The 60,948-nt window shown below is 44.6% G+C and overlaps 1 protein-coding gene across 1 annotated transcript; it reads right to left on the reverse strand.

The window, feature by feature from the left end:
- Positions 1-32,702: 32,702 nt before the first annotated feature.
- Positions 32,703-36,164, reverse strand: LOC139535831 (PAK4-inhibitor inka1-like). Its single transcript, XM_071335664.1, has 3 exons — positions 36,016-36,164; positions 35,874-35,911; positions 32,703-33,804 (listed from the first exon to the last, which is right to left on the reverse strand). Exons 2-3 carry the CDS (start codon positions 35,874-35,876, stop codon positions 32,830-32,832), a joined length of 978 nt encoding a protein of 325 aa, XP_071191765.1. The 5' UTR covers positions 35,877-35,911; positions 36,016-36,164; the 3' UTR covers positions 32,703-32,829.
- Positions 36,165-60,948: the final 24,784 nt, after the last annotated feature.

Consider the following 60,948-nt stretch of genomic DNA (forward strand, 5'->3'; position numbering starts at 1 on the left):
GAGTTTCTTTTTAACCATAAAACCTGATTAGAAAAAATCTGGTCCCATCATAGCCCATATTAAACAGTGTTTTACCTGGTTTTACCTGGTTAGGTCAGAAAAAAATATATAAAGAAATAACTGGGTACTTGTGGTGCCACCTCTGAAATCACCACACAATGTTACAGATGAAAAAACATATCCTATTTGTGTGATCTAATTTCTCAACATTTTGAGATAGTGCAGCGCCTTTCTCTACATTTTGGTGTGTTACAGCCTGAATTTAAAATAGATTAAATTAAAATGATGTGTCACTGATCTACATACATTACCCCATAATGTGAAAGTCGAATTTGTTTGTAGAACATTTTAGAAAGTTATAAAAAATAAACACTTTTGAATGAATACCCCATCTCTATAGCCCACACATACAATTATCTGTAAGGTCCCTCAATCGAGTAGTGGATAAAGAGTTTAATGGCGGTGATAGGAGTAAACAGAGGATGGATCAACAACATTGTAGTTACTCCACAATACTAACCTAAATGAAAGAGTGAAAAGAAGGAAGCCTGTACAGAATGTTTGCAATAAGGCACTAAAGTAAAACTGCAAAAAATGTGGCAAAGAAATTAACTTTATGTCCTGAATACAAAGTGTTATGTTTGGGGCAAGTCAATCACAACACATCACTGAGTACCACTCTTAATATTTTCAAGCATGGTGGTGGCTGCATCATGTTATGGGTATGCTTATGTGTATCATTGGCAAGGACTAGGGAGTTTTTTAAATCAAAATAAACGGAATAGAGCTAAGCATAGGCAAAATCCTAGAGGAAAACCTGGTTCAGTCTGCTCAGAGACAAATTCAACTTTCAGCAGGACAATAACCTAAAACAGAAGGCCAAATATACACTGGAGTTGCTTACCAAGAAGACATTTGATTTTCCTGAGGGGCCTAATTACAGTTTTGACTTGAATCGGCTTGAAAATCTCTGGCAAGACTTGAAAATGACTGTTTAGCAATGATCTACAGTCAACTTGACAGAGCTTGAAGAATTTTTTAAAGAATAATGTGCAAATACTGTACAACCCAGGTGGGCAAAGCTCTTAGAAAAGTACCCAGAAAGACTCACAGCTGTCACCGCTGCCAAAGGTGATTATAACATGTATTGGCTCAGGGCTGTGAATACTCAGGACTGTGTAAATGAGATATTTCAGTATTTCATTTTTTATAAATTTGCAAACATTTCTTATTTTTATTTATTTTTTAGCTTCGGCGACCCAGGTGGTCTTCTGTCCCTGTAATACCAGGCCCTGAACAGGCGTATTCAGGGTGGCATGGCCATAAGTGTTTTTTTTTATTAGGTCCCTTGGCTCATGTCTGCAACTCCTCAATGGGGTCGGGAGAGGCGAAGGTTGAGTCATGCGTCCTCCAAAACATGACCCGGCTGGCCGCCTACTTCTTATCACACTGCTCGTTTAACCCGGATGTCAGCCGCACCAATGTGTCGGAGGAAACGCAGATCGACTAACGACCGGAGTCAGCTTGCAGGCGCCCAGCCCTGTCACAAGGACTCACTAGAGCATGATGAGCCAAGGAAAGCCCCACCGGCCACCCTTCCCGGACGGCGCTGGGCCAATTGTGCTCCTTCCTATTGGGCTCCTAGTCACAGCCGGTAGTGGTGCCTCAGTACTGAGGTGCAGTGCTTTGACTGCAATGCACCCAGGACCCCTTGAAATTTGCTAACATTTCTAAAAACAGGTTTTCACTTTATAATTATGGGGTATTGTGTGAAGATGGGTGAGAATTCCATTTTGAATTCAGGCTATAACACAACAACATGTGGAATAAGTCAAGGGGTATGAATACTTTCTGAAGGCATTGTATCACTTTTTGGTGGCGGAAATGAGCTTCCATAGTTTTAAGTAGCTACTGTAATTTCATCCGGCAGCTACTGCAACAATTTCGGAATGTAACAGGCTGTTACTCCAATTTCAGGAAAAAAATCTATCAAATAAGTCTCAAATATAAGGAAAAAGAATATACATTTCAGCTTGTTCAAAAACATTGCTTTGCTATTCCCATTTATACTGTAGTGTTGAGCTCAATGAGACAATTCTGTTTCCACCAACTGTCGGGCGTGTGTCATGCGCTTCCTCTGGAGGTAGGGGTCGAGACGTAATAAGTTCACAAGTTTACATTATAGTAAAAAGTCTAGCCGAGGTAATTCTCTCAAAACCTCTAGAGAATCTGTCGTAGAGTGAAGACCTGCTAAGATCCTACATCTGTAGTGTATGGGACCACAGAGTGAGCTAATAGTACTGACTGAACTCACTAAAGAAGCAGTGCGTCCATCTGTCTGAAGATTGTTGAGTTTTGAGGCAATGTCTTTTGAGGCAATATCTTGTTTCTGAGAACCAGGAGTTGTTTTTGCTGTACTGTTTCAATTGCAGCTCAGACCCTTGTCAGAATCTCAGCTGAGCTAGAGCAGTCGTGATTAGTCAGACAGTGGTCAGTCTGTGTGGTCAGAAGACTTGTCAAGTCCTGCCCTGCAGCATCACATAAATTAAGCAGCAGCAGCTGAAAAGATGAGCTCCTACAAATATTGAAATTTAAATGTTTTTTTAGAGTAAAGTACATCGAAAAAAAATCAAAAGAAAACTGCAAACTGAATAGGAGACCAAACAAGCAGCAAACAAAGAAGAAAGGCTTTTGAAAAAGTAACAATTTTTCATAAAATTATACCGTTTTCTTAGCTAGCTAAGTTGTTTACCTGTTGCTAGGCAGTTGCTAGGGACATTCCTGAAAGAAGCTAGCTAGCTAACAAGGAGTGTCTAGTTGGCAGAAGAGAAGAAGGGACAAAGAAGGGACAAAGTGGGACAAAATAAGGACAGAAGAAAAGGGAAAGGGGACATTAAGGTGAAGCAGTCCTCTAAAGACACAAAAGACAATAATACAAGAAACAACACTTCTATTGCCTCTCCCTCTACGATACGCACTTCCGGTTTGGTTTGGAGCGAGTAGTTGCATTCCGCTTTGCTCCACAGGTAGTATTACAGGTAGTATTACATTTAATTTCATTACAGTACAACAGTTTGATTTGTTTGATCTTAGCTGGCTACATAGCCGTCTTTGTATCCAAGATAATTGTGTAGTCTAGAGTAATTGTCGAGGTTACCTAGCCAGTTGAGGTTACCTAGCCAGCTACACTTTCAAACAAAGTCAACAACGCTGCCACTGCTAGCTAGCCTATTTCACCAGCCAGCAGTACTATATCATTTTAGTCAATAAGATTTTTTGCAACGTAAGCTTAACTTTCTGAACATTCGAGACGTGTAGTCCACTTGTCATTCCAATCTCCTTTGCATTAGCGTAGCCTCTTCTGTAGCCTGTCAACTATGTGTCTGTCTATCCCTGTTCTCTCCTCTCTGCACAGACCATACAAACGCTTCACACCGCGTGGCCGCTGCTACTCTAACCTGGTGGTCCCAGCGCGCACGACCCACGTGGAGTTCCAGGTCTCAGGCAGCCTCTGGAACTGCCGATCTGCGGCCAACAAGGCAGAGTTCATCTCAGCCTATGCTTCCCTCCAGTCCCTCGACTTCTTGGCACTGACGGAAACATGGATTACCACTGATAACACTGCTACTCCTACTGCTCTCTCCTCGTCTGCCCACGTGTTCTCGCACACCCCGAGAGCTTCTGGTCAGCGGGGTGGTGGCACTGGGATCCTCATCTCTCCCAAGTGGACATTCTCTCTTTCTCCCCTGACCCATCTGTCTATCGCCTCCTTTGAATTCCATGCTGTCACAGTTACCAGCCCTTTCAAGCTTAACATCCTTATCATTTATCGCCCTCCAGGTTCCCTTGGAGAGTTCATCAATGAGCTTGACGCCCTGATAAGTTCCTTTCCTGAGGATGGCTCACCTCTCACAGTTCTGGGTGACTTTAACCTCCCCACGTCTACCTTTGACTCATTCCTCTCTGCCTCCTTCTTTCCACTCCTCTCCTCTTTTGACCTCACCCTCTCACCTTCCCCCCCTACTCACAAGGCAGGCAATACGCTTGACCTCATCTTTACTAGATGCTGTTCTTCCACTAATCTCATTGCAACTCCCCTCCAAGTCTCCGACCACTACCTTGTATCCTTTTCCCTCTCGCTCTCATCCAACACTTCCCACACTGCCCCTACTCGGATGGTATCGCGCCGTCCCAACCTTCGCTCTCTCTCCCCCGCTACTCTCTCCTCTTCCATCCTATCATCTCTTCCCTCTGCTCAAACCTTCTCCAACCTATCTCCTGATTCTGCCTCCTCAACCCTCCTCTCCTCCCTTTCTGCATCCTTTGACTCTCTATGTCCCCTATCCTCCAGGCCGGCTCGGTCCTCCCCTCCTGCTCCGTGGCTCGACGACTCATTGCGAGCTCACAGAACAGGGCTCCGGGCAGCCGAGCGGAAATGGAGGAAAACTCGCCTCCCTGCGGACCTGGCATCCTTTCACTCCCTCCTCTCTACATTCTCCTCTTCTGTCTCTGCTGCTAAAGCCAATTTCTACCACTCTAAATTCCAAGCATCTGCCTCTAACCCTAGGAAGCTCTTTGCCACCTTCTCCTCCCTCCTGAATCCTCCTCCCCCTCCTCCCCCCTCCTCCCTCTCTGCTGATGACTTCGTCAACCATTTTGAAAAGAAGGTCGACGACATCCGATCCTCGTTTGCTAAGTCAAACGACACCGCTGGTTCTGCTCACACTGCCCTACCCTGTGCTTTGACCTCTTTCTCCCCTCTCTCTCCAGATGAAATCTCGCGTCTTGTGACGGCCGGCCGCCCAACAACCTGCCCGCTTGACCCTATCCCCTCCTCTCTTCTCCAGACCATTTCCGGAGACCTTCTCCCTTACCTCACCTCGCTCATCAACTCATCCTTGACCGCTGGCTACGTCCCTTCCGTCTTCAAGAGAGCGAGAGTTGCACCCCTTCTGAAAAAACCTACACTCGATCCCTCCGATGTCAACAACTACAGACCAGTATCCCTTCTTTCTTTTCTCTCCAAAACTCTTGAACGTGCCGTCCTTGGCCAGCTCTCCTGCTATCTCTCTCAGAATGACCTTCTTGATCCAAATCAGTCAGGTTTCAAGACTAGTCATTCAACTGAGACTGCTCTTCTCTGTGTCACGGAGGCGCTCCGCACTGCTAAAGCTAACTCTCTCTCCTCTGCTCTCATCCTTCTAGACCTATCGGCTGCCTTTGATACTGTGAACCATCAGATCCTCCTCTCCACCCTCTCCGAGCTGGGCATCTCCGGCGCGGCCCACGCTTGGATTGCGTCCTACCTGACAGGTCGCTCCTACCAGGTGGCGTGGCGAGAATCTGTCTCCGCACCACGTGCTCTCACCACTGGTGTCCCCCAGGGCTCTGTTCTAGGCCCTCTCCTATTCTCGCTATACACCAAGTCACTTGGCTCTGTCATATCCTCACATGGTCTCTCCTATCATTGCTATGCAGACGACACACAATTAATCTTCTCCTTTCCCCCCTCTGATAACCAGGTGGTGAATCGCATCTCTGCATGTCTGGCAGACATATCAGTGTGGATGACGGATCACCACCTCAAGCTGAACCTCGGCAAGACGGAGCTGCTCTTCCTCCCGGGGAAGGACTGCCCGTTCCATGATCTCGCCATCACGGTTGACAACTCCATTGTGTCCTCCTCCCAGAGTGCTAAGAACCTTGGCGTGATCCTGGACAACACCCTGTCGTTCTCAACTAATATCAAGGCGGTGACCCGTTCCTGTAGGTTCATGCTCTACAACATTCGCAGAGTACGACCCTGCCTCACGCAGGAAGCGGCGCAGGTCCTAATCCAGGCACTTGTCATCTCCCGTCTGGATTACTGCAACTCGCTGTTGGCTGGGCTCCCTGCCTGTGCCATTAAACCCCTACAACTCATCCAGAACGCCGCAGCCCGTCTGGTGTTCAACTTTCCCAAGTTCTCTCACGTCACCCCGCTCCTCCGCTCTCTCCACTGGCTTCCAGTTGAAGCTCGCATCCGCTACAAGACCATGGTGCTTGCCTACGGAGCTGTGAGGGGAACGGCACCTCCGTACCTTCAGGCTCTGATCAGGCCCTACACCCAAACAAGGGCACTGCGTTCATCCACCTCTGGCCTGCTCGCCTCCCTACCTCTGAGGAAGTACAGTTCCCGCTCAGCCCAGTCAAAACTGTTCGCTGCTCTGGCACCCCAATGGTGGAACAAACTCCCTCACGACGCCAGGTCAGCGGAGTCAATCACCACCTTCCGGAGACACCTGAAACCCCACCTCTTTAAGGAATACCTAGGATAGGATAAAGTAATCCTTCTAACTCCCCCCCCCCTTAAAAGAGTTAGATGCACTATTGTAAAGTGGTTGTTCCACTGGATATCATAAGGTGAATGCACCAATTTGTAAGTCGCTCTGGATAAGAGCGTCTGCTAAATGACTTAAATGTAAATGTAATGTAATCACTGGTGCTGTGCGCTGAGGGACATGGCATCATAGGTAAAAGATGTCCAGCACGGTCATCAAAGACAAAACAGCCATTCACTACCTCCATTATTCTCACCCTCTTTCGATGTGTGTGTGTGTGTGTGTGTGTGTGTGTGTGTGTGTGTGTGTGTGTGTGTGTGTGTGTGTGTGTGTGTGTGTGTGTGTGTGTGTGTGTGTGTGTGTGTGTGTGTGTGTGTGTGTGTGTGTGTGTGTGTGTGTGTGTGTGTGTGTGTGTGTGTGTGTGTGCGTGTATCTGTATGCATGTGCATGCATGTGTGAGCAGTAACAATCATGCATGCCTTACCAGTTTTTAAAACCAACGTTGAAAAGCAAAAGGCACCAAGGCTACATTGTTGAGGTGACAGTAATGGTTATGACACTGTTACACAGTTTCCCACGCTGTATCACGTTTGTCACTTCTCTCTGTTATGCTAAACAGCTGAACTGGTTCTGCCAGTCGGCCGTCTGAGGAGAGTTCCCATGTAGAGAGCCATGCCTCTCTGCCGTGCCTTGTGGCATAGAGAGCTAACTGTGCCTTGTGGTGCTGCCTGCAATGACTGCTCTCACCGAGCAGTCTGGTCTTTTCCTTGACTCAGGCATACTCACCTAGTTAGCCTCCGTTCACACAACCAAGTGACCCACTGACAGTTCATACACATACATTGTGTCCCTTACAGCTGAGAACCAAGATATCCCCTCAGTAGGGTGGTTTTCCTTGGGCCAGGGATGGTTTCTGGGACAACTAGGCATAGGAAGGTTTGACAGCCTGGTGTGATTATATCTGAAAACAGGCTTGTGGCTATTGTGTGCCCTGTGTGCTGTGTACTGTATTGTACTGTGCTGTGTGGCGTGTGAGGGGTTGGTTGAGGCTGGCTGGGCCTGGCAGGGCAGGGTTGACGTCTACATCAGACTAGCCCACAGCAGTCATTAACTCTCATCTATTTTCAGATAATGTCATCAGATGAGCTCAATCAGAAAGCATCATTAGATCTCAAAAGGACAACAATAACCACCCCATGACTGGCTAATAATCATGAACTGGCATGGGTCTCTTTATACAAAGATGTGATCTCCATTAGGTGTTTCTCCTGTTTCACTTTAGCTTCGACCGTTGACTTCACATTGCCGATAAACGGTAACTGGCAGCTTAAACCGAGAATAAACATAGGACCTGAAATTCAGGTCAAGAGTGTGACACTGCCATAAGGTGGAATTTGTCCTGATAACTCATGTGTACTGCTGAGATAAACACCAAGGAAATCTAAGCATAGGCCTACTATAACATAATCAACCAAAGTATTGAATTGTGGTTCTTTTGCTTGTTATCTTGAAACTACTCAATAGGGCCTTTAAGTTTAGTAACTTATTATCCTAACTTTAAAAGTAGTATAGGTTAGTCACTTGTATATAGCACTGTAGTATTGAGGTCTGGGAGAGTGTGTTTGAACTGTGTGTGTGAGTTTAATATTTTACTTTAATATCAGTGACACTGGGCTAGTCTCTTAGTCATACGGTCTCCATTACGATCTGAAAGCTCTGTTTAAAATCAAGAGCGGTCCAGGAGCGTGGGCTCGGGGGCAGTGGTGTCATGCCCATAGGGGCCACATGGGAATGTGCGCCCTCAGATTTGTCCTGTTTTAAAAATATATACAGGACCAGACAAAAGTTTGGACACACCTACTCATTCAAGGGTTTTTCATTATTTTGACTATTTTTTACATTGTAAAACTATGAAATAACACATATGGAATCATGTAGTAACCAAATTTTATATTTGATGACAGCTTTGCACACTCTTGGCATTCTCTCAACCAGATTCATAAGGAATGCTTTTCCAACAGTCTTGAAGGAGTTTCCACATACTGTATGCTGATCACTTGTTGGCTGCTTTTCCTTCACTCTGCAATCCAACTCATCCCAAACCATCTAATTTGGGTTGAGGTTGGGTGATGGTGGAGGCCAGGTCATCTGATGCAGCATTCCCTCAATCACTCTCCTTCTTGGTCAAATAGCACAAACCAGATGGGATGGCGTATCGCTGCAGAATGCTGTGGTAGCCATGCTGGTTAAGTGTGCCTTGAATTCTAAATAAATCACCAACAGTGTCAACCAGCAAAGCACTCCACATCATCACACCTCCTCTTCCGTGCTTCACAGTGGGAACCACTTTGACCTACTCTGCATCTCACAGACACGGCTGTTGGACTCATCAGACCAAAGGACAGATTTCCACTCGTCTAATATCCATTGCTGGTATTTCTTGGCCCAAGCAAGTCTCTTCTTCTTATTGGTGTCCTTTAGTAGTGGTTTCTTTGCAGTAATTCGACCATGAAGGCATGATTCATGTAGTCTCCTCTGAACAGTTGATGTTGAGATGTGTCTGTTACTTGAACTCTGTGAAGCATTTATTTGGGCTGCAATTTCTGAGGTTGGTAAGTCTAATGAACGTATCCTCTGCAGCAGAGGTAACTCTGGGTCTTCCTTTCCTGTGGAGGTCCTCATGAGAGCCAGTTTCATCATAGTGCTTGATGGTTTTGCGACTGCACTTGAAGAAACTTTCAAAGTTCTTGAAATGTTCCAGTTTGACTGACCTTCATGTTTTAAAGTAATGATGGACTGTCATTTCTCTTTGCTTATTTGAGCTGTTCTTGCCATAATACGGACTTGGTATTTTACCAAATAGGGCTATCTTCTGTATACCACCCCTACCTTGTCACAACACAACTGATTGGCTCAAACGCATTCGGAAGGAAAGAAATTCCACAAATTAACTTTTAACAAGGCACACCTGTTAATTGAAATGCATTCCAGATGACTACCTCATGAACCTGGTTGAGAGAATGCCAAGAGTGTGCAAAGCTGTCATCAGGGCAAAGGGTGGCTACTTTGAAGAATCTCAAATATAAAATATACTTTGATTTGTTTGACACTTTTTTGGTTCCATATGTGTTGTTTCATAGTTTTGATGTCTTCACTATTATTCCACAATGTAGAAAATAGTACAAATAAAGAATAACCCTTGTAGGTGTTTCTAAACTTTTGACTGGTATTGTATATAATAATATTATTGTTTTTGCTGTTGTTGTTGTTTTGCTGTAATACTACTAGCCACCTAGCAATTTTATGAAGTTGGCTTTAGCTAGCCCAGATAGGTTCCCAATCTCCCAACCTCATAACTAGCTACCAAGAAGCATTTCATGGTATCAGTCAAGTTAGAGTAGCAAGCTTGTCTAACTATCTTAGCTGGCATACCTGCTGGCAAGGTTCAGTAAAATAACTAAATGTACTGAAGAAGACTCACATTCCTTTGAAATTCCTGACTTGATTTGCCCTAACAAAAAATGCATCAACTCGTACAGAAATGCCCATAAATTATAATACACATTAGAATTCACATTTCCTGTTGTTGCAGGAATATTTCTGTACACTCTGTAGACATACAGCCTCTGCTACACACTATGAACACACCGGCCAGGCCATCAACAAACCACTCTCTGATTAGGGGCCTTTTCTATGATTTCACACTGTTGCTCTGTGGGGCTGGGCGATATGCATTATTGCACATTAGACAACCTACATTTTTCTGATAGAGGATGGATATTGACTTCTCATTAACCCATTGCCAGTAATTACACTGGAAGGGTAGAATTATACAGCACTAGAATGATGCTCATGATCAATGATCACAAAGTTAGCCTGAAATGATTCCATTTTAAAGTTGGAATCTCCGTAATGTGATTTGTTATTGTTTTGTTGATGAAACGGAGGAGAGGAACGTCCAGTATTGTGGTAAAAAATAATAATTGCAGGACATATTCTGCTGTTCTATCACACGTGCAATGAACATCTGAAGGGGGAAAAAAGTGTTTGTTTGAAGTAACTTCTTTGTTGTAATATCCCAAGCGGACATGGCAGTTTCATTAAGTATGGATTCCAGCATTAACTGGTCCATCATGTGATAATTTGACCATTGAAATAAAGAGAAGGGTGCAATTGAGGCCTGAAATTTGGGGCGTGCCTGCATGTGGTCTTTCCTGCATCTGCAGGAACCCCTCTTTGAACTTACAGTGCATTCAGAAAGTATTCAGACCCCTTCACTTTTTCCACCCTTTGTTACATTACAGCCTTATTTTAAAATCGATTAAATAAATACAAATCCTCATCAATCTACATACAATAACCCATAATGACAAAGCAAAAACAGGTTTTTATAAATTTGTGCATATTTATAAAAAAATATATAATAATGATACATCATTTACATAAGTATTCAAACCCTTTGCTATGAGACTAGAAAAACCAAGCCATGAGGTCGAAGGAATTGTCCGTAGAGCTCAGAGACTGGATTGTGTCGAGGCACAGATCTGGGGAAGGGTACCAAAACATTTCTGCAACATTGAAGGTCCCCAAGAACACAGTGGCCTCCATCATTCTTAAATGGAAGAAGTTTGGAACCACCAAGACTCTTTCTAGAGCTGACCACCCGGCCAAACTGAGCAATCGGGGGAGAATGGCCTTGTCTGGGTGGTGACCAAGAAACCGAGTTCCTTTGTGGAGATAGGAGAACCTTCCAGAAGGACAGCCATCTCTGCAGCACTCCACCAATCAGGCCTTTATGGTAGAGGGGCCAGACGGAAGCCACTCCTCAGTAAAAGGCACATGACAGCCTGCTTGGAGTTTCCCAAAAGTCACCTAAAGGACTCTCAGACCATGAGAAACAAGATTCTTACGTCTGATGAAACCAAGATTGAACACTTTGGCCTGAATGCCAAGCGTCACCTCTGGAGGAAACCTGGCACCATCCCTACGGTGAAGCATGGTGGTGGCAACATCATGCTGTGTGGATGTTTTTCAACGGCAGGGACTGGGCGACTAGTCTGGATCAAGGGAAAGATGAATGAAGCAAAGTACAGAGAGATCCTTAATGAAAACCTGCTCCTGCTCTCAGGACCTCAGACTGGGGTGAAGGTTCACCTTTCAACAGGACAACGACCCTAAGCACACAGCCAAAACAACGCAGGAGTAGCTTCGGGACTAGTCTCTGAATGTCCTTTAGTGGCCCAGCCAGAGCCCAGACTTGAACCCTACCAAACTTCTCTGGAGAGACCTGAAAATAGCCACTCCCCATTAAACCTGACAGAGCTTGAGAGGATCTGCAGAGAAAAATGGGATAAACTCCCCAAATACAGGTGTGTCAAGCTTGTAGCGAGGCTATATTCGCTGCCAAAAGTACTTCAACAAAGTCCTGAGTAAACGGTCTGAATACTTATGTAAATGTCATATTTCAAATTTTTATTTGTTAATACATTTGCAAAAATGTCTTAAAGCCTGTTTTTGCTTTGTAATTATGGGCCATTGTGTGTAGATCGAGGGGGGAAAAAACGATTTAATCAGTTTTAGAATAAGGATTTAATGTAACACAATGTGAAAAAGTGAAGGGGTCTGAATACTTTCTGAATACATTGGTCCATTTTTAAGCTAGGACTCTGGTACACAGGTGGGAGGTGGGGGCGTTCCAGTACAGTAGGTGGCGGTAATGTACCATAACAATAAGCACCATAACCACCGATAAACCCCACTTAAGAAGAAGAAGAGGCGGGGCCGACAACAGTAGCTAGCTAGCTAGGATACTGGTAGACAGTGTCCTTTGCCCCCGAAAAACTCTAATAGTTTTATTTCCCTTTTGGCCAACATTTTAATTGCATAGACAATCAGGGGAAATCCAAAATATCAAGTGACACACAAGCATGAAGATGTTATCCTCGAGGGGGGCGTTCATGCAGGAACCAATGGGATGCTTGGGGGGTACAATTCCTGCAAATTCAGGGGCACAATGACTGTGTGAAACCAAATGTATCTTCACTGCAAAAGGCAGCGTGATAGCCTTGTGATTAGTTCTGTAAACCCTCTGTGTCATGTCATCGTTTGGATAGAGGAAAAAAATATTATCTCCTATTTTTTTGTTGCATAACAAGGATGAATCTAATGATATCTTTAGTCCTAGCTGCTGGCTCTGCTGACTGTTTTAAAGACAGTAACTGTCAGTAGGTCTTCCTCTGGAGTCCTGGACAAAGGCCTGTGGGATATCACCACTGCTGTGACCCACAGGGGAGTGACCAGCCTAGGAGTCTGATTTGTGTGTCTGACCCCACATACCCGCCTTCACCACCATATTCTCACTACATCAACATCTGCTTGTGTTCCCACCATTTATATGTATAGCTACTCAGCTCTGCTCTAGATCAAGACATGCGGTCAGTTAACAGATTCTGCCCTCATACAACAAACTATGCTCCAACACTGACAGACCAAGGGTAAAACAGCAGCCAGTCGCACAAGTCTAATGGAACATTAGGAAAAATATAGAGTGATGAATATTCTCTGATCTGCAAGTCTGAGAAGCACCCATGCATTTGCCAGGAACAAAGATAATAATAATTTGACAATTTAGGTTATATTGTAACTCCAATAGTTTCAACTGTTTGATGGGATGATGAAATGTTGTAGGAAGTCAGGATGACACAGGGAACAGAGCAGGAGGAAGTGGGTCAGTGAGAGCACATTGACCACATTGAGACAAACACTGCCTGTCCTCTCTATGGCTGTCTCCTCAACACAGTGCCTGTCCACTGCTTGTCCCCTCAACACAACGTGTCTGGGTCTGGAAAATGGCCACTTTGTTGTAGACAAAGGCTGTGGGAGACTGTGGGAGGGCCTTCTCTATGGAGCCGTGGAGGGGACAATTTGTGACACAGCCATGCTGGGTTCCACTGTGGTCCGCGACAGGAAGACAACTTATCAAGGTCACTGTTCTGACCTCAGCTTCCTGCCTGCCAGAATGACCCATTGTGCAGCTCATAGACTGACTTCATCACTGCAGTTTGCCCACACTGCTGTACCAGCCTGGTCCAAGTCAGTGGGTTCAACATTTGTATTTAATCCTCACGTCTGACTAATGCTGTCAGACAGGCCATACATAAGAACGACAGTTAGAGCAGTTGATTCAACTTTAAGCACTACAGATCTCGGACCAGGATACCATTTCTCTCTTTCACACATCCCTGTGGTGTTTCACCATCATACAGCCTTTCCTCCTCAGCTCAAACAACCCACACTCCTCCTCTCTTCTCCTCACAGAGCTGTCTTTGTGTTCATCTTCGGAGCCTCTCCTTATCTCTCCAGACCTTGGGTTCATCTGACCACGAGCCAGAAGTTGCTCCGCCCCTCCTCACTCCCCCAGTCCAAGACATTTCCTGTGTCTCGAAACATTTGTAGAGCTGCGGTTATTGCTCTCCCTCTCACGCATGTATATTCTAATCACATGAGCCCATTTTAGCCAGGCATGTTAGTTTGTAGATTAGGGTCCTGGACTGTGTAATCTCTCTTGTTTGTTCCATAGTAGTCTGTGGGCAGGTCAGTCAGCAGGCCTTCAGCAGGCCTTCAGCTCTGCTCTCACTAGCCTGAGAGTGAATGACTGTATTATGCCCCTATAGACAGAGTCGCCACAGTGGTTAAAGGTGATGTATGTCACGCTTACATGCCACGCTTGCTCTCTGATGTTGTGTTAAATAGGAAATAGAATTTCAATGGATGTATAGTTGCATATGGTTGTCAGTAAGCCTTTATATGTTGTAGGGATGGGCATTTAAAAATATATATATTGTCCGAGTACTCGCATATATATTTTTTTGAGCACTCGAATGAAAAAATATATACATTTTTAGAACACAAGACCCACACTGTGACAAACATGTATGCATTTATCTATATGTGTCACGCCCTGACCTTAGAGAACCTTTTTATTTCTCTCTTTGGTTAGGTCAGGGTGTGATTTGGGTGGGCATTCTAGTTTTCTATTTCTTTGTTGGCCAGGTATGGTTCCCAATCAGAGGCAGCTGTCTATCGTTGTCTATCGTTGATTGGGAATCATACTTAGGCCAGTGTTTTTCCACCCTAGTTTGTGGGAAGTTGTTTTTGCACAGTAGCTGAGAGCCCTGCAGAACTTTACGTTCATTTAGATTGTTTTGTTGTTTTGTCGGTGTTTCATTACTAAATTATCATGAACACTTTCCACGCTGCGCTTTGGTCTCACGTAACAATATGTCAACAGATCGCAACAATGCCTAGATTATCATAGATGTTACAGATAACAAATCCTAATTGCTAAATGCCCCATATCAGCCTGGTCTCATAGACTAGACATAACACAGTAAATGTAAATCCGTGACACTCACATTGATATGATATGTTACGTTTGGTATGGTTACATAAAACAGAAGGTTACTTAAAAGGCAAAATCAAAAATAGGGTGGCTGGTTGGAGTGGATAGGTGGGCATATAATGTGGACATCTAGCAACCCAAAGGTTGTGTGTTTGAATCTTATCACGGACAACTTTAGCATTTTAGCTAATTACTTACTACTTTTTAGCAACTTTGCAACCACTTAGCATGTTAGCTAACCCTAACCCTGATAGAGCCGGAGGAGATGGCTGACGTTTTACGGGCTCCTAACCAATTGTGCTAATGTGTGTGTTTTTTAGTTATTTGTAACTTATTATGTACATACTGTTTCTGCCACTGTCTCTTATGACCGAAAAGAGCTTCTGGATATCAGGACAGCGATTACTCACCTCGTACTGGACAAATAATTTTTATTTTAAAGGCTGACGCAAAGTATTTACTTCAGACACCCGACAAGGCCCAAATCCCCGTCATTCGCATGAAGAAGAGACAGAGATATTGGGGACGTAGGTCAGGGGGCATTGTAAGGATCCGACGGCAAGTGAGTAATCCCCCTCTACCATCAGTCCAATTAGCCAATGTGCAATCATTGGATAACAAAATGGATGAGTTCCAATCAATCTGCTGCCAATGACTGGAACAACTACAAACATCTCTGAAACTGAAAACACTTATCTCCCTCACTAGCTTTAAGCACCAGCTGTCAGAGCAGCTCATAGATTACTGCACCTGTACATAGCCCATCTATAATTTAGCCCAAACAACTACCTCTTTACCTACTGTATTTATTTATTTATTTTGCTCCTTTGCACCCCATTATTTCTGTCTCTACTTTGCGCTTTCTTCCACTGCAAACCAACCATTCCAGTGTTTTTAGTTTTATTTTACTTGCTGTGTTGTATTTACTTCGCCACCATGGCCTTTTTATATTTTTATTTATTTATACATATATTTGTTTGCCTTCACCTCCCTTATCTCATCTCACTTGCTCACATTGTATATAGACTTATTTTTTTTCACTGTATCATTGACTATATGTTTGTTTTACTCCATGTGTAACTATGTGTTGTTGTATGTGTCGAACTGCTTTGCTTTATCTTGGCCAGGTCGCAATTGTAAATGAGAACGTGTTCTCAATTTGCCTACCTGGTTAAATAAAGGTTAAATAAAAAAAATAAAAAAAATAAAATCAAGACTATCCTACCAACAGGACATTAAATACTGTAATATCTTATGTTTCACCGAGTCGTGGCTGAACGACGACATGGATAACATACAGCTGGCTGAGTTTTCAGTCCATCGGCAAGATAGAACAGCTGCCTCTAGTAAGACAAGGGGTGGCAGTCTGTGTCTATTTGTAAATAACAGCTGGTGCACAACATCTAATATTAAGGAGGTCTCAAGGTTTTGCTCACCTGAGGTGGAGTATCTCATGACAAACTGTGGACCACACTATTTACCAAGAGAGTTTTCATCTATATTTTTTGTAGCTGTCTATTTACCACTACAAACCGATGCTAGCACTAAGACGCACTCAACAAGCTGTATAATGCCATAAGCAAACAAGAAAATGCTCATCCAGAGCATTTCCTACACTCCTAATGGCCAGGGACTTTACTGCAAGGAAACTTAAATCTGTTTTACCTCATTTCTACCAGCATGTTAAATGTGCAACCAGAGGAAATAAAACTCTAGACCACCTTTAGTCCTCACACAGAGCTCTCCCTCGCCCTCCATTTGGCAAATCTGACCATAACTCTATCCTCCTGATTCCTGCAAAAACTAAAGCAGGAAGTACAAGTGACACGCTCAATAAGGAAGTGGTCAGATGACGCTGATGCTAAGCTACAGGACTGTTTTGCTAGCACAGACTGGAATACTTTCCGGGATTCTTCCAATGGCATTGAGGAGTACACCACATCAGTCACTGGCTTCATCAATAAGTGCATCGATGACGTCGTCCCCACAGTGACCGTATGTACATACCCCAACCAGATGCCATGGATTACAGGCAACATCAGGACTAAGATTGAATCGTACTACACTGGCTCCGATGCTCATCGGATGTGGCAGGGCTTGCAAACTATTACAGACTACAAAGGGAAGCACAGCTGCGAGCTGCCCACTAACATGAGCCTACCACACGAGCTAAATAACTTCTATGCTCACTTCGGGGCAAGCAACACTGAAGCATGCATGAGAGCATCAGCTGTTACGGATGACTGTGTGATCACGCTCTCCGTATCCGATGTGAGTAAGATCTTTAACAGGTCAACATTCACAAGGCCGCAGGGCCAGACGGATTACCATGATGTGTACTCCGAGCATACGCTGACCGACTGGCAAGTGTCTTCACCGACATTTTCAACCTGTCCCTGACCAAGTCTGTAATACCAACATGTCAAATCAAATCAAATCAAATTTTATTGGTCACATACACATGGTTAGCAGATGTTAATGCGAGTGTAGCGAAATGCTTGTGCTTCTAGTTCTGACCGTGCAGTAATATCTAGCAAGTAATCTAACAATTTCACAACAACTACCTTATACACACTAGTGTAAAGGAATGAATAAGAATATGTACATATAAATATATGGATGAGCGATGGTCGAACGGCATAGGCAAGATGCAGTCGATGGTATATAGTACAGTATATACATATGAGATGAGTAATGTAGGGTATGTAAACATTATATAAAGTGGCATTGTTTAAAGTGACCAGTGATATATTTATTACATCCAATTTTTTATTATTAAAGTGGCTAGAGATTTGAGTCAGTATGTTGGCAGCAGCCACTCAATGTTAGTAATGGCTGTTTAACAGTCTGATGGCCTTGAGATAGAAGCTGTTTTCAGTCTCTCGGTCCCAGCTTTGATGTACCTGTACTGACCTCGCCTTCTGGATGATAGCGGGGTGAACAGGCAGTGGCTCGGGTGGTTGTTATTCTTGATGATCTTTTTGGCCTTCCTGTGATATCGGATGATGTAGGTGTCCTGGAGGGCAGGTAGTTTGTCCCCGGTGATGCGTTGTGCAGACCTCACTACCCTCTGGAGAGCCTTACGGTTGTGGGCGGAGCAGTTGCCGTACCAGGCGGTGATACAGCCCGACAGGATGCTCTCAATTGTGCATCTGTGAAAGTTTGTGTGTGTTTTTGGTGACAAGCCAAATTTCTTCAGTCTCCTGAGGTTTAAGAGGCGCTATTGCGCCTTCTTCACCACTCTGTCTGTGTGTGTGGACCCTATCAGTTGGTCTGTGATGTGTACGCCGAGGAACTTAAAACGTTCCACCTTCAAGCAGACCACCATAGTCCCTGTGCCCGAGTACACCAAGGTACTGTAACCTGCCTAAGTGACTACCGACCCGTAGCACTCACGTCTGTGGCCATGAAGTGCTTCGAAAAGCTGGTCATGGCTCACATCAATACCATTATCCCAGAAACCCTAAACCCACTCCAATTTTCATACCGCCTCAACAGATCCACAGATGATGCAATCTCTATTGCACCCCACACTGCCGTTTCCCACCTGGACAAAAGGAACACCTACGTGAGAATGCTAATCATCACTAAGCTAAGGAGCCTGGGACTAAACACCTCCTTCTGGACTTCCTGACGGGCCGCCCCCAGGTGGTAAGGGTAGGTTACAACACATCTGCCACGCTGATCCTCAACACAGTGGCCCCTCAGGGGTGCATGCTCAGTCCCCTCCTGTACTCCTTGTTCACCCATGACTGCATGGCCAAGCACGACTCCTACACCATCATTAAGTTTTCCGACGACACATCAGTGGTAGGCCTGATCACCGACAACGATGAGACAGCCTATAGGGAGTAGAGGTACAGAGAGGTCAGAGACCTGGCAGTGTGGTGCCAGGATAACAACCTTTCCCTCAACGTGATCAAGACAAAGGAGATGATTCTGGACTACAGAAAAAGGAGGACTGAGCATGCCCCCATTCTCATCAACAGGGCTGTAGTGGAGAAGGTTGAGTGCTTCAAGTTCCTTGTTGTCCACATCACCAACAAACTATCATCAGTCATGAAGAGGGGACGACAACGCCTATTCCCCCTCAGGAGACTGAAAAGATTTGCCGTGGGTCCTCAGATCCTCATAAAGTTCTACAGCTGCACCATCGAGAGCATCCTGACTGGTTGCATCGCCGCCTGGTATGGCAACTGCTCGGCCTCCGACCGCAAGGCACTACAGAGGGTAGTGCGTACGGCTCAGTACATCACTGGGGCAAAGCTTCCTGCCATCCAGGACCTCTATACCAGGCGGTGTCAGAGGAAGGCCCAAAATATTGCCAAAGACTCCAGTCACCCTAGTCATAGACTGTTCTCTCTGCTACCGCGCGACAAGCGGTACCGGAGCGCCAAGTCTAGGTACAAAAGGCTTCTTAACAGCTTCTACCCCCAAGCCATAAGACTCCTGAACAGCTAATCAAATGACCACCCGGACTATTTGCATTGTCCCCACCCTACCCTCATTTTTACTCTGCTGCTACTCTCGGTTTATTATCCATGCATAGTCACTTTACCTCTACCTACACGTACATATTACCTCAATTACCTCGACTATCCGGTGCCCCTGCACATTGACTCTGTACCGGTAATCCCTGTATATAGCCTCGCTACTGTTATTTTGTTGTTGCTATTTAATTTTTTATAAAAAAAATTAAATTGTGATTTATTTTCTGTTTATTTTATTTTTTCCCACAGTTAATTTCAGTAAATACTTTAACACTTTTTTTCTTAAAACTACACCTGTTGTATTCGGCGCATGTGACCAATCAAATTTGATTTGAATTAACCTAGCTCCTAACCCTAACCCCACCCTAGCTAACCTTAGCCACCTAAGAAAACATTAGCAACCTAGCCACCTAACTAACTTTAGCCACAACACATTCGAAGTCGTAACATATCATACGTTTTGCAAATTCGTAACATATTGTAACATACACTGAGTGTTAAAAACATTAGGAACACCTTCCTAATATTGAGTTGCACCCCCTTTTGCCCTCAAAAAACCCTCAATTCATCAGGGCATGGATTCTACAAGGTGTCGAAAGCATTCCACAGAGATGCTGGCCCATGTTGACTCTAATGCTTCCCACGGTTGTGCCAAGTTGTCAGGATGTCCTTTGGGTGGTGAAGCATTCTTGATACACACAGGAAACTGTTGAAAGTAAAAACCCAGGAGCGTTGCAGTTCTTGATACAAGCAAACTGGTGCGCTAGGCACCTACTACCATACCCCGTTCAAAGGCACGTACATCTTTTGTCTTGCCCATTCACCCTATAAATGGCACACATACACAATCCATGTCTCAATTGTCTCAAGGCTTAAAATCCGTCTTTAACCTGTCTCCTCCCCTTCATCTACATTGATTGAAGTGGATATAACTAGTGACCTCAATAAGGGATCAGAGCTTTCACTTGGATTCATATGGTCAGTCATTGAATGTTTTGTACACTCAGTGTATTGTACGAATTGCAATTTGTAACATACATACAAAATGGATGATGGACATCCACAAATGAATACACACCATACGAACCTTAACATATCAAACTAATTGAAATATCCCGGATTTACATTAACTATGTTACAATTTTCAAAATGGATTAACTATTCCACATTGAACACTGCATTGTGATGAATTACGGCCATGGCATGTGTTTGGTGACAAACGAAAGTTTTTGCATATTTTCAGTGTGGAACCTGTCAATGTTTAGGGAGGTTATAGCCTAGGCTAACCAATTCTAGATGGCACTAGCAGTTTGCAAAGTACCTTAAGGGGAAAATAGATTGGACACAATTATTCAAAAATTGCAGCTCGTTGTTGGATCACATATTTTCCTACTTCAATCAACCAGTGCACAAAGAATTTGTAATAAAACTGTCGTCATTTAGGCAAGGAATGTTGCTTGTGTATCCCATCAGTTAAATATGTTTTTATAGGCATTTATTTATGGAGCTTGTGTGCTCACTTAGCACACATGATTGAATGAAACAAAGAAGGGAAAGGGAATTTAGGGAGAAAAATGGTGTGATGCTCGGCTTGGTTTCTTTTTTGTTGTGCCCTGCAAATGCACATGTACAAATGGGACACGAGAGTCAAAGCAAATTAATGTTGTCGTCAAGACAATTTAACTTGCCCGTTCGGGCATCCACAAAGCACATTCCACCAAATAGTTTTACAATATTATATATTTTTTTAAATCTCTGGTTAAAAGAGCATTGATGTCCGTTCGAGTACCTGATTACTCTTGCCCATATGTTGTGATTGGAGAGGGAATGTTTATAGTGGTATGGTGGCTGTAATAATAGAAAATATTCTGGAGCTCAGTTGTACAGGCCCTGCTGGGTATAAAGACAAGAACTAGGGAGAAGAGGCTGATGTATTGATTTTACCCCTCAGAGTCTGTGTGTTTTGGAGAGAGAAAGCATGTGAGGATTCTGGTGACTCTGTTTGTGTGTCTGGGAGAATGTGGATATTTGTGTTTGGCAGTGAGAGTGTGTCTCTCCAAACAGTATTTCTTACAGTTTGGTCCTTTCTGTTTGAGCACACACACAGAGCGACACACAGACAGCAGCTTCTTCTTATAGCAGGGGCATGGAGGAATGCATAGATCTTCTCTCCATATGTGTCCATTTCACAGCTTTCCATGCTTGGGTTGAGGTCTCTTTGTGACTCTCATTATGTTACTGCAGTTGATCACTGTATAAAATGCACTGAATTCCTACATGTCAAACTGTGATTTCTTACTGTATGCAATGGTCATTTGGCATTGATACTGCATGGGCCAATTGCCGTCAATAAGCTTCCCTTTACAAACAAACAAAAACAGACTACACAACGATGTGATATGTTCTGCTTGTGCCATTGTTTCCAACAATTGTCTATTATTGCATGACAGTCTTAATTGGACGTCTCTTTTCTCAGACAAAGGGGGAACTGGGCACTGTTTTATGCGAGTTTAGAAACAAGAGATCGAGCGGGAAACAGAAAGGGCATTAATTGGCTCCAGAGAAGTAAAAATGTTTTCCGTTCTCCTCTATTGTGGTGTTTTTTCTCTTTTTCCGATGCTTGGAGACGCCACGGTTGTGGCTGGCAGCGGCTGTGCTTTAGTCTCTGTTCGTGACTGCTGGTGTTTTTGGAGAAGAGCAAAACATCTAAAATCAAAATCAAATCAAATTGTATTGGTCACATATGCCGAATACAACAGGTGTACACTTTACAGTGAAATGCTTACTTATGAGACGATTCCCAACAATGCAGAGTTAAAAATAAGACAAATATTTGCTAAAGAAAAAAGGAAATAGTAACACAATAAAATTACAATACCGAGGCTATATACAAGGAGTACCAGTACCGAGTCAATGTGCAGGGGTACGAGATTGTTGAGGTAATACAGTACGTACATTTAGGTAGGGGTAAAAGTGACTAGGCAATTAGGGTATATAATAAACAGAGTAGCAGCAGCATATGTGAAGAGTGTGTGTCACGTTCCTGACCTGTTTTATGTTATTTTTGTATGTGTTTAGTTGGTCAGGGCGTGAGTTGGGGTGGGCATTCTATGTTTTGTGTTTCTATGTTTAGGTCACTTGTAATTAGCCTTATATGGTTCTCAATCAGAGACAGGTGTTTGACGTTTTCCTCTGATTGAGAACCATATATAGGTTGGCTGTTCACACTGTTTGTTTGTGGGTGATTGTCTTCCGTGTCTGTGTCTGCGCACCACACGGGACTGTTTCGTTTGTTCGTTCGTTTGCTGTAGTCTGTTCCTGTTCGTGAGTTCTTCGTGTAGTTATGTAAGTTCCATGTTCAGGTCTGTCTACGTCGTTTTGTTATTTTGTAATTTTCCAAGTGTTTTTTCGTGTTCGTCTTTGTCTTGAAATAAATTCAATATGTCATCACACCTCGCTGCATTTTGGTCGAATCCTTGCTCCTCCTCTTCGGATGAAGAGGAGGAGGAGAACCGTTACAGTGTGAAAGTGCGTCTATGTGTGTGTGGCGTCAATATGCATGTGTGTGTGAGCGTGTGTTGATCCTGAGAAAATCTTTCCATTCTCACACTGCTAATTAAGCATCTACTGTAAATCAGAGGAGGCTGGTGGGATGAGTTATAGGAGGACGGGCTCATTGTAATGGCTGGAATGGAATAAACAAACAGATCAAACTTATGGAAACCACATGTTTTACTCCGTTCCATTAATTCCATTCCAGCCATTACAATGAGCCTGTCCTCCTATAGCTTCTCCCACCAGCCTCCACTGCTGTACATGCAAACAGAGTATAATGTCCATCATGCAAAGTGTTCCTACATGAATCTACTCACTATAACCCAAAAAACACTGCACTGCATGAAAAAACACAACCTTCACATGATTTACAGACTCCTACATCAACTGTGATTCGACCTTTAGCACGGCTGTACATGCAGAGGTCGTATTTATACTGAGCCATGTCTTATTTGCCTGTGAAAGAACCTGTTTGGCCCAGCAGAGGAAGAGGGGTTTGACCCCAGAGGTCATGTTTGGCCTTCATTGCGTTACGGCCATGAGAACCCAGGCAGGCTGGCCGGGCTCAGTGCAAGCCAAGGCCTTGTGGGATGCTCCCTCTCTCTGTGTGTGTCATGCTCCCTCATGTTTCCCATGAACCTCATGGTTAAGGTTTAAGACACATCATGACATGTAGAGGAGTACAGCTGTGTGTTGTCACTAGATCATAAAAGCAGAACATATTAAAAAGTCTGCTATTTTACAAATGGATTAGGGCAATTTCATTATGCAACCTTTAATTCTCATGAATAAAATACTGTTTCTTCTTATTTGATAGCAAGAAGAATAACCATTTACATGATTTAAGACTATATAATAAAACTAAAGGCACAATAGGCTGAAAATTAGATATACCGTACTCCTGTAGTCCTCCTGACAATGCTTTGAAGGCTGTGTGTGAATATGTGGAGTGATTACTGTGTGCTGAGTGAGGACTCATTGCTGACTGCACGTTCTGATTGATTTTATTTACCCAGTCTTCTCATAGAGAGAGATGGGCATTAATCACGTTCAGCCTTTGTCAGCCTTTCTCAGACTCCAGCCTTGACTGACTCCATCCACACACACACACACCCCTCTCCCCCCCCCCCCCCCCCCTCCACTTCCTGCCTACCACGCTCTCTCTGTGGAAGATTAGCGAGTGAAGGAATTGTGTGTGTGTGTTTTCGCGTGCGCGCTTGCATGTGTGTGTAGGTGTGTGTGTCACTGTGTGTGTGCACTTCTTCTCACGTGGCACCAAGACAGAGGGAGAAAGAGTTGATTATACCTTCTATCAGAGACCGAAGTGGTCTAGCCCAGTGGCAGATATATCCTTAATCCTCAGTCTGTCTGAGTCTGGGTCTGATAGTGGGAAGCTCAGGACTGGGCAGGGCTCCAACACATTTGTTTATCCTTATATTGCTTTAGATTCTGCAGAGTCTGCAGGCCCGCAGTGGTCATCATTATTTTCTAGCATTCAAAAGCTAACTCTTCAACTGCGTTGTCCTCAGTTACTTTTTCTCTAATATAACAGACATCCTGTGAGATAATTACTGTACATATGGTGTTGTTGTTGTCCACATGTTTGGCCTCAGGATGTTTTTTGACCCTCTTGAGTTTACTGAACTATAATGATTCTCACTGAGGAACACTGCTGCTACACTTGGCTGATTCATTTCCATTCCAGAGAGGGAAGTTTATGAACGGTTGGTTAAGAGGTAGATAATGAATTTAATAGAAGCATTGACAGTAGGATCAGACTTTCTATAGATAAGTATTCTGGAGAAAGAGCACAACAAACAGCCAGGCTCATGTTATTATTTAATTGTAAATGTAACCTTTATTTAACTGGGCAAGTTAGTCAAGAACTAATTCTTATTTACAATAATAGCCTACCGGGGAACTGCCTTGTTCAGGGGCAGAACGACAGAATTTTACCTTGTCAGCTCGGGGATTCAATCCAGCAACCTTTCGGTAACTAGCCCAACTCTCTAACCACTAGGCTACCTGCCACCCCAATGTTGAGACAACTGCATAGCCTAGTTCTAGCTTGTTGACACCCAGTAGCCAGCATGGTGGGATGAGTTCAGACATGCTCCTTTATTTACATTTACATTTACATTTAAGTCATTTAGCAGACGCTCTTATCCAGAGCGACTTACAAATTGGTGCATTCACCTTATGATATCCAGTGGAACAACCACTTTACAATAGTGCATCTAACTCTTTTAAGGGGGGGGGGAGTTAGAAGGATTACTTTATCCTATCCTAGGTATTCCTTAAAGAGGTGGGGTTTCAGGTGTCTCCGGAAGGTGGTGATTGACTCCGCTGACCTGGCGTCGTGAGGGAGTTTGTGAGGGAGTTTGTTCCACCATTGGGGTGCCAGAGCAGCGAACAGTTTTGACTGGGCTGAGCGGGAACTGTACTTCCTCAGAGGTAGGGAGGCGAGCAGGCCAGAGGTGGATGAACGCAGTGCCCTTGTTTGGGTGTAGTGCCTGATCAGAGCCTGAAGGTACGGAGGTGCCGTTCCCCTCACAGCTCCGTAGGCAAGCACCATGGTCTTGTAGCGGATGCGAGCTTCAACTGGAAGCCAGTGGAGAGAGCGGAGGAGCGGGGTGACGTGAGAGAACTTGGGAAGGTTGAACACCAGACGGGCTGCGGCGTTCTGGATGAGTTGTAGGGGTTTAATGGCACAGGCAGGGAGCCCAGCCAACAGCGAGTTGCAGTAATCCAGACGGGAGATGACAAGTGCCTGGATTAGGACCTGCGCCGCTTCCTGTGTGAGGCAGGGTCGTACTCTGCGAATGTTGTAGAGCATGAACCTACAGGAACGGGTCACCGCCTTGATGTTAGTTGAGAACGACAGGGTGTTGTCCAGGATCACGCCAAGGTTCTTAGCACTCTGGGAGGAGGACACAATGGAGTTGTCAACCGTGATGGCGAGATCATGGAACGGGCAGTCCTTACCCGGGAGGAAGAGCAGCTCTGTCTTGCCGAGGTTCAGCTTGAGGTGGTGATCCGTCATCCACACTGATATGTCTGCCAGACATGCAGAGATGCGATTCGCCACCTGGTTATCAGAAGGGGGAAAGGAGAAGATTAATTGTGTGTCGTCTGCATAGCAATGACAGGAGAGACCATGTGAGGATATGACAGAGCCAAGTGACTTGGTGTATAGCGAGAATAGGAGAGGGCCTAGAACAGAGCCCTGGGGGACACCAGTGGTGAGAGCACGTGGTGCGGAGACAGATTCTCGCCACGCCACCTGGTAGGAGCGACCTGTCAGGTAGGACGCAATCCAAGCGTGGGCCGCGCCGGAGATGCCCAACTCGGAGAGGGTGGAGAGGAGGATCTGATGGTTCACAGTATCAAAGGCAGCCGATAGGTCTAGAAGGATGAGAGCAGAGCAGGAGAGCTGGCCAAGGACGGCACGTTCAAGAGTTTTGGAGAGAAAAGAAAGAAGGGATACTGGTCTGTAGTTGTTGACATCGGAGGGATCGAGTGTAGGTTTTTTCAGAAGGGAAAAACCCCTCACGTTCCCTCCATCTCTGATCCTGACACCAAACCACATTCCCTGGAAGTTGTAAGGAAAACCAGGGCTTCTGACAAAAAATGTAACCACCATTATGTTTTTTTGGCCAGTCAGACTTCTAGGTGACATCTTTTAATAATGTGCATAAAATCAATCATCTTCCGTGTAATCAGCGTCTGCAGCTTCCAATGTATGGTGAAATGTAAAAACACCATGACTGAACTGTTTTATTACTTCTTTCCACTCTCCTTTGGAAATTGAGAAAGAAACAACGTTCCCTGTCATCACAAGATATCAACTGCTGTTTTGAAACCATTCCTGGGGTGGGATATTAACCACGGCAGCGCGTTTAGAGCGTTGGGACAGTAACTAAAAGGTCGCTAGTTTGAAGCTCCGAGCCAACAAGGTGAAAAATGTGTTGATGTGATCTTGAGCAAGGCACTTAACCCTCATTGCGCCGGGGTCACCATTAATAATGGGACACCCTGGCCATGACCTCACTCTCAGGGGGAGTTGGGATATGCAACAAAAAAAAAGAAATACAATACACACTTGTACATGTGTTAAATATAAGCACCCACTTAATTATTATATTGGTTTTCTATGTAAACCACATATAGCGAGTAGAATCTAAATGTCGTGTTTTGAATTGAGTTTCGACCTAGGCAAAATCCTGAGCACACTACACAGACTGCACAGAGGTATGAGACAAAGGTATGCTAAATGCTAACTGACTATGGCCTTCACACCTTTATCCCAGCCTAAAAGTGGTAACAATTGTTGTCTGGGTCATTACCATGGCTGAGCAGCTCTAGGGCTGATTGGAGGGGCTGTTGGCAGGTACGCTACAAAGTTCTTTGTCACCCATCCACCCCAACTCCTCTCTTCTCATTTCTAGTCTCTCTGTGAAGAGCATGACCAGTGCTTGAATATCCAGTGCTTGAATTGAGCTGGTACAAACAGTTTTGTACTGCCTGACTTCCGGCTCCACTTATAGAATACTGACTCTACCCGCACCTAACTATAAAAAGAGTACCAGCACCCACAACGAGTACCAGTACCTATTTCAGTCCACTTCAAGCACTGCACATCTCCATTCCCTGTGTAGTAGTTAGCCCCCTGCCCAGTAGTTAGCCCCCTGCCCAGTAGTTAGCCCCCTGCCCAGTAGTTAGCCCCCTGCTGCTCACACCTCTCATCTGAGCCCCCATCCCCTCTGCGACATTTGTCCACTTGATGTCACAAAGACAATTCGTCCACCCCCTGCTCAGATAGCCCCTATTGAAGCCATTCAAATACAGAGCCCGTTTAGGATCCGGCTGTGTCTATACTGTTCCCAGAGTGTTGGTGCATTTCAGGTTTGGGGGTTACTGATTATACCTGGCTTTCATCCTTTCTCCTTACAAACTGATCTACTGCAGTTTAGAAAAGCTCTGACTGAAATTGGTCTACTCTGACACTGCAAAGCCACAAGAATGAGGAACATGCCAAACTTTAACAGAGTCTATTTGTCTGATTCAGGCTTGCTGCCTCAGATCATCTACCCGAGCTGATTGCTCGCTGCCCTCATCCTCTCACCTGCATGGCATCGAATGATCTCTAAACCATCACACCTCCGGCATCCACACACCTGTCTGTCTGCCCGCCTGGCTGTCTCACTGACAGTCCTCAGAACCCCAGTAATGATAAAGCTGTGTAGAGAAGCTAGAGTTGACCACTCATAAGTCTTATTAGGATTACTATGGTATTACTATTGTAATCACAGATCTGTAGGGTCTTATTAGGGCAGCAGGTAGCCTAGTAGTTAAGAGCGTTGGGCCAGTAACCGAAACGTCACTGGTTTGAGCCGACTAGGTGAAAAATCTATAAACGTGTCCTTGAGCAAGGCACTTAACCACAGGAGGTTGGTGGCACTTTATTTGGGGAGAACGGCTCGTGGTAATGGCTGGAGCTGAATAGGTGGAATGGTTTCAAATACATCCAGCAATTGGTTTCCATGTGTTTGATGCCATTCCATTTGCGCCGTTCCAGCCGTAAATATGAGCCGTCCTCCCATCAGCAACTTCCACTGCACTTAACCCTAATTGCTCCTGTAAGTTACTCTGGATAAGAGTGTCTGCTAAATTACTCAAATGTAAATGTTATTAAAGATATTCAAGGATAATTTAATGGTGTATTGTTGAAATGATTGCATTTGAACAACATTGGATACTACTATTCAATGGACCAGAGTTCATACAGTAGAGTAGACGTCTCTGGTTGTTACCCAAACCCGGTGTGAGGGAGACACGACACGACAGCTTCATCTCAGTTTAGTAGTTGTCATCCACTCCTGTGTGAGCCCCCTGTGCCGCATGGCACTATAAGGACAGGGATAAGAGGACCAGGCTCATTAGTGGCACCTTTAATGACTTCTACAATCAGCACATAACACTTTTTTATTCTGAATTAGCAAAAAACACAACACCTCAAGCGTCTACCTACTCAAACTATGATCTATAGACCAAGTCAAGTGGAGGAACAAAGAAAAACTTTTTGGAAACTGTATGTTGGTGTAAAATAGCCTTAGTAAAAGTTGCTTGCTCCACAACTCTACAGTTTCATCTCTCTATATCTCTTATCCCTCTATAAATTATTCCCAGAGTTGGAGACAGATTGATGCACTTAGTAGCCGGGGTACCTAATATTTCTTCAAATACTAGACAAACCACTCTCATCCAGCCTGTTCTTTGTTGAGCATGTTTCTATAAAAATATTTTCTCAGCCATCATAAGTTTTTCCATCCTTTTTTTCAATGTAGAAACTTAAGACATTGGAGGATAAGGGTTCACCTCATCACAGCTGCCTCAGGTAGAATGGGCCTGGCTGGCTTTCTTGTAGGAAACCTAGATAAACAGGCAAAGATAAATGACACCCTGAGAGAGTCATCTCTCTTCTCTAATCCCCCGAGTCCTCCCCTGAGTCCTCCTTATCACATGTGATTGGTGGGGTTGTTTGCCCCTATGGAACTCTGGGAGAATGTGTGAGATTCTATGCTGGAAACTCTTTTTCTCTTTACTTCTTAATGCTGTCAGTGTACTTTTATCATTAAACTGGACATAATAATTATAGAGCAAACCCTAAATTAGTGTATATCTTATTTTGGTGTAGATTTCGTCTATCTGTAACTTGTCTGAGTGAGTTAGCATATTGTACTGAATGAGTGGAAACAAATGGTACCCTCCATTAGCCAATGACTGTGGATGAGTGGACACTACCTGTGAGTCCAGCAGCCAAGTGACTATTAGAGCTGGATAAAGGAGGCGGTGGGCTGTTAGTTTGCTAGTGAGAGCCCTGCTTAGTAAAGCGAGGGATGAGGAGAAGAGTAAATTTATGCTCAATCTGAACACAGCTGCTCTGCTCAACTTCTCCTCACATAGCTCTGTTTGGACACATGAGACATTTGCTCATAAGACAGATGCAGCTGGGGCTGAGGCAGGCAGATATTTGTGTTGATACACCCTTTCTCTCCCCACGGTCTGTAAATAACTTGGTTGCCCTCTTTATGCTCTCTGGGATATATTCAGTCCCTGTAGGTAGGGTAATATAGTGGAGCAGTGAGACACAGGAGGTTGGTGGCACCTTAATTGGGGAGAACTGGCTTCTGGTAATGGCTGGATCAGAATTGGTAGAATGGTATTAAATACATCAAACTCCGTTCCAGACATTATTATGAGCCTTCCACCCCTCAGCAGCCTCCACTTATGTGAGGACATCGTGTTTTAACTGAGTTAAATATATGCCCTGAGGGAATACATGAAAAAAATATATCTGCAGTGAAATGTGTGGTTTTATAGGGTTAGCCATAGCAGTACAGCACCCCAGGAGCAAATCAAGGTTAAGTGTCTTGCTCAAGGACACATCGATAGATTATTCACCTTGTAGGCTCTGGTATTCGAATCAGCAACATTTTGGTTACTGGCCCAGCACTCTAACCGCTAGGCTACCTGCCACCCTACAAATGAGGGCAAATTAGATGAGAAAATATAATTTATTCCAACTTTTGTAAAGAAATCTTTGTGGTGTTTCATTTTATCATTCAATTATTTGATAACTGGAATGATAAAACGGTTTAAAAAAAAACAGTAGTCTTGTGACTAAACGGCCCAAATGGTTTACTATCTCTTCTCAAGCTGGCATGATTTCTACCACTCTTGATGCTATTTACCTTGAGTTCTAGATGTTTCTAATGAACAACATAGGGTTGTTCCATTTGATTTCAATCCCTTTTCATTTGAACAAAACTTTCTATACATATTTTTCCATGGTAGAAGTGGTCAGAAAGTAACTTTTTGGACCTGAATGCCAAAACATTTAGGAGATAGAGGTGCTCCAAGTTTTGCATACCCCACCCTACCATGAGACATTCATGTCTTCATCACTGGAAAAGATAAATGGTTGAGGATGATATAATTTAAAAGCTTAAAAACAGGGTTGGCAAACTATTTATAATTTCTAAAATGTTATATTTTTTAAATTGTCACTTTTTAACCATTAACGTCAATTATCTAAAAACACGTAAACACAGATTTTTTTGTGTGCCTTAGACCATATTTCACATAATCGGAGGTGTTTGTGTTGTGCCAGCCATCGGTTGAGACCACATGCTGTTGAATACAGGGCGGGTGTCATGTTTTTTGGCTGATAAATGTACTAAAATGGGAATACATTTTTAATTTCCTCTTTCAAATGGTAGCACAAAGATGGTTGACATAACTTTTATTAAAAAACATTTATTTCAAGAAATGACAAAATAGTTTGACAACCCTGTTTGTCAGCTTTTCAATTATATCCAACTCAACCATTTATATTTTTCAGTGATGAAACAAGGATGTCTCACAGTAGTGTGGGGTATGCAAAATGGGGTAACTTTCAGCACCTCTATCTCCTGAATGTTTTGGCACCAAAAAGTAACTTTCTGAACACTTCTACTATGGGCAAATGTGTATGGAAAGTGTCGTTCAAATCAAAAGGGGTTCGGTCAAAAAGTGAATGACATCAAATGGAACAACCCAGTAATTAAACCCTGCTTTGCGTTCAAAGAGGAATTATTATTTTACCCCATAATGTCAAAGTGGAATTATATTTTTTTGTTGTTGAAATTTTAACTAATTATTTAAAAACAAAAAACTGAAATGTCTTGAGTCAATAAGTACTTAACCCATTTGTTAGGGCAAGCCTAAATAAGTTCAGGAGTAAAAAACATTCTTAACAAGTTATGTAACCGATGTCAAATGGCTAGCTAGTTAGCGGGGTGCGGGCTAATAGTGTTTCAATCGGTGACGTCACTTGCTCTGAGACCTTGAAGTAGTTGTTCCCCTTGCTCTGCAAGGGCCGCGGCTTTTGTGGAGCGATGGGTAACGATGCTTCGTGGGAGGCAGTTGTTGATGTGTGCAGAGGGTCCCTGGTTCGAGCCCAGGTAGGGGCGAGGAGAGGGACGGAAGCTATACTGTTACTGTTACATAATAAGTTGTATTGACTCCGTGTGCAATAACAGTGTTTAAAAAGATTTTTGAATGACTACCTCATTTCTGTACCCCACACATACACATCTGTAAAGTTCCCCAGTCGAGCAGTGAATTCAAACACAGATTCAACCACAAAGACCATGGGGGGTTTCCAATGCCTCGCAAAGAAGGGCACCTATTGGTAGATGGGTAAAAATAAAATAAACAACAGACATTGAATATTTTGAGCATGGTGAAGTTATTAATTACACTTTGGATGGTGTATCAATATACCCAGTCACTACAAAGATACAGACGTCCTTCCTAACTCCGTTGCCGGAGAGGATTCACCTTTCAGCAGGATAACCTTAAACACAAGGCCAAGACTACACTGGAGTTGCTTACCAAGAAGACAGTGAATGTTCCTGAGTGGCCGAGTTAAAGTTTTGACTTAAATATACTTGAAAAATATATGGCAAGACCTGAAAATGGTTGTCTAGCGATGATCAACAACCAATTTGACAGAGCTTGAATAATTTTTAAATTAATATTTGGGCAAATGTTGCACAATCCAGGTGACTTAGAGACTTACCCAGAAAGACTCACAGCTGTAATCACTGCCAACGGTGTTTCTACAAAGTATTGACTCAGGGCTGTGAATACTTATGTAAACTAGATATTTCTGCATTTCATTTTCAGTAAATTGCACAAAAATGTAAATACATGTTTTCACTTTGTCTTTATGGGGTATTGTCTGTAGATAGCTAAAAAACTACAGCAATTTCATCCACTGTAAGTCAAAGGGATATGAATACTTTCTGAAGACAATGTATTTTCTATGCAAAAAAATCGATGGAAAAGTTAATGGAAACATAGCTAATGATACAACAAATATCTCCAATCTCAAATAATACAATGTTTTATTTTTGGCAGCTTATAGTCAGAACATAGTGATAACATTTTAAAAATATAGTGACTTTGGGAATTGTCTATTGTTTAGAATGAGAGTCTGTTAGTGGCTGACCTGGAGTCAGATGTAGCCGATGATGTCATTACAGATAATAGGCTGTCTGCTGCCAGTCTTCATGAGGGCAGTGAATTGATAGAAGTCTGTGTCTAGATCATGCAGGCCAGAGTGGGACTGGTGGAAGAAGGGGGACTGGCGCGGGGCAGGGTCCTGCACCCCTAGGGGGCAGGAGAGTCGTTTGGGGGCCATAGCTGTCCGACTCACACGAGAAGAAGAATCTGAGGACCTCATCCTCACCCTCTCCTCTACACTCTTTGACATGCCAGCTATTTTCCGCCTCATGTTGACCAAGAAGCATCGAGCCAGTCTGCACCCAGAGCTGGGCTTCAGTTCTGCTGGTTCGGGGAAGTCCGGTAGGTCCATCCAGTTCTGTATGAGGTCAGCAAAGCTGTTGTCCCCCAGTACCAGAGGTTGTCTGTTCCGTCCCCGCGTCAGCAGCGATGTGGTCCAGTCCTCAGGGTCATTGGCCTCGAATGAGGTCCAGCTCTCCAGGGATGCGTCTGATGTGGATTTGGGTCGGACCCGGCCACTGGGGGCCAGGTTGGTGCGGAGGCAGGCAGAGGAGGACACCCGTACATTCCTGGTCCTCCTGAGCACCACGCCCTCGTCCTGCCAGGAGGCCTCAGAGTAGCCAGAGTCAAACTCCAGACTTTTCTCACTACTGGGGGAGGTCAGACCCAGGCCAAGGCCCAGACCCAGCCGGCTGCCTGCATCCTCCTCCTCCTCCAGAGGACTGGCCAGACAGCAGGCTGAGTCGTAGGTGCTGGCCGTACTGGCGTCAGAGATACGCAGGCGGGTACGGCGCTCCAGCTGAAGTGCCCTCTGATGGCAGGCTCGTGCCACTGCAGAGCGGTGGGCAGGGGTGATTGCAGGGGCAGCAGCAGGGCAGGTCCTTCTCAAGTGCTTCAGGTCCTGCAGGGACCTCATCATGTAGTGCATCTGGTCCCGCAGGCAGCCTCCAGAGTCACGCAGACACAGCTGGGAGGGACAGAGAGTACACAGAGTCAGACACAGGCTGGTACACACACACTATGACACATTACTATGTTCACTTAAAGAAAGCAAAGTCAGTGATTGAGTGCTATTCTTTTGTTATTGCAAATATTTTCTATTAAGCCGGTGAATACAAAATCATATAATGCATGTTGTAAATAATGTTCAGCCTGCAGCAGATATTTGATAGACTGAACATTCTTTATGAAGTCTGGTGAACTCTTTCTAATAAGCACACTGCATTTGTTGGTGACTATAATAGAGACCGTAGGACAGGCTCAGACTTGCTGATTGGGTGACTGCTGCTATGTTTCGACTGTATGAAAGAGCTACACCTCTTCTCTAATGTTGAACTTTCACAGCAACACACAGCCACAATAAAAAATACCCAAGCCCTACCTGTCCTGCTCCTCACACCCTTCTCAGATACAAAACTGTATCACACCACACTTGACCAGTTTTCATATAGATCCACCCACACCAAATTTAATATCAAAGTTACCTCCCACCACACGTACTGTACGTTAATGTACTTCACCACACCTGTGCCTAAATGTGCGTAACACAACCATCACCCGCCCACACCATAATGTCTTTGAAGTTTTATTTTAACAATATTAAACAACAAGTCTCTCTTCTTCCTAACACTGCAATATAAAGGCTGAAGTCTTATGGAAATGATGGCTACTTTTCTGTAGGGGGATCTGCAGGGGATTGAGGTTTCTCTGATGTAGTTCAAGGCACAGGATGTAGGTATAATGGTGTGTGTCTCCTGAAGAGTGCTGTATGCCTGCATATGAAAGTCAGCTGTGACATACTAAAGACCATATGCTCTCATCTCCTCTCCCTCTGATTCACAGGGACCCACTCTGATTGGTCCAAACCAACCAGTGAGCAGCGTCGGCTTACACTCAAAATCAAACAGGGTTGACCGAGCATAAAAGTGTGTGAACCACACAACATTACCTCTGAAGGAAAAAGGTGGGCTACAAAACACACACAACAAAACACACACACTGATACTTAAAACAGTGGGATCGAAGAGTAAATCATGTGGCCCTGGAAGAGATTGTAACTGTTAGTTAAAAATAAAACATTGAGAGGATCCATTAACTCTTTTCATGTCAGTGATAATACCATATGACAGTAGCAAATGGCATTACAATAGTCATGATGGCCTGTGACCTTCACCTTCAAGCCCTTTATGGGGGGGGACTGATCTGACAATGAGGTGATAAATGTTTAGCAGACCGGAGGAGAAGAGACATGAAGGCCTCTGAGACACAGGTTAATGTGCCAAGACCTTCAGCGTCTGTTTGCTCTCATGACAACACTATTAGATGCAACAGGAACTTGAGTCCGCAGCCACAACACAGGTTGTGTGGTACTCTCATAAAGACACACCACTGCCTATAAAAGTCAGACTTAGATTAAACATTATAGTTTAGCTATAGTATAATAAACTTCCTGCAGGGAGCAGGGATGCAAAAAAAATGTGTCCAAAAAGGACAAAGTGATTAAACACCATATCTACTTTCAAGAGTAAAGTAAAATACAACTAGGAAGAAAATGATGATGGAGCCCTTTCCATACAGAGAACATTTAAATAATCTCTAGCAAATTAAACAACCATATGCCTTCTAAATTTAGAACACATTAACAAACTGCTATTTGTTTGTTTACCCGACACATGGCATAGCCTGCAGCGGATAGCACCACTCAGCAGAGGCATTTGGGCATGGGCATCTATAGTCATTATGCGGGACAACGTCGTCTGTGGACAGAGCGTTGCTCTGCAGATGTTGTCCCCGTATGCTGGTGTATAAAGCCATTATTTCAGGGACTGTCAGTTAATTTTGTGTTTATAAATACATTGCGCCTATTTCATTTAAAATATGGTAGGCCTGTAGTTAATCTAATTCATTGTCGTTTTACGCACAGAATAATATCCATTTGATAAGACTGTGCATAAACCAATTACAATGCCATTGTCCACTACTGTACTGTATTGCATGATAATCTATGCCTAGGTTACAGAAGGGAAAAATACTTACCATTTTATTTATTTCAGCATCACCGTCACAATTAACTCCTAAAATAAAAAAAAAGAGGAGATGAATTCGTGCACGTTTTAGTCTAGAAATACAGTAAGAGCAAAATCCTTCATAATTGTATAATTAGTTTGTTGATACTCACATTTGATATGGCAAGTTGCATCCAGTTTGACATGAATCCCTAAAGAGTTGATATCTTCCCATAAAGTCAATTTTACGCACAGCTGTTGGTATGAATCCTCGCGACTGAAGGAACACGGTGAAGTTGTAGTGATTTTGTCCGTTTTGTTTTCTCCAGCGTGCGCTCTCCAGCCAGTTATAGAGCGTCGCATCTCTGAAGCAGTGAAGCAGCCAATCAGAGTTTGAAATCTGATCAAGTGAATAGCTAGATAGTCGCCACCTCTTTACTACACACATCTGTATCATGATCTTCTAGACATTCACACATCATGTTCTTGTCATCGGTGGCATAAATGTAATTTAAAATGGATTTTGTGTCACTGGCCTACACACACTACCCCATAATGTCAAAGTGGAACTATGTTCACGACATTTAAAAAAATACTTTGTCATAAAAATGGAGCCTATGCAGTTACTAAAACAATGTTTTTATCAATGACAGATGTGTATAAATATTTGTGTTATGTTTTGGTACTAAACATGTCCGTTTTTTATTTTACCCCTAGGGTATGCTACTATAAATATAGATTGAGAAATTCTTCAGGCATCTCTGAGGTCACGAGTTCAATTTGTCACGACGATTATTCTCTGGAAGACCCCTGTGGAACCAGCCATCCCAAATGGGAAACTTTTAAATCTTTAAAGTATGTGAGGCTGCATTGTGCTTTTGTCGATTATTTTAACTTGAAGGTATGCAAAGATTTTACGGTATTCCAGCAAATGGAACTCAATTCACTGGTAAAAATTAAATCAGCCCTAAAATAAATGTCAAATCTGCGCTATATGTTGTGGAGGCTCCAACGGAATGTAATCTATAGTCTAAGTACATTAAACACATAGCTAAGTGCTTTAAGTATATTGCGCACAGACATTACTGAAATGTTTGAAATTACAGATCAATTAAATGTTTGAAAATTAAAGCACGAGGGCTGCCACAGGGTTAGAAATGTATAGGGCCACATTTGTCGCCATCTAGTGAGATATATGCTGAAAGCCACTGAGCAGGTGATAATCACCTACTGTCAATGGGTCGTCACCCATTTGCACCATTTTGTCATGTATTGTTATTCATGTCAGTGTGAAGGTACCTGATGTACAACTGTTCACTGTTAATTGGACAAATCCAAATGTGATGGTCTACTATTCATGTGCAGATGTTTTCCTCTCATCAACCATGATGTGACCAGATCTGTGTAGGTGCATCATATTCCCGTGACATGTCTCAACCTGCTTCTACAACTTATCCTTTTTCTGGAAGTGAGTAGTTCAACACATTTAGTCAATACATATTTTTCCATATGGTGCAAAATCCAATGTATAACCTAGTTCTCCAGATGCTTGACAACTCAGTCCTCTAATGCTTATTCTAATGTACTAAAACCAGCCCCAGCTACCTCAATGACATCTTGTAGTGTCCATGGGGCTGATTTTATAATGATGTGCCATGTTTGAATTAAGTAATTCACAAGATGCTTTTAGGGTCTTTTGGATGTGTTTTTATGAAAAGGGCCACTGCTTTCTATAAAAGCCCATCATCATCATTTAATGTCTCTGAAAAAATGTCCATTAACAACTGCACACTTCAATTATAAACCTTTTTATGTGTGTAATAGCAGCTGTAAATGCCGTTGCCTCTACATTTTGAATCAATTATGGCTGTTTTCTTTAAATGCATTAGGCCTAAGTAATTACACTGTGCCACTTCTGTTGAATGGGTTTGTGACCATTATTGCATCATGACCGATCGAAATGTGAATTCATTTTAGGAACATCCAGGCCTTTCTTTCTAATGGATTATATATACAGTATACATGAATTAATATGCAGTTTTCATGTTTCCAATCTCTTTCCTGTTAATGTGATTGTTAGATAATAGAACATGTTATCAGTTAATCTTGATTTTAGGATCATAAATGTGGCAAGAGCAGGCAGAGTTGATGTGGTCATGTACTGTATATCTGAGGTGGAGTACAGTGCATTCGGAAAGTTTCAGACCCCTTGACTTTTTTCACATTTTGTTACATTACAGCGTTATTCTCAATGATGTCGCTCTTGCTGCTGGTGAGTCTCTGATCCACCTCTACGCAGACGACACCATTCTGTATACTTCTGGCCCTTCTTTTGACACTGTGTTAACAACCCTCCAGGCGAGCTTCAATGCCATACAACTCTCCTTCCGTGGCCTCCAATTGCTCTTAAATACAAGTAAAACTAAATGCATGCTCTTCAACCAATCGCTGCCTGCACCTGCCCGCCCGTCCAACATCACTACTCTGGACGGTTCTGACTTAGAATATGTGGACAACTACAAATACCTAGGTGTCTGGTTAGACTGTAAACTCTCCTTCCGGACTCACATCAAACATCTCCAATCCAAAGTTAAATCTAATTGGCTTCCTATTTCGCAACAAAGCATCCTTCACTCATGCTGCCAAACATACCCTTGTAAAACTGACCATCCTACCGATCCTCGACTTCGGCGATGTCATTTACAAAATAGCCTCCAATACCCTACTCAATAAATTGAATGCAGTCTATCACAGTGCCATTCGTTTTGTCACCAAAGCCCCATATACTACCCACCACTGCGACCTGTACGCTCTCGTTGGCTGGCCCTTGCTTCATACTCGTCGCCAAACCCACTGGCTCCAGGTCATCTACAAGACCCTGCTAGGTAAAGTCCCCCCTTATCTCAGCTCGCTGGTCACCATAGCAGCACCCACCTGTAGCACGTGCTCCAGCAGGTATATCTCTCTGGTCACCCCCAAAACCAATTCTTCCTTTGGCCGCCTCTCCTTCCAGTTCTCTGCTGCCAATGACTGGAATGAACTACAAAAATCTCTGAAACTGGAAACACTTATCTCCCTCACTAGCTGTAAGCACCAGCTGTCAAAGCAGCTCACAGATTACTGCACCTGTACATAGCCCATCTATAATTTAGCCCAAACAACTACCTCTCCCCCTACTGTATTTATTTATTTATTTTGCTCCTTTGCACCCCATTATTTATATCTTTACTTTGCACATTCTTCCACTGCAAATCTACCATTCCAGTGTTTTACTTGCTATATTGTATTTTCTTCGCCACCATGGCCTTTTTTTTTGCCTTTACCTCCCTTATCTCACCTCATTTGCTCACATTGTATGTACTTATTTTTTTTTCTACTGTATTATTGACTGTATGTTTGCTTTACTCCATGTGTAACTCTGTGTTGTTGTATGTGTCGAACTGCGTTGCTTTATCTTGGCCAGGTCGCAATTGTAAATGAGAACTTGTTCTCAACTTGCCTACCTGGTTAAATAAAGTTAAAATTAAAATAATTCTAAAATAGATTAAATAAAAAAAATTCATCAACCTACACACAATAAATACCCCATAATAACAAAGCAAACTGTTTTTTATACATTTTTGCAAATGTATTAAAAATAAAAAACTGAAATAACTTATTTACATTAGACCCTTTGCTATGAGACTCAAAATTGAGCTCAGGTGCATCCTGTTTCCATTGATCATCCTTGAGATGTTTCTACAATTTGATTGGAGTCCACCTGAGGTAAATTCAATGGATTGGACATGATTTGGAAAGGCACCTGTCTATATCAGTGGCAATTTTAGCATGTAAATCTTGGTGGGGCAAGCACATTTTTTGGGGGGGATGCATGCCAGCAAAGCCACTACACAGCACAATACTAAACAATACATTAATTGCACTATAACGTGACGAACGGTGCCCACAAACTGTTAGGGCCTGCATAAAGCTGTCCCAACAGCAGTCCCAACACCTTACCACTGCTACACCTGGCTATCAGCGGAGCCTTGCGAAACAGTTCATTCAGCCTCATTTAAATCAAATCAAATGAAATAAATTTGTATTGGTCACATACACATGGTTAGCACATGTTATTGCGAGTGTAGCGACATGCTTGTGCTTCTAGTTCCGACAGTATCTAACAAGTAATATCTAACAATTCCACAACAAATACCTAATACACACAAATCTCAGTAAGGAATGGAATAAGAATATATAAATATATGGATGATATAATATAACATACTGCCTTTAAAAAAAACATAGCTCATATGGCTGACTTGCTTAAACAAATGTGGTTTCTACTGACAATTGAGATGTACAAACTATGGCATAAGGGGACGACAAGCGGATAAGAGGCAATCCGTAATTTCAATTAAGACATTCATGAGGGAACTAGGACAGATGTAGTCAATATAGCTATTTGTTCAGCACTTTTAAAATGTACTGCGACAGAATTCAGAAAATGGGCCGTTCTTGCAGTGTTCTCCCTGTACACCAAGTCCGAACCGTAGGATAAATAAAGGGGGCATATAAGCAGACAATGAAAGCTCTTACAATATTCGATGATTACATTTCTCTAAAACAGGCTGCATGTGCACCACCAAGTCAGAACAGTAGGCGAAATTAATAGGGGAAAATGATTACGATGAGGCACATGGGCTACTAACAGCTTACTACAGAAAATACACTTAGTATTACTTTCTTAGCTACAGTATACATATCTCCCTGGCATATTACATCATTTATGGACTCACCTTGTTGTGCTGTGGTCACTTGACCAGGAAGGTGGTGCGGCAGTCCTTGAGGGCACATTTTGTCATCAAACGTTGTCATCAAAGTCTGGCATTCTCTGGATTTATGGTGCTTTCAAGACAAATGGGAACTCTGAAAAACACTAGGTTGAATCATGATGATGTCAGTGATCTTCAGGTCGGAGCTCTAGAAAGAGGCTAGATTTCCCGACTTACAATTCCGAGTTGGATGACCGTTCAAAACAAATTTCCCAGTCAGATCAATTTTTTTTCCTGAGTTACCAGTTGTCTTGAACTCACTGAAGTCAGATTTCTCAGTTCCGAGTTATCAGTTGTTTTGAGCACGGTAGAAATTATGCTGGATTGACAGCATGGCCAATGTTGAATGTTTAACAATTTAAGCTTGGAAAATAGACCCTTAAACCCAGAATTGGGACCAGTGAATAGCAGACTAGTGATTGCTTTGCAATGCTTGCAGTTAGCCACTGATTCCTTCCTCATTGTTCCTGGTTTGTTTCCCTGTACCTCAGACATTATTTAAAGATTTAAAAAAAAATTATGTATCAGGTTTACATTGGGTTTTTCAGTATATTTCTTATCAAGGTGGGTTGTGTGTGGCAAAAAATCATAGGGTAAAAACAAACAAAATGGCCATGACTTAATTAATTTGAGAGCTCCCTCAACAGCTGGATCTGGGCACCTTTACACTGCACAGTACACCGTCTCAATGCCTGCTCTCCTAAGGCACCTGCCTCAGGAAGCCCCTCAAAGGGAGAGACACAGAACTATTGGCAAACATATAAAAAACTTGGTAGCGACATCTTAATCAGTCCTAAAAAAAACTTAATCGAGTTTACTGCATCTTGGGCAGGAAGTCTTGATAAACCCATGCGTATACAGAATTATACTCTTGTAATAATTGTCATTTTGACCTGTTGCATTGACATACAGTTCTGTATAAATGGTCCCTGGGACATAAACTAGTCAATTAGATTTGTTTAACAAATCTGCTAGGACCTTCAAAAAGTTGGTGCTGGCTTATCAGCTCAATATTAGGTACTAAAAAACATATACTTAGAACTACTTCAATTCTGGACACAGTTCCAAGTAATGGAAAAAGATTATTGTTTTAGATGACATTACCTTCTTGCTTAACTCACTGGACAACAGTTCCACATAATGGAAACAGATTACTGTTTTAAATGACATTACCTTATTACTTAAATCACTGGTGCTACCCAAACTATAGAATTGAGTAATAATAATTGGAAATTGGCAAAAACATGTCATTTCCATTATTCATACCTACGTATGTCCCAGATTTCCCTACTGTGTCCCTTACAGCCTGTTTTTTGTTCAGTGAGTACACAGCTATATATTGTTCCACAGGAAGCTTATCTCTAACCCAAACACAAGATTGCGGCCTCTAATTTAATATCAGCCCCAATGCTCAATCCCTCTGTTCGTCATGTGACCTTCTATTGACACATTTACTTCTTCAAATTACTAAGATATTGCATTATTAAAAATCAAACCAAATCAAATTTTATTTGTCACATACACATGGTTAGCAGATGTTAATGCGAGTGTAGCGAAATGCTTGTGCTTCTAGTTCCGACAATGCAGTAATAACCAACAAGTAATCTAACCTAACAATTCCACAACTACTACCTTATACACACAAGTGTAAAGGGATAAAGAATATGTACATAAAGATATATGAATGAGTGATGGTACAGAATGGCATAGGCAAGATGCAGTAGATGGTATAGAGTACAGTATATACATATGAGATGAGTAATGTAGGGTATGTAAACATAAAGTGGCATAGTTTAAAGTGGCTAGTGATACATGTATTACATAAAGATGGCAAGATGCAGTAGATGATATAGAGTACAGTATATACATATACATATGAGATGAGTAATGTAGGGTATGTAAACATTATATTAAGTGGCATTGTTTAAAGTGGCTAGTGGTATATTTTTACATAATTTCCATCAATTCCCATTATTAAAGTGGCTGGAGTTGAGTCAGTATGTTGGCAGCGGCCACTAAATGTTAGTGGTGGCTGTTTAACAGTCTGATGGCCTTGAGATAGAAGCTGTTTTTCAGTCTCTCGGTCCCTGCTTTGATGCACCTGTACTGACCTCGCCTTCTGGATGATAGCGGGGTGAACAGGCAGTGGCTTGGGTGGTTGTTGTCCTTGATGATCTTTATGGCCTTCCTGTGACATCGGGTGGTGTAGGTGTCCTGGAGGGCAGGTAGTTTGCCCCCGGTGATGCGTTGTGCAGACCTCACTACCCTCTGGAGAGCCTTACGGTTGTGGGCGGACCAGTTGCCGTACCAGGCGGTGATAGAGCCCGACAGGATGCTCTTGATTGTGCATCTGTAGAAGTTTGTGAGTGCTTTTGGTGACAAGCCAAATTTCTTCAGCCTCCTGAGGTTGAAGAGGCGCTGCTGCGCCTTCTTCACAACGCTGTCTGTGTGTGTGGACCAATTCAGTTTGTCCGTGATGTGTACACCGAGGAACTTAAAACTTTCCACCTTCTCCACTACTGTCCCGTCGATGTGGATAGGGGGGTGCTCCCTCTGCTGTTTCCTGAAGTCCACAATCATCTCCTTTGTTTTGTTGACGTTGTGTGTGAGGTTATTTTCCTGACACCACACTCCGAGGGCCGTCTCGTCGTTGTTGGTAATCAAGCCTACCACTGTAGTGTTGTCCGCAAACTTGATGATTGAGTTGGAGGCGTGCATGGCCACGCAGTCGTGGGTGAACAGGGAGTACAGGAGAGGGCTCAGAACGCACCCTTGTGGGGCCCCGGTGTTGAGGATCAGCGGGGTGGAGATGTTGTTACCTACCCTCACCACCTGGCGGCGGCCCGTCAGGAAGTTCAGGACCCAGTTGCACAGGGCGGGGTCGAGACCCAGGGTCTCGAGCTTGATGACGAGTTTGGAGGGTACTATGGTGTTAAATGCTGAGCTGTAGTCGATGAACAGCATTCTGACATAGGTATTCCTCTTGTCCAGATGGGTTAGGGCAGTGTGCAGTGTGGTTGCGATTGCGTCGTCTGTGGACCTATTGGGTCGGTAAGCAAATTGGAGTGGGTCTAGGGTGTCAGGTAGGGTGGAGGTGATATGGTCCTTGACTAGTCTCTCAAAGTACTTCATGATGACGGAAGTGAGTGCTACGGGGCGGAAGTCGTTTAGCTCAGTTACCTTAACTTTCTTGGGAACAGGAACAATGGTGGCCCTCTTGAAGCATGTGGGAACAGCAGACTGGGATAAGGCTTGATTGAATATGTCCTTAAACACACCAGCCAGCTGGTCTGCGCATGCTCTGAGGACGCGGCTGGGAATGCCGTCTGGGCCTGCAGCCTTGCGAGGGTTAACACGTTTAAATGTTTTACTCACCTCGGCTGCAGTGAAGGAGAGCCCGCAGGTTTTGGTAGCGGGCCGTGTCAGTGGCACTGTATTGTCCTCAAAGCGAGCAAAAAAGTTATTTAGCCTGTCTGGGAGCAAGACATCCTGGTCCGCGACGGGGCTGGTTTTCTTTTTGTAATCCGGGATTGACTGTAGACCTTGCCACATACCTCTTGTGTCTGAGCTGTTGAATTGCGACTCTACTTTGTCTCTATACTGGGACTTAGCTTGTTTGATTGCCTTGCGGAGAGAATAGCTACACTGTTTGTATTCGGTCATGTTTCCGGTCACCTTGCCCTGGTTAAAAGCAGTGGTTTGCGCTTTCAGTTTCACGCGAATGCTGCCATCAATCCACGGTTTCTGGTTTGGGAATGTTTTAATCGTTGCTGTGGGTACGACATCGTCAATGCACTTTCTAATGAACTCGCTCACCGAATCAGCGTATTCGTCAATATTGTTGTTGGACGCAATGCGGAACATATCCCAATCCACGTGATCGAAGCAGTCTTGAAGCGTGGAATCAGATTGGTCGGACCAGCGTTGAACAGACCTGAGCGAGGGAGCTTGTTGTTTTAGTTTCTGTTTGTAGGCTGGAAGCAACAAAATGGAGTCGTGGTCAGCTTTTCCGAAAGGAGGGCGGGGGAGGGCTTTATATGCGTCGCGGAAGTTAGTATAACAATGATCCAAGGTTTTACCAGCCCTGGTAGCACAATCGATATGCTGATAGAATTTAGGGAGTTTTGTTTTCAGATTAGCCTTGTTAAAATCCCCAGCTACGATGAATGCAGCCTCAGGGTGTGTGGTTTCCAGTTTACAAAGAGTCAGATAAAGTTCGTTCAGGGCCATCGATGTGTCTGTTTGGGGGGGAATATATACGGCTGTGATTATAATCGAAGAGAATTCCCTTGGTAGATAATGCGGTCGACATTTGATTGTGAGGAATTCTAAGTCAGGTGAACAGAATGACTTGAGTTCCTGTATGTTGTTATGATCACACCACGTCTCGTTAATCATAAGGCATACACCCCCGCCCCTCTTCTTACCAGAAAGATGTTTGTTTCTGTCGGCGCGATGCGTGATGAAACCAGCTGGCTGCACCGACTCCGTTAGCGTCTCTTGAGTGAGCCATGTTTCCGTGAAGCAGAGAACGTTACAATCTCTGATGTCTCTCTGGAATGTTACCCTTGCTCGGATTTCATCAACCTTATTGTCAAGAGACTGGACATTGGCGAATAGTATGCTAGGGAGTGGAGCGCGATGTGCCCGTCTCCGAAGCCTGACCAGGAGACCGCTTCGTTTGCTCCTTTTACGGCGTCGCTTAGGGTCGCCGGCTGGGATCAGAACCATTGTATTGGGTGGAAGGGAAAACACTGGATCCGCTTCGGGAAAGTCATATTCCTGGTTGTAACGATGGTGAGTTGACGTTGCTCTTATATTCAGTAGTTCCTCCCGACTGTATGTAATGAAACCTAAGATTACCTGGGGTACCAATGTAAGGAATAACACATAAGAAAACAAAATACTGCATATTTTCCTAGGAACGCGAAGCGAGGTGGCCATCTCGGTCGGCGCCGGAAGTTCAGGGAGCTATCTGAAATATTAGAGAGCTATCTGAAAGCCAATTGCCATTCACTATGTTACTTTCACTCGTCTCCATATCTGTTTCCCTCAACTAGGACATTCTTCCCAATAGGCAGACCTTCTCAATCAATGTTCTGCTTTCCCACCCAATTGCTTGGTTTAAAAACAAAATAAAACAAACATGATAACTTACTCCATATTGGAAGGCATTGTTTTCATTTTAGTCTACCCTAACAATGGTACTCTATATTTATTTCACATTTCTGTTGGATATTCACTTTCTGCTTCACACTTATTAAATGTCTATTATTTTAATATGAACATGTAATGCGCTGAAGTTACAAAATTAATCTGCCAATTCACAAGGGAAGAGAAACTTTGGAGGGAACTTCCTTTTTAAGGTAGCTCTCGAGACTAGAGTCTTTTTCTGGGATCAACTTTCACAATAACTGGGCTAGCACAGTCTGTGAGTCCCCCGTAGATGGTGCGCTCTGTCCATAATAAGTCTGGCACCCGAGACAGCATAGACAGGGAAACAGATGCAGTTTCCATTTTGCCTACTCACAAATTGGTTTAGAACGTCATCATTTGGGATATCAACGAAAACTACAGTGGACGATGGTGGATGGAACCTCTACATAACAGAACCGGAGATAACCTTATAGTCCGAAAAACCCACACAGAACTGGAAAACTCAACTCACATTCACACTGGAGTTAGTCCCCTGTCAGCTCTCATTCACTCAGTACGTTATAGCTAAATTTCAATCTCTTATAATCCAAATTTCAATCAGCTTAACATTCAAATTTCAATCAGCTTAATATCCAAATTTCAATCAATCATTTTATTATCCACATTTCAATCAGCTTTATACACTGCTCAAAAGAATTAAGGGAACACTAAAATAACACATCCTAGATCTGAATGAATGAAATATTCTTATTAAATACTTTTTTCTTTACATAGTTGAATGTGCTGACAACAAAATCACAGAAAAATTATCAATGTAAATCAAATTTATCAACCCATGGAGGTCTGGATTTGGAGTCACACTCAAAATTAAAGTGGAAAACCACACTACAGGCTGATCCAACTTTGATGTAATGTCCTTAAAACAAGTCAAAATGAGGCTCAGTAGTGTGTGTGGCCTCCACGTGCTTGTATGACCTCCCTACAACGCCTGGGCATGCTCCTGATGAGGTGGCGGATGGTCTCCTGAGGGATCTCCTCCCAGACCTGGACTAAAGCATCCGCCAACTCCTGGACAGTCTGTGGTGCAACGTGGCGTTGGTGGATGGAGCGAGACATGATGTCCCAGATGTGCTCAATTGGATTCAGGTCTGGGGAACGGGCGGGCCAGTCCATAGCATCAATGCCTTCCTCTTGCAGGAACTGCTGACACACTCCAGCCACATGAGGTCTAGCATTGTCTTGCATTAGGAGGAACCCAGGGCCAACCGCACCAGCATATGGTCTCACAAGGGGTCTGAGGATCTCATCTCGGTACCTAAGCAGAATAGTTTACCTTTGTTGTACCACAATTATAGAATATGCTATTCGTTTATACAAAATGCATAATAGGCGTATATAAAGCACTTATGATAGCATGGTTCTCGTAACTAAACGTTTTTTTTGGTACCCGTTTCTCCTACGGACCTGTAAGTTTCACTAATGCACAATCATTGCGAGCTATCGCAAACATGACAGTCTGGCGAGCACATGGAGGGCTGTGCGGCCCCTCAAAGAAATGCCACCTCACACCATGACTGACCCACCGCCAAACCGGTCATGCTGGAGGATGTTGCAGGCAGCAGAACGTTCTCCAGACTCTGTCACGTCTGTCACATGTGCTCATGTGCTCAGTGTGAACCTGCTTTCATCTGTGAAGAGCACAGGGCGCCAGTGGCGAATTTGCCAATCTTGGTGTTCTCTGGCAAATGCCAAACGTCCTGCACGGTGTTGGGCTGTAAGCACAACCCCCCCCTGTGGACGTCGGGCCCTCATACCACCCTCATGGAGTCTGTTTCTGACCGTTTGAGCAGACACATGCACATTTGTGGCCTGCTGGAGGTCATTTTGCGGGGCTCTGGCAGTGCTCCACCTGCTCCTCCTTGCACAAAGGCGGAGGTAGCGGTCCTGCTGCTAGGTTGTTGCCCTCCTACGGCCTCCTCCACGTCTCCTGATGTACTGACCTGTCTCCTGGTAGCGCCTCCATGCTCTGGACACTACGCTGACAGACACAGCAAACCTTCTTGCCACAGCTCGCATTGATGTGCCATCCTGGATGAGCTGCACTACCTGAGCCACTTGTGTGGGCTGTAGACTCCGTCTCATGCTACCACTAGAGTGAAAGCACCGCCAGCATTCAAAAGTGACCAAAACATCAGCCAGGAAGCATAGGAACTGAGAAGTGGTCTGTGGTCACCACCTGCAGAACCACTCCTTTATTGGGGGTGTCTTGCTAATTGCCTATAATTTCCACCTTTTGTCTATTCCATTTGCACAACAGCATGTGACATTTATTGTCAATCAGTGTTGCTTCCTAAGTGGACAGTTTGATTTCACAGAAGTGTGATTGACTTGGAGTTACATTGTGTTGTTTAAGTGTTCCCTTTATTTTTTTGAGCAGTGTATGTTAAATCTCACAATCACACAACTTTCACATCCACATTCACTTAGTACTATTCCCAAACACACTCGGTAATCTCCCTTATTACCCTTGTGCATCTTCAACTTTTCTCTTGTCGTTACTTCCTATGCACCATATGTATCTCCTATACATATATAATAACACCACATGTTATTGTTAATGGCTGCAGATCATGTAGACACAGATACAAAGTTTGGTAACAGAATGATGGTTTGTGCAGTTTGTGTCGTCATCCTATTACTACACATTGCAATTAAATGTCTTTTGTAAAATGTTCAGTGGAAATTGTCAGTGGAAATTGTTAAAAATTGTCCTTGTGCATTAAGTTGTATGTTCTTTTTAAAAACTTTGCATTAAAAAATTGGAGTCTCAGTGTTACTCTCTTATCGTGGAATTGCCCTATGCCAGCCATGCAAAAAATATGCACACTGAAAATAATTGTATAGATTTGCCTGCAACATTTTAAAACTGAATCACATGGCACTTCGAAATAACTATTTTAGTCTTCACATTTATCCAGAAATATTAGAGAGTAATCAGATATTTAGCATTTTGCTTCTAACAACGATCACACTCACAACCAACACCCCCACCACACGGGCGGATTTGGAACAGAAATCGGCCCTGGCATTTTTTCTCAAGGCCCTGACGCCGGCCCATTTTTTCCGTGTCCCCCATTAACCAAATGAGCAAATCCCCCTCCCCAAGTTAGACAGGCCCCCTGGGCCAAAAAGGGTCCAGTTCATCTGACATTTGCCAGAAATGCCAGATAGCCTGTCCACCCCTGCCACCGCACCACAAGCCATAACACTCAGCCCAGGTGAACAAGAAGAGTATGTTACTCTTTTTCCTCCTCACGTTCTAAAATCACACATATAATATGTCAGTATAATATATCAGTAGCCCTGCCCTATGTATTTCTGTTCTGTGCAATAACCTCATGCTGTATTGTCGACACAAGCTCTGAATGTCCTGTTTAGTATTTAGAGCAGTGGTCACTGTGCTGTGGCTCCCTCTAGAGTTCATAGATCTCCCTGCCTCTGTGTCTGTGTCAGAAAAGTACCCCTTCCAGGAGTGTGGTGGTGGAGATTCATGTGCAGAGCTCCAGTTTTCTCCCTACAGTCAACATCCTCTCTTTTCACCCCAGAGTTAGCAGTGTTTGAGACGCCCATCGTCAACCCTACTAACGTCTCTGGTATCTTCAATGTCCAGGTCAGATCAGTCAATTTAGTCAAATATCAGTTCTCATGTCTCTTCAACCCTAACTCTAACCCTAGCCTCTAATCCACACCCCTGCTTAACACTAACCCCTGTTTTCCACATGAACAAATGAGACATTAGTGAAGAGAAATATTTTGTGACTAATATTGTGTACGTGTAGATAGTGTTGAACGGTTCTCTGGACTATGAGAAGGCCAGCAGGGTTAGTGTTTGTCTGGGCCTGGTCACTGCATCAGGCCATGTAGAGCAGACGTTCCATATCAGAGTGTTGGATGAGAACACGCCACAGTGTGAACCTCTTTTCCAGCTGCCTGGTAACACACCCTCACCTCAATCACTAGACATACATTATACACAGTGTTTACACCGTGTTTACATGGCTATCACATGTTTATTACAATGTTATTACAAGGGTATAAGGTTAATGTATTGTTAAGAGGGACATTGTAATTTATTGATGGTCTGATGAGTGTTTGTGTACAGTTGAAGTTCATGTCCCAGAGACTCTCTACACTGTCGTGGCCTCCGGCCCAGTCCGCAATGACACACTCTCTGTAATATACACACAAACTCCTTATTACTTTATGACCTCAACTGTATTACTGTACCAATACATAGTCTTATCATATTGCCCTTGAGCAAGGCAATTAATCCCCACAACTGCTGCCCGGGCGCCGATGACATGAACATCGATTAAGGCAGCCTCCTGCACCTCTCTGATTCAGAGGGGTTGGGTTAAATGCGGACGACACATTTCGGTTGAATGTATTCAGTTGTGTAACTGACTAGGTATCCCCTTTCCCTTCCCATTAGTACAGGTTTTGTCACGGTTCTCTAAAGTAGAACACAGAAGCAGACCAGGACAAGGAGAGTAAGACGAAGGTGAGTATTTATTGGCTAACGATCCGGCAGGGAATGGATGTCAGGTCAGCGCTTATGAAGTGGAGGGATGATGATCAGGACCAGGTGTGCAGATAGCTGATGGGATACAGGTGCGGGTACTCAGAGATCCTCCAACTAGCTACGTCGCCCAGCAACCAGACAGGGTGCGTTCCAGGACACCGGAAAAAACACTCCAGGACAGAACACAGGCAAAAACAGACTCAGGAAGCGGGATTCGTGACAGGTTTAGACAGTGAGTGTTGATACCTTTTCCGGTTTGTGTGTTTGTGCTGCAGTTTTCTATCAGTCCTAACCAACTCCAAAGAACCGTTCCACATCACTGGAGATGGCAGCATCATCTCTAGCAAACCCTTTAACTACCGCAGAGGGCCAAGGGTGAGGGAGTGATATGGTTGATCTTTACGTATAATGGCAGGTTTTAAAAGTTTGTTTTATCAAAATGATTTCCTCCTCGTGTGATGTTGTTGAACAGAAGTTGATGCTGTCTATGATTGTGAGAGACAGACAAGGGGCTAACTACACCGGGACAGTCAGGATCAAGATGAATGAGACCTTGCCTTCTGAATGTTAATCTATTATTTTTTTAACCTTTATTAAACTAGGCAAGTCAGTTAAGAACAAATTCTTATTTACAATGACGGCCTACACCGGTCAAACCCAGATGACGCTGGGCCAATTGTGCACGGCCCTATGGTACTCACAATCACAGCCGGTTGTGATACAGCCTGGAATCAAACCAGGGTGTCTGTAGTGATGCCTCAAGCACTGAGATGCAGTGCCTTAGACCTCTGCTCCACTCGGGAGCCCTAGCACTCCCATTTATATGTACATGTACATCATTTAGCAGAAGCTCTTATCCAGAGCGACTTACAGGAGCAATTAGGGTTAAGTGCCTTTCACCTTGTCGGCTCAGGAATTTGAACCAGCAACCTTTTGATTACTGGCCCAACGCTCTAACCGCTAGTCTACCCGCCGCCCAGTCTTAAGAGGTTTCATTTCTAGGGTTTATGATACAATTTTGAGTTCATCAGATGTAGAAGTTGTAGAAAGTGTGTTTACCCAAATCTCTTCTGTCTAGTTTCACAGAATCTTTGAAAACCAAGGACCTGAGGATATTATAGCCAATGTCAGCACTAACCTCACCAACCCTGATGTACTCTACAGTTTTGTGAAAGATCTACCTTTCAAGATTAGAATTGTCAAATTTTCATATTATGTCATGAAAATCAATGTTTTATAATATCCTCGATGCTTTGAAAAACAGAAAGAGCTGAATCCTAAATTACGTTCTCCACGTTTAACTGACATTTTCACTTAAATCTGTCTCTCTTCCTGTCTCTTGTCCTATCAGAGGATGGTACCATATTTAAGCTATGGTATTATACTGTATGGATACATGTCTGAAAGGATGTATTCTGTTATACTGTACTAGATAAATGTACAAGGGTGCATTATGTAACGGCTTTCGTCGGTGGAAGGAGAGGAGGACCAATGCGCAGCGTGGTACGTATCCATATTTATTTGAATACTTTTCAATATAGAACAAAACAATAAACAGACGAAAACCCAACTAAGCTTACAGTCCCGAACTAGTGAACACAGACAAAACAGGAACACACGAACAGGAACAATTACCCACAAAACACACTACAAAACAGGCTACCTAAATATGGTTCCCAATCAGAGACAACGCAAAACACCTGTCTCTGATTGAGAACCATATCAGGCCAAACACAGAAATAGACAAACCAGACATACAACATAGAATGCCCACACAGATCACACCCTGACCAACCAAAACATAAAACATACAAAGCAAACTATGGTCAGGGTGTGACAGTACCCCCCCACCCCCCCAAGGTGCGGACTCCGGCCGCAAAACCTGAACCTATAGGGGAGGGTCTGGGTGGGCATCTGTCCGCGGTGGCGGCTCTGGCGCTGGACGTGGCCCCCACTCCACCATAGTCAATCCCCGCTTCCGTGGCCTCCTAGGAACGGCGACCCTCCTAAATGACCCCACTGGACTGAGGGGCGCCTCTGGACTGAGGGGCAGCTCCGGACTGAGGGGCAGCTCCGGACTGAGGGGCAGCTCATGACTGAAGGGCAGCTCATGACTGAAGGGCAGCTCATGACTGAGGGGTAGCTCATGACTGAGGGGTAGCTCATTTTTTTATTTTTTTTATTTAACCTTTATTTAACCAGGTAGGCAAATTGAGAACACGTTCTCATTTACAATTGCGACCTGGCCAAGATAAAGCAAAGCAGTTCGACACATACAACAACACATAGTTACACATGGAGTAAAACAAACATATAGTCAATGATACAGTGAAAAAAAAATAAGTCTATATACAATGTGAGCAAGTGAGGTGAGATAAGGGAGGTGAAGGCAAACAAATATATGTATAAATAAATAAAAATATAAAAAGGCCATGGTGGCGAAGTAAATACAACACAGCAAGTAAAATAAAAAATAAAAACACTGGAATGGTTGGTTTGCAGTGGAAGAAAGCGCAAAGTAGAGACAGAAATAATGGGGTGCAAAGGAGCAAAATAAATAAATAAATACAGTAGGTAAAGAGGTAGTTGTTTGGGCTAAATTATAGATGGGCTATGTACAGGTGCAGTAATCTATGAGCTGCTCTGACAGCTGGTGCTTAAAGCTAGTGAGGGAGATAAGTGTTTCCAGTTTCAGAGATTTTTGTAGTTCGTTCCAGTCATTGGCAGCAGAGAACTGGAAGGAGAGGCGGCCAAAGGAAGAATTGGTTTTGGGGGTGACCAGAGAGATAAACCTGCTGGAGCGCGTGCTACAGGTAGGTGTTGCTATGGTGACCAGCGAGCTGAGATAAGGGGGGACTTTACCTAGCAGGGTCTTGTAGATGACCTGGAACCAGTGGGTTTGGCGACGAGTATGAAGCGAGGGCCAGCCAACGAGAGTGTACAGGTCGCAGTGGTGGGTAGTATATGGGGCTTTGGTGACAAAACGGATGGCACTGTGATAGACTGCATCCAATTTATTGAGTAGGGTTTTGGAGGCTATTTTGTAAATGACATCACCGAAGTCGAGGATTGGTAGGATGGTCAGTTTTACAAGGGTATGTTTGGCAGCATGAGTGAAGGATGCTTTGTTGCGGAATAGGAAGCCAATTCTAGATTTAACTTTGGATTGGAGATGTTTGATGTGAGTCTGGAAGGAGAGTTTACAGTCTAACCAGACACCTAGGTATTTGTAGTTGTCCACATATTCTAAGTCAGAGCCGTCCAGAGTAGTGATGTTGGACAGGCGGGCAGGTGCAGGCAGCGATCGGTTGAAGAGCATGCATTTAGTTTTACTTGTATTTAAGAGCAATTGGAGGCCACGGAAGGAGAGTTGTATGGCATTGAAGCTCGCCTGGAGGGTTGTTAACACAGTGTCAAAAGAAGGGCCAGAAGTATACAGAATAGTGTCGTCTGCGTAGAGGTGGATCAGAGAATCACCAGCAGCAAGAGCGACATCATTGATGTATACAGAGAAGAGAGTCGGTCCAAGAATTGAACCCTGTGGCACCCCCATGGAGACTGCCAGAGGCCCGGACAACAGACCCTCCGATTTGACACACTGAACTCGATCAGAGAAGTAGTTGGTGAACCAGGCGAGGCAATCATTAGAGAAACCAAGGCTGTCGAGTCTGCCGATGAGGATGTGGTGATTGACAGAGTCAAAAGCCTTGGCCAGGTCAATGAATACGGCTGCACAGTATTGTTTCCTATCGATGGCGGTTAAGATATCGTTTATGACCTTGAGCGTGGCTGAGGTGCACCCATGACCAGCTCTGAAACCAGATTGCATAGCGGAGAAGGTATGGTGGGATTCGAAATGGTCGGTAATCTGTTTGTTGACTTGGCTTTCGAAGACCTTAAAAAGGCAGGGTAGGATAGATATAGGTCTGTAGCTGTTAGGGTCAAGAGTGTCCCCCCCTTTGAAGAGGGGGATAACCGCAGCTGCTTTCCAATCTTTGGGAATCTCAGACGACACGAAAGAGAGGTTGAAAAGGCTAGTAATAGGGGTGGCAACAATTTCAGCAGATAGTTTTAGAAAGAAAGGGTCCAGATTATCTAGCCCGGCTGATTTGTAAGGGTCCAGATTTTGCAGCTCTTTTAGAACATCAGCTGACTGTATTTGGGAGAAAGAGAAATGGGGAAGGCTTGGGCGAGTAGCAGAGGGGAGGGCAGTGCTGTTGTCCGGGGTAGGGGTAGCCAGGTGGAAAGCATGGCCAGCCGTAGAAAAATGCTTATTGAAATTCTCAATTATAGTGGATTTGTCGGTGGTGACAGTGTTTCCTATCTTCAGAGCAGTTGGAAGCTGGGAGGAGGTGTTCTTATTCTCCATGGACTTTACAGTGTCCCAGAACTTTTTTGAATTTGTGTTGCAGGAAGCAAATTTCTGCTTGAAAAAGCTAGCCTTGGCTTTTCTAACTGCCTGTGTATACTGGTTTCTAGCTTCCCTGAAAAGTTGCATATCACGGGGGCTGTTCGATGCTAATGCAGAACGCCATAGGATGTTTTTCTGTTGGTTAAGGGCAGTCAGGTCAGGAGAGAACCAAGGGCTATATCTGTTCCTGGTTCTAAATTTCTTGAATGGGGCATGCTTATTCAAGATGGTGAGGAAGGCATTTAAAAAAAATGTCCAGGCATCCTCTACTGACGGGATGAGATCAATATCCTTCCAGGATACCTCGGCCAGGTCGATTAGAAAGGCCTGCTCGCTGAAGTGTTTCAGGGAGCGTTTGACAGTGATGAGTGGAGGTCGTTTGACCGCTGACCCATTACGGATGCAGGCAATGAGGCAGTGATCGCTGAGATCTTGGTTGAAAACAGCAGAGGTGTATTTGGAGGGCAAGTTTGTTAGGATGATATCTATGAGGGTACCCGTGTTTACGGAATTGGGGTGGTACCTGGTAGGTTCATTGATAATTTGTGTGAGATTGAGGGCATCAAGCTTAGATTGTAGGGTGGCTGGGGTGTTAAGCATGTTAAAATTTAGGTCGCCTAGCAGCACGAGCTCTGAAGATAGATGGGGGGCAATCAGTTCACATATAGTGTCCAGAGCACAGCTGGGGGCAGAGGGTGGTCTATAGCAGGCGGCAACGGTGAGAGACTTGTTTTTAGAGAGGTGGATTTTTAAAAGTAGAAGTTCAAATTGTTTGGGAACAGACCTGGATAGTAAAACAGAACTCTGCAGGCAATCTTTGCAATAGATTGCAACACCGCCCCCTTTGGCCGTTCTATCTTGTCTGAAAATCTTGTAGTTGGGGATGAAAATGTCAGAATTTTTGGTGGTCTTTCTAAGCCAGGATTCAGACACGGCTAAAACATCCGGGTTGGCAGAGTGTGCTAAAGCAGTGAACAAAACAAACTTAGGGAGGAGGCTTCTAATGTTAACATGCATGAAGCCAAGGCTATTACGGTTACAGAAGTCATCAAAAGAGAGCGCCTGGGGAATAGGAGTGGAGCTAGGTACTGCAGGGCCTGGATTCACCTCTACATCACAGAGGAACAGAGGAGGAGTAGGATAAGGGTACGGCTAAAAGCTATGAGAATTGGTCGTCTAGAACTTCTAGAGCAGAGAGTAAAAGGAAGTTTCTGGGGGCGATAAAATAGCTTAAAGGAATAATGTACAGACAAAGGTATGGTAGGATGTGAATACAGTGGAGGTAAACCTAGGTATTGAGTGATGATGAGAGAGATATTGTCTCTAGAAACATCATTGAAACCAGGTGATGTCGTCGCATATGTGGGTGGTGGAACTGTGAGGTTGGATATGGTATAGTGAGCAGGGCTAGAGGCTCTACAGTGAAATAAGCCAATAAACACTAACCAGAACAGCAATGGACAAGGCATATTTACATTAAGGAGAGGCATGCTTAATCGAGTGATCAAATAAGGGTCCAGTGAGTAGAGGTTGGTTGGGGTCACGGCGATCCAGACAGCTGGCCGGGTAGATGGCTATTGGTAGCAAGATAGCATAGTATGGAAGTCTATTTGTAGATACCTCGTGCGTTTCCGTCGGTAGGTTAGTGGGGTTCCGTGTGGTAGAGGGGATCAATCCAAATTGGCAAAATAGATATAGTGACCCAAGAAAAAAAAGAAAAAAATAAATAATAATAATAATTGTCCGATATACTTATTCAGATAGCAGCCGATAAGACAGCTAACGGTTAGCGGGCCCCAGATGAGCGTTCAGGTAACGTCGGGACGGAGGTGCCAGTTGGATAACTCCCTCGGGCAGATAACGTCGGCAGTCAGTCGTGAAGGCCCGGTGGGGCTCCGTATCTGCAGCAACAACAACAACAAAAAAAAACGGGTCCGGATAGGTGACTGTAGCCCAGGAATGGCTGATGGAACTCCTCAGCTAGCTAGCTCCGGAATGATTTGAGTTTGCTCCGGGATCGACGTAAGCCAATAGTCACATGGTTTGCAGCTAGCTAGCTGCAAATGTCCAGAGCCTGCGGCTGAAATCCGGGGAAACTGAGAGAAAAAAAAAAAAGTCCCGGAATGCTCCGGTCCGAGTCGCGTTGCACAAAAGTGCCGGTAGATTATCGAGCTAAAGGAATAGCTGATGACCACAAAACGTGGGCAGCTGAAACACCAACGCTAGCCAGCAGACCGGCTAATTTCTGGGCAGCTACAGATTAGCTTCTGGCTAGCTATCGGATAGCTTCTGGTTAGCTTTCTGGCTAGCTTCTGAATTAGCCCCTGGCTAGCTTCCACGGTGGATTTTCAGATTTGAGGTAAATAATACTTTTTTGTAATTGGTGAAGCGGGTTGCAGGAAAGCTTTTGCAGGAAAGCTTTTGTAGTTGAGTTCTTGGATAATAAAATATATAAAAGATATGCGAAGAAAGGTGTAAATATATATATATACAGGACACGACAATACGAAACAGAAATGACGTCTGAACTGCTAAGCCATCTTGGAACACTCATAACTGAAGGGCAGCTCATGACTGAGAGGTAGCTCATGACTGAGAGGTAGCTCATGACTGACGGGCGGCTCTGACAGCTCCTGACTGGCGGGCGGCTCTGGCGGCTCCTGACTGGCGGGCGGCTCCTGACTGGCGGGCGGCTCTGGCGACTCCTGACTGGCGGGCGGCTCTGGCGGCTCCTGACTGGCGGGCGGCTCTGGCGGCTCCTGACTGGTGGGCGGCTCTGGCGGCTCCTGACTGGCGGGCGGCTCTGGCGGCTCCTGACTGGCGGGCGGCTCTGGCGGCTCCTGACTGGCGGGCGGCTCTGGCGGCTCCTGACTGGTGGGCGGCTCTGGCGGCTCCTGACTGACGGACGGCTCTAGCGGCTCAGGACAGACGGGCGGCTCAGGTGGCGCTGGACAGACGGGCAGCTCAGGCGGCGCTGGACAGACGGGCAGCTCAGGCGGCGCTGGACAGACGGGCAGCTCAGGCGGCGCTGGACAGACGGGCAGCTCAGGCGGCGCTGGACAGACGGGCAGCTCAGGCTTGCCGAGGCGCACTGTAGGCCTGGTGCGTGGTGCCGGAACTGGTGGTACCGGGCTGGGGACACGCACCTCAAGGCTAGTGCGGGGAGCAGGAACAGGGTATACTGGACCCTGGAGGCGCACAGTAGGCCTGGTGCGTGGTGCCGGAACTGGTGGTACCGGGCTGGGGACACGCACCTCAAGGCTAGTGCGGGGAGCAGGAACAGGGTATACTGGAGCCTGGAGGCGCACAGTAGGCCTGGTGCGTGGTGCCGGAACTGGTGGTACCGGACTGGGGACACGCACCACTGGGCGAGTGCGGGGAGGAGGAACAGGGCGTACTGGACTCTGGAGACGCACGGGAAGCCTGGTGCGTGGTGTTGACACTGGTGGTACTGGGCTGGTGCGAGGAGGTGGCACCGGATAGACCGGACCGTGAAGGCGCACTGGAGCTCTTGAGCACCGAGCCTGCCCAACCTTACCTGGTTGAATGCTCCCCGTAGCCAGGCCAGTGCGGCGAGGTAGAATAGCCTGCACTGGGCTGTGCTAGCGAACCGGGGACACCATGCCTAAAGCTGGTGCCATGTACACCGGCCCAAGGAGATGCACTGGAGACCAGATGCGTTGAGCCGGCTTCATGGCACCTGGCTCGATGCCCACTCTAGCCCGGCCGATACGAGGAGCTGGGATGTACCGCACCGGGCTATGCACACGTACAGGAGACACCGTGCGCTCTTCCGCATAACACAGTGTTTGCCCGTACTCTCGCTCTCCACGGTAAGCACGGGAAGTTGGCGCAGGTCTCCTACCTGACTTCGCCACACTCCCCGTGTACCGCCCCCCCAAGAAATTTTTGGGGCTGCCTCTCGGGCTTCCTTCCGCCGTGCTTGTTTCGCCAACTCCATTCTCCTGTATCCCTCCTCGCACTGCTCCAGCGAATCCCAGGCGGGCTCCGGCACTCTCCCTGGGTCGACCGCCCATCTGTCTATCTCTTCCCAAGTTGTGTAATCCAGATTCTGCTCCCATGTCCAGAAATCCTGACATCGCTGCCTCTCCTGCCCCTGCCCGTTACCACGCTGCATGGTCCTTGGTTGGTGGGTGATTCTGTAACGGCTTTCGTCGGTGGAAGGAGAGGAGGACCAATGCGCAGCGTGGTACGTATCCATATTTATTTGAATACTTTTCAATATAGAACAAAACAATAAACAGACGAAAACCCAACTAAGCTTACAGTCCCGAACTAGTGAACACAGACAAAACAGGAACACACGAACAGGAACAATCACCCACAAAACACACTACAAAACAGGCTACCTAAATATTGTTCCCAATCAGAGACAACGCAAAACACCTGTCTCTGATTGAGAACCATATCAGGCCAAACACAGAAATAGACAAACCAGACATACAACATAGAATGCCCACACAGATCACACCCTGACCAACCAAAACATAAAACATACAAAGCAAACTATGGTCAGGGTGTGACAGATTAGCTCTTTGCCCATTCATCACCTCCACTTGTGGTTGGTACGGTCCACACCCTGGTCATAGTCCTCAGCCTGAACCCCCACTACATACACCTGCTACTGCTCAAAGTCCAGCTCTCCACCCAGATACAGCTCCCCCAGAGAGAGAGAATAGGTCACTCTACAGGTTGGTACATGCAACATTTTTTACATTTTTTATTTTACCTTTATTTATACAGGTTTTTTCTCATTGAGATAATATCTCTTTTCCAAGAGAAACCTGGTCCAATAGCAGCAGGGGGAACAACGTTTCAGACAAAACAACTTACATACACTAACACAACATTAAACAAAACTATAAACACACATACAGTACAACAATTACATATTACATTAAAAACACAAACAGCTCGCCTAAAAACAATTACACTCTTCTATGATATATACATCGATCAAGTGTTTAAACTCCACCAACGAAACTAGATCATCACATTTTAAAATGTTCAGGAGAGAATTCCAGGACCACGGTGCTAAGTAAATAAAACTATTTCTACCATGACCTGTTCTAATTTTTGGTACTGTTAGAAGCAAATCAGAATGGGACCGTAATTGATATTTATTTACTGACCTGGCATTTTACCCAATATGGCCTTATAAATCAGTGTATACCAGTGTTTAAGCCTACGTAAGGTCAATGACGACCAGCCAACAGCGCAGTAGAGATCACAATGATGTGTTAGACATTTCTGATTTGTAATTAGGTTCGCCTACACAGCCGGGGACATCAGCCTACACAGTCGGGCTACGGGGAGCATACAACCAGGTAAGGTTGGGCAGGCTCAGTGCTCAAGGGAGCCAGTACACCTGCATGGTCCGGTATATCCGGCGCCACCTCCCCGCCCCAGCCCAGTACCACCAGTGCTTACACCACGCACCAAGCCTCCTGTGCGTCTCCAGAGCCCTGTTCCTCCTCCACGCACTAGCCCTGTGGTGCGTGTCTCCAGCCCAGTACCTCCAGTTCCGGTACCACGCACCAAGCCTCCTGTGCGCCTCCAGAGCCCTGTTCCTCCTCCACGCACTAGCCCTGTGGTGCGTGTCTCCAGCCCAGTACCTCCAGTTCCGGTACCAAGCCTCCTGTGAGCCTCCAGAGTCCTGTGCGTCCTGTTGTTGCTCCCCGCACTAGCCTTAAGGTGCGTGTCCTTAGCCCGGTACCTCCAGTTCCAGCACCACGCACTAGGCCTACAGTGCACCTCAGCCGGCCAGAGTCTGCCGTCTGCCCAGCGGCGCCTGAGCTGTCCGTCTGCCAAGCGCCGCCTGCGCTGCCCGTCTGTCCTGAGCCTTCAAAGCCGCCCGTCTGTCCTGAGCCTTCAAAGCCGCCCGTCTGTCCTGAGCCTTCAAAGCCGCCCGTCTGTCAGGATCCGCTAGAGCCTTCCGCCAGACAGGAGCAGCCAGAGCCTTCCGCCAGACAGGAGCAGCCAGAGCCTTCCGCCAGAGGAGGAGCAGCCAGAGCCTTCCGCCAGACAGGAGCAGCCAGAGCCTTCCGCCAGACAGGAGCAGCCAGAGCCTTCCGCCAGACAGGAGCAGCCAGAGGCTTCCGCCAGACAGGAGCAGCCAGAG

The sequence above is a fragment of the Salvelinus alpinus genome, chromosome 12, assembly GCF_045679555.1.
Source record: "Salvelinus alpinus chromosome 12, SLU_Salpinus.1, whole genome shotgun sequence".
In the NCBI taxonomy this organism is placed as follows: domain Eukaryota; kingdom Metazoa; phylum Chordata; class Actinopteri; order Salmoniformes; family Salmonidae; genus Salvelinus; species Salvelinus alpinus.